Genomic DNA, 72089 nt, shown 5'->3' on the forward strand with positions numbered 1-72089 from the left:
AGTGCCTTAATTCGATGTGCAACTATTTCCATGAAATATTTGAGAGAGACCTGTGTTTTTTTTTTTTTTTTTTTTTTTTTTGCTATGGCAAGTGCAAATAGAGTACAATGCATGCCAAATTGTACTAATTATTTGTACTTTTCTTGTCGTATTGGATTGTAGGAAATAAATTTCATGGACATTAGTCCTATTACAGGTGTAAAACCCGATTGATTCTTAGTTCTTACTCCCAAGCAAGGCATTGGTACATTAAGGAAGCAACCCCAGGATTGGTGGACAAAGTCAAGAAGAATGGTCTGCAAGATGGCTTTTCCAGATGCTTTTAGTTTTGTTTTCTTAAGCCCTATGAATAACGTTTATGGACAATAATTAATCTGATTTAATCTTTTCTTTTTCTTTTTCTTTTTGGCGAACTAGAGATTGGGAAAGTTAGAATGTGATGTAGACCTGCGCCTAAGATGTGTGTATGTAAGTAGTAATTTAAGAATCTCTTTGAAAACTAACATACTTCCATTTTCTTTTTTCTGCCACAATGGATTACTTCTTTTGACCCAGTTCTTCAAATGATGAATTTGCCTTATCTTTAAGAATTAAGCCTAATAATTCACTTTTTCACACAAAAATTCTAAGCTAAAGTGTGTGTGTGTGTGTGTATATATATATAATTTTTTTTTTTTTTTTTTTTGCATGAGTGTCCCATTTGCTGTTGACTTATCTCTAATTATGGCCGAATTGTCCCCAAAAATATTTTGCATCAAAATCATACCATGAAGTTCACGCTAAGGGCCCTGTTATAGAGACATTTGAGAAAGAATCTGGTCCTACACATAATCAAATTCAAAGGTAGCATTTTGCATGCTAAACGTTGTCTAGGATAAGATGGATCATAGTTTGAGATTTCAAGAGTTGGAAGTCTTAGATTTCAATTTCTCTTCCTCCTTTTAGTTTTAGTCTTTTAGATCCCACCCCCTTTCCTGAGTAAAATTTAAAAAAAAAAAAAAAGGAATGATTTCAGAAACCTCTCCTGAGGTTTCTAATAATTTCACTTAGCTCTTTTAAGGTTTTAAAAATTACACCTATGTCCCTTGCCCATTTAATATGACAATACTAATCTTAATATTTTAATAAAACTCCATGGTTGCTATGTTTATACAAAGGATGGATTTTATAATTTTTTTTCTTTTTCCTTCTTATTCATTTCTCTAATATTTCATTAGAATTATAGAAGAACTATCAATGTTATCCCTAATATCTATCTAGATCAAACGTTAAACGAGTAATTTTTTTTGATAACTTTGAATATCATCCAAGTTTTAGTAGCTCTTTTTTTTTTGTATCAAAATGAAGAATAATTAAAAACAAATGGCCCAAAATCACTACCAAACTATGGTAGTTCAATCACTAAACTAGTCCATAAACTTTTATTTAAAAAAATAGTCCATAAACTTAAAAAAAAAAATTAGCACTTTTTTCTCTATCTTAAAAAGAATCTATATCCCTAATAAAGCACTATAAACAATAGCCTATTATACCAAAAGATTTATTGTCATAGTTGATCATCAATTAACTATTGGCATGAAAAACTTGAGACTCTTTGTCTTTTATAATTAAACCAAATTACTTTACAATTGTTTAGAAGAATAAATTAAACTTTATAAGATAACGGCGTTTTAGGGTATTCATTAAAATTTTGACTCTATTTTAAGGTTTGGTTACCAAAGTATCAAATCAAGGGAGGTAAATGTAATTTTTAAAACTTTAAGAGAACTAAATGAAATAGTCAAAAATCTCAGGGGAAGTTTTTGAAATTATCCCCAAAAAAATGGATCATGGTTCAATAAAAAAAAAAAGGATGGTCATATTTTCTATTAAGAGGACCTGTATTGTCTCAGGATGGTGGAATAATTTTGACCCACTTGTGATCAACGACTAATTTAACTATCGACTAATTTGTCTATGCTCGAAATTAATTTCAATTATGCCAATTATTTGCTAAGTTGGGTTGGATTCATCAATATTATTAGTTTTTCAAGAGGGCGAAACCATGTAAATCGAATCTATGACAGAATAATTCACGGGAGAGACAACGATTTGGAAACAAAATAGCTCTTAAAATCTCTTTTTATTCTTTGTTGTCGAATGTTCCACCGTTACTTGTTGCATTATGCTGGCCCTATCCAATAAATTTAGTATATCATCATTTACGTGCTGTTTCACGCCCTTTGCCTGTAATAATTTATAAAAGACATTATTATCATGTGGAGATCATAGGAGCAGGAAATACCAAGACTAGTTAGGTACTAACACCAAATTATTAAGGTAACGTGATCATTTGAATTGCCTTCATGTTCTAATGGGACACTATGACCAATCCTATCAAGTGATTTTAATGTCTTATCCTTCTGATTTGCTTTTTTTTCCTATGGCGCAAATTGCCATGATATGAAGTAGAAGGATCTTGGAGTAAAGCCCTAAGGTAAACAACTAGAAGAGCAAGAAAAATGCAGATCAGAAATGAACCAAATATATCTTAGGATGGTTTTTTTTTCCGCAACGATAGAATTCCTATAGTTTAATATAACCGAATCTAGCGAGAAGGGCAAGGGAGGACTGATGTGATAATCTAGGGAGAGGGGGAGGGGGAGGGAGACTGATGTGAGTAGAGACTCCATCAATTAAGGCCAATTAAGGCCGCCACATATAGTGACAACACCACCAAGACTGACGGTGACCACCAAGCCAAAGGCCTAGTGGCATCTTAGGATGGCTAAAATGGACTATTTAAAAATCGTAGCTGACAACTTGTACTGGAAGATCACTATATAAGCCAGGCAAATGTGTGAAAACATGGTACAGAAAGGGAGAAAAAAAAAGAAGGAAGAAGCCTATTAGCTGAAAATACAGTTACAGAGAAACCGACGGGAATTGAATATACGGATGCAAGAGACACCTCCGTGAATCTAAGAGAAGCCACATTAAGTGGCAATTTTTTGATAAGAGTCAAGATTTGAACCTTTGACCTCCAACCCTATAAAAAACATGTGAAGGTCAATCATTCTAGAAATAGTTGGTTACAAAGGTTATCATAGTTGGTAAAGTGTTTCCCTTGCTAATGCACCCTTGTATTTGTTCTTGTGTCCCAGTTAACCTTGTTAACTTATAATTCACTTAAAGATTAAAGAAAAAAGAATGCATTAGATCTTTTGAGTGTCTAATGGGCTATATGGCCACCTCCAAAGCAGTTGCCATTGTTTTACTATTAAGAGGAAATTTGAGTTAATTATCTACTGATACAATTTTGCATGTCTTGTGCTTGTAAGTAGACTTCTTTGTTCTATATAAAATACCAGAATGGGAGAAGGAAAACTACCTGCCATTGCATGACTGAAAGCTGAAAAGCAGAAAGTAGATAAGAATGGGAGATATTTCTTAAGAATCAAGTGTACAAAGTTGTGAGCTAGACGCTATCCAACATGCACATTGACAGTATATTATGAAGAACAAATCTGGAGAGAAGGGTAGTGAAGACAAAGCACCAATAATAAAGAGGAGGAGAAGAAGAAGGTTCATTATGAGAAAACTACTAGGAGCCAAAAAAGAAAAAAAGACAGAAGATGCAGATGATGGCAAATCGGAAGCTTCATTATGAGCTTGTCTTGATGTAATGGGGACCGATAAGAAGAAATTAAGGATTTAAGAATACCCAACCCACACGCCTAATAGTTCAAATCACCATGGACCATCAGAGGGGCTAGAATTTTCTAGTGATGAGGAAAGAAATGACCTTTGTTGGCCTTTTCTCAAAGAGTTTGATGAGAATCTTAAAAAGTTTGTGTCCAAAATAGATTAGTAAACCAATCAAAATTTAGTTAGTCACCGAAGTTTGGAAGCTTCTCCTCCATCAACTTCCAAAGTTGCCGCCACGGCACTTGCTCCTGCTAACATATTGTACGATATGGCACACCACCGCCATAGCCCCCACCATCCACCATTTGTTTCTGTTTACCTCATCAACAATGTTGACACTAGTGAAAATGACTAGAAGTAAAATGGAGAACAAAATTTTACTTGCAACCAAACTTAAATGCATGTGGGTTCTTGATCATGGGACTGAAGGGTCTACGAGTTGCCTATTCATTCAACCATTTTGCTTCCCAAATTTGACTAAACCTTACCACCTATCAACATATATAGTGGACCATTATGCTACTTGTAATCATGAACATATCCATCTTATCTATGGTGCTTTGATGCAATTCACTCCTCAAACCTCAATTGTTTCAAGGGAATCAACTTTGTGGCCCACCAGACACTCAATAAGTCAGTTAATTATCTGTGTAGTGTGGCATCAACCACCACCAAAAATGTGCTCCAAACCTTAGAGCAGAGTATGATTGTAGCTTGATAATGGAGGTGAAGTCTGGTCACATGGAATAGAGGGCTTGATGGAGAAATTATTGTACTTCTTTAACCTACATATGTTAGTAGTAATTATTTAAGACTGAGATAATAGGAGGTGAAGTTTGTTTATTAGTCCCTCCTCCATACAACCAAATATTTAGAATTGTTCATACCTAGAAACTGAGATCCAACTAGTATATATCAGCAGCTCCAGATTTGGAGATGGCACACACTCTGTGATTTGCTATTGCTACATTAATAGGCTGAGTTTGTATAACAGGGGTGGATTTTCTTTTTTTACATGTATACGTTTGGGAGGATTGGGAGAAAACTGTATCAAAACAGCAGTAGACATAAAACCATAGAACAGCAGAGGAAAAAACATATTCTGCTGAGAGATTTGTCAGCCTGCATCACTTGCCTTCTCATCCTCGGAGTGCTACCACCTGACAGATGAAATGAATTTGGGTATGAATAGGCCTGTGGGTTCCCAAACATCCTAGTAAGAACCATTTCCCCAAGCATCGTGACCAATGGATGATACGTGTTCGGTCTCATTGTGCCACTGGAAAACTGAGGGTAAGATTGTGGTGGTTGTGTGTAACTTAGTCGGTGAAGCTGTGGAACTGCTCGTGAGATATTCGGCGTTGTGGGTAATGGCAGCATACTTCCACATTTTGGGCTTGGTGGCCTTTGCGGGATGACTATGCCTAGTTGTCCCGCTTTTGCTTCGGAAGGCTTTGTAGCGAGTCCCCTACCATAGAGAGGAATTACACTTTCTTCAGATAGTTCAGCCTTGCAGACAGGACATTGTGGCTGTTGGAGGTTGCAATTTTCAGAAGGCATGCTCTGAAAATGGATCCATTTGTAGATGCAGGGCCAACAATAGAGGTGGCCACAGAACGTGACGACAGGATCTCGTGCGCAACCCAGGCAAATGTTACAGTCCAAACCCCCCGAAGGATTATCTTCCAGCTCATCCGGTGAATGGGATTTGCACTTTGTCAATGAAATGTCATCTCGATCGAAGTTGTTTTCAACTGCTGGCTCTTGGAAATACTCCTCCATTACTATTTGCTTTTCTTGTCAAGTAAAATTTTGATACTATTACCTTAAAACAAAAGGGCAGAAATAAAGATGGTTAGATTCAACCGCTCACAACAACAAGAAGTTGCAAATTTCTATTATTTCTGATAAACTATATGCATAAATATCTGCCAAGGTAAAAGTGTTATTCAACATCAAAAGCATGAACGGGTTTGGACACTAATTCCATGGTTAAAGCTTCACAATCCCACTCATTATGATCTTAATTTATGTCCTCATCCAAAAGGTATCAGAAGCAGAGACTGAAAGAGGTTACCATCCATCATAGGGCGTTTCAATTTGACTGAATTATTTAAGTAATCCAATCGAACAGAACGTTGAACAATGCTGCCATTTAGCTATTACAATACATAGCTTATAGTAATAATACAATATTGCACAGGTTGCGTACAAGTAGCCGGTCCTGGCTGGGCAAGGGACCACTTGAAAACCATGACCTACCAGTTCAGAAAGTAAATAAGAAACAATTTCCCATTGATATAATGGTATACATCAGCTACTCTAATTGTTAAATATGCAAACCACCCAAAATTCAAAGAAACTTCCGATTGAACTATATTATTGCTCTAATAGCTAACCACAATCTTCTACAAGGTTTTTTGATAGCAGAGCCTATCCGGTTATCAAGATCACCTATTTTTCATCCTTTCTTAGCTCTATCATACAAAATAACATATCAGGAAGTTTCAAAAATCAGATTAACTACTCTTCTATCTCTACCTTTGAAAACATATTTAGATGGACAAAAAGGAGATCACGGGTTTTTGCACTACAGGTAGGTGAGACTTTGGTTGGAAATTAATTTTGCGACATAAACATCCTATCACGTTCTAAGAAACTTTACCACTAACCTTCTACTCAACTACCCAACTTATTTCATAATAAATAGGTGAACAAACAGTGGACAAGGAACAATTAGCACCTCAAGGATAAAACAGTTAATATCACCCACAGAATGAAGTCCTGAACATTGATTGTGAAGATTGATAAACATATTTCTAGAAGATGTTGCAAGAGCCACAACTCAATCAACTGCTCCATATCATCTTCTTTGCACCATTTAGTCCAGAAGACTATCCAAACTAAAGGAGTGTAAGCAAAAAAACACATCCACTTGTGGTACAAGAGAAACTCAATACTCAGATATAGGATGTGATTGATTAACACAAGATTCAATAGTGAGATTCAGGTATTCATTGTACCCAAGAGACAATCAAGACTCTCTGAAAGATATATTCTTCAAAGATCTGGTCAAATAATAAAACAAACCCTTGAAAAATATCAAAAAGAGAAGGATTTCTATGGTCCTTGTTGGAAAAAAAAGGAAGAAGAACAAAAGATAATACTTCATATTGGGGGAAAAAGGGGTGGTGAACTGAAAGGCACCATATGCCGAAAATGAAAACTGAAAAACCCAGAAAGAAAATTGTTAAGGTCATTTTTGAGGCATATAAGGACCGCCAAGAAAGGTACAAATTAAGGTGCTCAGAATTCATCGTCAAAGCTTGGACGGTAGCATGATAAGGGGTCCTCTAACTTGCAGCTGGAACATCCATTTGGTAAAACACTGCATCTAGAAAGTGGCACTAAATACTAGAAGGATTCACCCATCTCAGTAGAGATGGGCAAGAATTGAGAGATTTCGCCATCTCTACCCCACAGATGCAAATTGTGGTACAATTCAGAACTCACAAGAAGGAATACTTCATTAAGCACATCAAACTCTAACAAGATTCACCTGGAAATCATAAGGTGAACTGATAAGAATCAAAACCCCATAGCTTTGATCTCAAATACACAAGACAAGAGTGTTCTCGCACAATTTAAATTGCGAAACATACCCAATTCTTCTTCCTCCCCTTTCCCCCAACACCCCCAATACCAAGTCCAAAAAAAAGCACTCACAATATACAAGAATTTCATCATCCAGGACTATTCTCATCAATAAAGAAAACAAACGAAATCAAGATGTAAATACCAAATGCCGAAAAAATATTGGTACGAAACGCAGTGCTTAAATTATACCAAAAATTTGAACTTCGTCTACCAAGTTTCAAGCTTTATTCAATGTAACCATGAATCATAATCCACCAAAATTTGCTTTGCCCCCTGAACTCACAGAAGCCCCATAAGCCTTATCCAGCTACCCCAGATAAGTACTCTATTCCCCTTCGTTTCACCTTCTATCACTCAAAACAAACAAAGAAAAGATCAGAATTTTCAAAAAACAGATTAAGGCCATTGCAGAAAAACTCAGAGGTTCGAAGGTCAATACCAATACTGAATTGTCTTAACAGAAAGACTCAAACTTTATCCAAATCTCTTCATGCAAATAGATATTCAAAAGCAACCCCTTTTCTATTTTTTGCATACACATACAAAACAGAGGGATAAAGAAGAGAAGATACATACCAAAAGCACAAAAAAGTTGGCCTCTTGATCGAGGAAAAACTGGCAATTTAGTGGCTTCTTCAATACAAAAGACCAAAGATATCCTAAGCTTTTAGCTAAAACAGGGGAGAGAACAGAAATACTTTGGCAAACAGCAAAGCAATGGTGTGCTACGAATCTCTTTTTGCTCTGTTTTCTCTGTTATGGTTTTGGGTTTGCAAGCTGAGGCAGAAAGGCCTAAAATGAGGAGATGAAGAGAAAGGTTTAAGGGGAGGGCTTTATATACCGAGGCAAAGGGTCAGATCCCATTATTTAATGTTAAATTGCTACTATATCAAGAAATGGAGCTTTTTGTTTTCGTCCGTATGAAAGTGGACAAATTAAATAAGTTGATTTTTTCTTTTACATTATTTTTTATTTTCTCTAATAACAGGATAAACCTTCCCACGAGACCCGCACAAATAATATTCAAGAAAGCAGACTATCCCCTCGAAAATAAATGTTAAACCTAAATGGCTAAATATAACTATTTGGATAGTAAATTATTTGAGATAATTTTATGAAAAAATACTGTAGTATTTTTTTAATGTGATGTATGTGAGATAAAAAAATGATTAAAAAATGTGTTGATGATACAAACAAGTCAGTGTGTGTAAATAAGGTATAAATAATGTGCATTCCAGACATACTATAATACTAAAAAAAAGTTACTTGCTCCTCCATAACTTGAGTTAAACCTAAATTTAAGATTAAAGTCAAGACTTAACTATTATAATTTTTACGATTGACCCAAAAAAAAAAGCACTTGTAAAAGCGTCTCTCGTCCCTCAATAATGAATACACGTCATAATTCTAAACAGGTTATATCCCTATATCAACCATTTAAGCTAGTTCTTTGATTTCTTTTTCTTTGGTCGGTGTATGTGGAACAGTACAATTAGCTTTAACCACATTTTTTCTACCACTACCAGCCTTTAAGTTAGGCATTAATATTTATCTTCAGGTAAAATAAATAATCAGTTGTCTCTTGAATTGATCGAGATAATAGAGTTGGTGTCATGCCTTCCTACCAATTCGAGTTCGAATCTCTCCTGAAATGTATGTCCGTAACACGGGGTTTGCTTAGTACGTCTCGTTCCTCTGTATGATCAGCGGACTATTGCACGGAATTGAATTTATTCAGTGCACACTCTCAAATAACGACTATCGATTCCCTTGTTAATAAAATAAATAAATAATTAATTAATTAGTGTGTGTCTGTGTGTAAAAGTGTTTTGTGACGTACAAAAGTGGAGCACTTGGCTTCTTTATATAAGAAGAAGATTAGAGTCCTTCTGGATAAACACATATGATTATAGCACACGCAAAGGGGAGGCTGTATTTGTCTTGCTCCGTGGAATCAGGATGGGAGGTCATCCCTTATAGTCTGGCGTGGCAGCTACGGGGGAGCTTGTGCTCTACGCGTTTTTTGGCTAGGTGTGAAATCACAATGCATGTCCTCATCAACTAAAGTATTATCTATCGTCTTCCCTTTCACTTTCATTATTTTATTATGTATGGATCTTTCCTTTGGTTCTTTTTCAGTTTTCTAGTCTATAGTAGTTCTGTTGTTTATATTATGAATTTTCAAGTTGGTTTTAAGGATGTAACCTTTTTCTTCTGTAAGTTAAGTGGACCATTGTTCTAGTTTTAGTGAAGTTTATAAGGGAAATCCAATTTTGTCTTATTTCGAGTGTGGTCCCGGTATATCTTTCGCTTTATTGGTCAAGAATTTAAGCCTTAACATATTTATTAGTGTAAGAAGTTAATACTTTGTACACGTTTCAAGCCCCTTAATCAAGACTAGTAAAATTTTGATTCTAGATGTGGGAACATCTAGATTTGGCTTTAATTTCCTTTTCTAGAGAGAGAGAGAGAGAGAGAGAGGAGTATAGGAAGGTTCGAGATGGCTAAGGAATTTAGGAAACAAAAAAGAAAATGAATAGTTTTATTTTAGATATTTAGGTTAGTTTTGTTGTTGTTGTTATCGTTGTTGTTTATTATAGGATCAAAAACAATTCGAACTCATGTAAAATGTGATCTCTCATTCATAAGGGTTTTTTCTTAAACAGTGTTCAAAAGACACTGATTGATATACCTATATCACACCTAACTTATCATGTAAATGTACACACTAACAATTATTATTATTCTCCCTTTTATATATATATATTAATTGACTTTATTTTTTAAAAATTTTGAAACATAATATAACGAATGTCCCATGAAAACAATAAAAAAGTTAGACGGATATAAAGGCCTAGTTAAATGCTTGACAACGTGTCCCTTGGAGGAATAACTGTTTGATACCTGTACTATGTATAAGTGGAAGAGATCAATGAAAAGTTAAGCACCACAAAAAGCAAAATCGGTGAAACATCACCATAACTTGTAGGAGGTCATTAAATTACACTGAAAGTGTATATATTTTCATCATTAGATATATGATACGTAATTCGAATTTGAATTTGAAACTCAAATTTTACATATATATATCGTATATTCAATTGTAATAGTATATACAATGTCAGTGTATATAAAATTCACTCTAAATTAAATACTCTAAAAAGCAGCATTGACTCTTGTGGAAAAATGATGGATTGAAAGGTTAAGCACCACACAAACAAAAGTAGTTAAGTATTACCATAACTCGTAATTTGTAACTAAATTACATGCTCTAAACTGCATGTTAAATTAGTTCCACAGCATAAGGGGACAATACTGTATGAAAAAGTCTTTTTTTTTTTTTTTGGTAATAGAAGAGGAATGAGATTTAAGAAGCGAGGAGGAAGAATAAGCATTCAGATTCATGACCTCAAGTTTTGATATTTAAACTTTAAGCACCATAACAAGACCTCTTCGGTAGGTTAAATCAGTTACGTACATGTATAGCTGTATTTCGTCTTAATTAGTCGGAAATATTCTCCTCCTATTAATACATATCTATAATTTTGGTCTAAGTGCTTGATAATTCAAACGTTTTGCCTTATAAAGTGGGTTCAATAAGTACCCCCATAAAGTAATCAACGACGTGAAAGATGAAACATGATGTTTAAAGTTAAACTGTTGGCGGTGGTTTTACCTAATTTTTTTTTTTTTTTTTTTGGCATCTAGGCAAAATGGATAAGAACGCACTAACTGTAGATTAGGTGGCTAGTCATAGTACAGTGAAATGCACGATAATTGTGCGCTAATTTAAATTTTGTCTGTTGGGAGGTACGCTATAAAATCAAATTTCATCCTTTTAACGTTTAATGCAAGAGCTTAGACAAATATTCATGGTTCATAACAGTCCTAACTTAGACTTGCAACTTTTCACTTATATAAAATCAAAATGGACCCCTTCATTAATTTTCGCTTAGGAACTGATTTACTTAGTTTAACTACACGAGTTTGGTTTTGTTTAACATCCATGTGACCTCTTTATGATTTGTATAAATATCCATTTTATCTCTCTGTGATTTGTGCATGAATAAATTCATGCAATCTCCTTATGTTTTTATACGAGGTGGGTAAACCGTCAATTGATTTAGCATTTAAATAAGAATACTATTAGTATTTCAACTAACGGTGGAGTACATAGGTTATTTTCCATCAAATTTTCACTTTTCATAAAATTATAGAGGGTGAAGTGGATATTTTGAAACGTTAAAAAGATCATATAATAATAGATAAAACCACCACGGGGGATTATATGTAATTTACCCCTAAAAAGTAATGCTCCACCTAGTTTACCAAGTGACACACTTTTCTTCTGCTGCGATAAAAGCGTGAGACAAAGAGATAAACCAGGAGCATCATCATCTTTTGCACTTCTCTAGAAAAGTCCACCTAATTAAACTATTGGCAGTTGTCATTTGTTAATTAACAGAAGTTGATGTTTTACATCTATAATTAATTATATACGTAATCAAACGAGTTAACCGGAAAAATCTAAGTCGTATTCCTTTTTCAGCAGTACATATTTTTTTGTTTGGCTAATTTTGTCAAACATGAATTAAAAAAAAGGGTAAACATAGAGCATTAGAAGCATCCGTTTGTTTAAAAGAAGTTAACAAGTTATAATACACACCAATAGCTCAATAACCAAATGATCCATATGCTAATGTTAATAATTCCTTTATCTCTTAATCTTGATTAGGATAGCTTTTGATTTTTTTTTCTTTTTTTTTTTTAAAAAAATATAAATGACTGAGTCATGATTTAAGAAAACGCTAAATTCGCATCCCTCCGTCCTAAAATGAAAATCACTTCATATATATACGATTGAATAATAATGGTATAAAATAATAAAGGGTATGCATCAAAAGTGCAAATTTAACGTGAAAGGTATGAATTCAGCCAATTCCAAGCACTTATATTGATAAAAATCTATGTCACTTTCCCTTAACCCTTTAAGGGTTTTCTCGTGCTTTGAAAAGTTCATATACTTCGTGAACCTTTTGAATCAAGACCAGAAACACAATTTGGTTTTTAAATAATCTTGATGTCATCAAGATTAAGAAATAAACAAAAAAAAAAAAAACTTAAAATGGCGCGTGAACTCCCAGCGCATTTTGGTCAAATTATGAACCATGACACGCAACTTTTCATCTGAGTCCCTTTGTTGAATTTCCTAGTTTTTGACAATAAAAATGGCCACTGCGTAAAATGCTAATTTTGACGGACCCTTCAACGGGGTAGAAAATAACGTTTACCGGGAACAGTACGGTCAAAACGAATCCATAACAATTTCAGCCACAAAAATCTAAAATAGTGTACCAAAAAATCTGTTAAAATTGAAAGGACTTTGCATATTCAGTCTTGATCAGCAGTTGAAAATCTGCTATTCAATTTATAGGGAGTTTAGTCGCGGGGCTTATTTTGTCAACATCTTGTGCTGAAGTTCATGAGGGTTGATCAGCCAATTCGTCCAATTTTTGGACCAAAATTCTTAGTCCATTTATGTACTATTGTACCTCTGTTTTTCTCAATCATTCATTCTGTAGTTAGTTTGAGAATATTTTATTCCTAGTCAAAATTCTTCTTCGCCGGTTCATCTAATTCTTCAATCACTAGATATCTTTAATTCTTTTGACTGTTCATACTTTTTCTTTGGTTGATTACTAGTCAATATATTTGAATCTTGGGATAGCATCCAGTTCATAACGATTCTTATTGAATGGAAGTTTTCGTTTTTTTTTTATTTATAAAATAGAAGGAAGAAGGAAATGGGAAAGGAGAACCGGAAAATTCAAATGAAACAGAAGGTCTTAGCAGTCGTTTGTAATCATTAATTTACTTTTACAGAAAAGGAACTTAGAAAATTGTAGACTTGTAGAAATATTCTAGATTCAATTTGAATTGTTACTGCAGACTTGTAAAACCATTCTAGATTCAAGTAAAATTTTCTTGATTCTCAAGCGAAGGATAGGATACTACGAGTTTTGCCTTTGCAATTTGGAAGCATATTAATACAAAAAAAAAAAAGAAAATAAATCTTATATACACCGACAGTGTACACACTATCATGATCACATGCACGATACATATGCAAAATTTGAATTTCAAATTCAAACTTGGATTATATGCTATGCATCTAATGTTGAAAGAGTATACACTGTCAGTGTATATGAAAAATTAATCCAAAAAAAAAAAAAGCAAGCTGCTTTGTATTATCAATATACGCAATGAATAAAGTAGAGTGTAAATCTTAATTTAAGAACATATTTAAACTCAAGTGGATCATACTCTTTAAAAAATCTTGAGCCACTTTAATGCATCAATTTTGTCGAAAACAACGGGAAAGTCGGCAACTTTTCGATAAGTGCAACCCTTTATTAAACGTAAAAATACAAAGTTTCTAACCGTCCTATCAGAGAAGTAGTTAAAATATATGATATAATCCACAAGAACTGGTAAACGTTGAATGATGAAGGTGGGGACACGGGACGGCGGTGCAAGGCGGCTTATTTGCAGAACCCGGTAACCTCCCTGCCTCGCCCAGCCCCTAATTATTTATTCCTCCATCATTTCTCTTTCCAAACAGACATGAAAATGGTTAAAAACTCCCTCTTTTTCCTCCTTATATACTATCCAAGATAATGATGAAGATGAAGAATAACATGTAGAGTAGTGTGGATTTATATAGGATGGCTTCCTAATATATCTCCCAATTCCAATATAAGAAGACGAGTTATTTAATTTCCTTCTTTTTTTTTTTATGAAACACCATGCATGAGAACAGAAAATAGATAATTGATCCTAACACTAGAAGATGGCCCTTTTGGATGATAAATATCTTGGCTACTGACATATTCACCACAAATCAACCTTGGTGTCATGCAGCCGGAGATGGAAGCTGCAGCCTTTCAATTTGACGTGATGATATTTCACTTTGATACAAGAAACCTAAAGTTGTTTTGCTAAAAATAGATAAACAAAAAAATGGCTTTATTATATCTGTTATCTAACTATAATTCGTTTTGGCCGATCACCTCACGAATTGGCAAATAAATTAAGAGAAATGTTATTCGCGCTCCATTTTTTCTTATTTGTATTTTCATAATTTGTTTTATTATATGATGTAATAAATGAAAACTGTATAATTGAAATGAGAGTGGGATTGTGATTAACAAAAATGAGAGTACAAATAACATTTCTCTGAATTCAAATGTGAACTAATAATATTAGCTTTTGTTGCCTTGAAGACCATTACTCAAACCATTTTTCGTGCTGCTATTATATTTCAAATAAAAAGGCTACAAGCCTACATGACCTTACGCATGGATTTGACTTTAGGTGATAATGAAGAGGATGCATGAGCGAGCAAGCAAAGAAATGGAGATAAGGTATTCCGTCATTAGTTTACCAGCTAATATCCAATGTAACAGTTGAGCAAATCCTGACCTGAACCAAGACTTCTCTGCTTCTGACTTCCCTCATTTAAATACTGCCCGGAATGTCTCACTTGCAGTCTGCCCCATCCTTAGAACTTTTGCTCAAGTTACAAGCAGATAGCATCATTTGACTCTGCCAAATTTTATTATTAGCTCTTAAAGGCATTCTTTTTTTTTTTTTTGAGTACAAAAAATTATTACTTTTGTACCGTATAATTTAGGTTGTTAATAACTCATAAAATATGGAAAGTACAGATTATGAATTGCTTTACATGTTCTGATGTTTTGTTACAAATTAAAGTAAATAAGGGCGCAATCTTTTTCCATGATAAAATTACATGCATGAGTTATAGCAAAGGTAACTGTAATTTTCAGCTTTCCGGGATCATAAATTGCAAATTGCATGAATCCTAACATCTCAATGCTGCAATCCCCCATTATTATTTCGACAGTACAAGATCAACATGTGATTTAGTTGACATTGACGGGTCTATTGATGTTCTCAACGCCAGCTTCGATATGTTGGGCACTTCAATCCTCAGCACTTTCATCCGCCAAAGACAGGAGGGGCCAGTGGCCATCGGCTGCTGATAAAATCATGTCTGATGAGGACAAAAGTCTGTGCTTATCATCAGATGAAAAGGGTTCAGCAATTACCTAAAAACCAAAAAGTGGAGTCGTTTTGTTTCTCTAATTGTCTAGCCACAGAACCATCTAATCTTATTCACGTTGGCTGACAGTCATATCTATTCCGTAGACTTGGTATTCATGAAATGTCTTATATTCACAAATGGAACTCTTACGCATGCAACGTCCTTGCGCATTAAAAAAGGACCCTGAAATGCCAATAGAGAATTGTATCTCCATCTTCTAAGGCACGATACAATGTTTATTTTCACCCCGTAATAGAAAATCGAAAAAGAGAAAGCAGAAAAGTGTCAAGAAAGAAAAAAAAATACTACAACTTAGATATGTTTTCATGTGTCATAATGTGCTTCCAAAATCATGTTTTAGCATTTGAAAAGCACATTTCTAGAAAGTAGATAGTATTTGCCCACAGGAATTAGAACAAGGGGCTGCCTAGGTATATTACAAAGCAACAAAGTTGATACGAAAAGTACTAAGAACACATATATACTCCCTCCGTCCCGTTTTGTTAGTCTTGATTTTTTTTTTTCACACAGATTAAGAAAGTGTAATTAATTTGGTTGGAAACATAAATTTAGATTAATAATTTCCTAAAATACCCTTATGCTAATCACGAAGAGTGCCAATTAATATCAGTTACAGCTAATGGGTTAGTATTGGAAAAATTCAATGTATTCAATGTAGTGGGTTAGTATATAATAACAATGTATTAATAACAAGATATTTAATAAGGGTATTTTAGACAATTTGAAAGATTACTACATTTCTTAATGGAAAAGTGGACTACAATTTGGGACAGACGAAAAAGGAAAACAAGACTATCAAAGTGGAATAAAGTTAAACCATGTTTTGATAAAGTTAAACCATGTTACTGTAGTATATAGTATTTGTCCTTGAACTAAGCAACAAAAGTCTATGTCCGTGGCAACAAGAAAAGTTAAAGAAGAAAGAGAGCATATGGTTATGGGAAAATGGGCAATGGCAAGGGCATAGGGAATTGAGAATTTGCTATTCTTTTCTTTTCTTTTCTTTTTCAAGAATGGGGAAAGGACTAAAGAGGCTTTGGTGCATAATTTATTTGTTAACAAACCGGCTGCCGATAGTTAAAAAATTAGTTTAGCTGACCCATGAAACAAGGGGTGTCCATCCATGAGTGTATGTTTAGTCAATCTCCAGGTGGAATTCAATAAAAAAAAAATCAGAAACTTTGAATCTTAAACTATGAGTGGAAATAAAAAATTGAAAAAGCTGTTTCTGATATCTTCACACCTTGCTCCTGTTGGGTGCATGCAAATTTTAACAGCAGTGATAAATTTATTAGCTGATGCGAAACTCAACTAATTAACAGGGTTCTCGTTTTCATGTAAAAATGATGATCAGTTTGGGCCAAATTTGGTTTTTGATTTTACCCAATTGAAATTTTTTCCTTTTTATAAAGAAAAAAACAAATTTTCTCTGCAATTTCAATCTCCATCAGCAAGGAATTATCATTCTTTTCTAGTGTACAAAGAAGCATGAAAAGATTACCAATGGAAATGACAGTGTGCACGTTTTTACACTCTATTCTTGGCTTTTACTCTTTAACACGGCCCATTATGGTGTATCCTCTTCAACTCTTGAATCTAGTATCATATGCTACTAAACTCTTGTGACATCTGCTACCTCCATTATTTGAAAAACGAATTGTGCATCTGTTTTCTAGTGTACAAGAAAGTATAACGTCCTTTCAAAAGATACCAAATCCAAATGGTGATATGCATATGCTCACAATCTATATATTCTTGGCTTTACTTTTGAACATGGTCCTACATATGTGGAATATTTTCTACTGAATTCTTTACACATGTATATATATGCTGCTGAATTCGTGCGACATTTGCAATCATGAATATATGCTAATGCCGGAATAGGATCGAAGGACATCTATACTTGGGTAGAGGTAAGGTGTCAAATGGTATCCAAGCCAGATTTTATTGGTCATCAAAAAGTAAAAAAACCAAATGGTAAGCATATACTGGGACTCATCTATGGCATAAGGTGTAGTGACTATATAGCTAGGTATCATTAAGTAATTTATTCAATTAAAATAAACTAAGTTGATCTATTAATTCTCCTAAAAATAAAAACGAAGTTTGATGTTGTATTAACTCATTTTGTGTATTACATTAATTGTATGCAACAAATCCCTAGCTGTTTTGTAAACCCTGTAATTGGTGCAGCAAAACATTCAAACCTCACGTCCAGCGATTATTTGATTGGGATAATTAGATTATGATGATAAATTCTTGGATTCAATTCTATGCAATATGTACTGCGTACAATTTTGTGACTCACAGAGAAGTGAAAACCCCATAATCCATAGCAACCACATAGATGCTTATAATTCAAGAGCATCGTATAGATGCTTATATTAAGTACTTTTCTTCGGAGGGCTCTTCAATAACCTATGTAGTTCTTTGACATCAATAGCTTGCAACCTATGTAGTGATAGACTCCACTATTACCCCATCCAGAAAAAGTTGAAAATTAAAATTAAGTGGTGAAATAATTAGCTATTCTAATTACTTCCACAGAGTACATATGTTGGATCAATTTTTTTTTTTTCAGAAACAAAAGAAAAATGTCCACAAATTCGACAGAAATTCATCTTAAATGTAGGCAAGAAATTGAGGTTTCTTTCGCTTAAGTTGAATTTTCTTGGATAAGTGTTCAAGTTTTGTGTCTCCTTATATACGTCCTTATGCCTATCCTAAATTAGTTAGTGAAAGTTAATGGAATCTATGTGAATTTGCACGAGGAGCCCGCTGAAAGTGAAAGGGCTAATGAACCTTTATTTTCTTTGGATGAAACCAAGTCAAATGGACTAGAGTTTTGATGCTTTTTGCAAGCATCGATTAATGTGACAAAGACACAATATTCTTTTGAGGTGTAAATAAATTTTTGATGGATTAATGCAGCACCCATTCTTTTCTTCTTTTTGAGTTGGTTGTCAGTTCAGACTTGGTATTTTCGACCTCACAACAGATTGAAAGAGTCCAAAAGTACCTCTTGTAGTCATTAATTTGATGCATATGAAGAAACTGTGTGATGGATATGCTTTCGCCTAATTAATCTGCTTGAAATTAGATTTGTGAACTAGTCAACAGAAAATAAATCACCGTTATGTCTGGTGAATATAAAACAGCGATTTTAATTATACGAAAAAACTGGATCACAAATTCATGATTTGGGCACTAATTCTTTCTTTCTTTCTTTTTTTTTAGGGAAGAAAAGCAAACAGGAAAAGGTATACCACCAAACCCAAATATCATGCTCATTCTTGGGTAAAAAAAAAAAAAAAGGAATTACAATGCCTTGAACTTGGTGCAAATGCGTGTAGAAGCCTATTTCTTGTGCTGATTGTTACTATTCCATGTACTTCTGCTGAAAATTTGCCGACCATTTTCTTGTGCGTTGGAGAACTTGGAAGAATTGAAAAGTTTGACGAACAATTAATTAATTTGCCATACACAGTGCTTTAGACTTCAGCTAAAAGGTGAATACCAATTTGTGGTTGAAATGCATGATTACTCAATAGCTATCTTTTCAAGAATTCAAGTACATTGGTCGTGCTAGGGTCGGGTTGGGGCGCCGGGTCCGGGTCGCAGGAAATTAATCGGGCCCCGTAAGGATTGACCCGGACACCCCTGTGTTGAAAAAAAAAAAAAAAAAAAGTACATTGGTCCTTTTGTTTTTTTTTTTTCCCTTGCGAGGAACAAATGCTTCACAATCGGCCCCTTAATTACGCGATCTTGGATGAAGAATTTTGGTGTAATGCATCGTTTTCTTAGACAAGTTGGATGATAACAAACTCAGTCATTGCCAACTCTTGATTTAGTCATAAGCCGAAGGTATTGCTAAAACATACCAATAACTATTTTTGGGCGTAGAATCCTTTATTTCACTTCTCATGCAAATTTCCATTTCAGTGCTTAGTATTACAAGTGTCAGCTCACAATATAATTATGTTGACACGTCCAAATCCACCCCACTAATAAAAAATAAGTAATTAGGTATATCATATTCATTTTTTTATATGAGTACAAATAGATTAATTTATTTTGACCCATTTATTAAATGGGTTAATTTGATTAAACCTATTATTTAATTATGAACCATCCAAATTCGTTCATATCATCCATTTTGACACTTATACTCAACATTACTATATCGAGGCGAGATGTGTCAGGAATATACGAAAATTTTTATATAGGATGTCACTCGTTTGAAATTGAGGTCCATAACTCATGAATAAATATCACCAAGTAAATTGCGAATATTTAATTCAAATATTCATGTCAATCCTTGACAAGATCGATCGATTCATAAATTTCATGTTGATTGACACTATAAAATTTATCGAAAAGAAATAAAATGCGAATGCACATGTTAATTTCTTTATTCTTGAATCAGTCATTGATGCAATATTTTGAGACCTATCTCCATATTTTCCAATCTCCATTACTTCTACATAAGTAAACATCTTCGATATGAACTTGAGGTAGAAAGCTCTTTGAAGTTGCGAACGTTGAAATTTTCCAATGATTTGTGACGCTAGTATGATGCAGAACTTGGTAATTGCTTGGAATGATAGCGAGCCATGGACGAACCTGCCCTCTTACTTCTATGGGGATAACAACAGATCCACCAAATCGCCAATCATTTATTCAACCTTCAAACATTAGTTTGAATTTCTATTCTTCACTGAATATTGAGCCAGCATATTGCTGACTAGTATTTTTTTTGTTACTTAAATCAATTTTCTATGCTTACATTTTTTTTAGGTATATAGTTCGTGAGTATCAAATAAGTCATCACTAAAATCTATTTTCATCAACCACGATATAGTTTGAATACTCGTAGCCAGATATTGTTGTTTATACCAAACGGTTCAAACATTATTTGTTAAAAAAAAATTTTCTGCATGATATTTGAGTGGAAAAAAAGCAGCTAGGGTAAATATTTAAATCAAAATGTCGAATCAACTACTACAATTTTGTCCTTTTATTTGATCTTTTCTTATGCCACCAATTCAAATAAAATAATAACAGCTTTGACTTTTCAAGAAATGATAAATGATTAATCAACTAACCTACCCTCCTTTGTTTTCCGGTACGAATTAGCCTATAACTTAAGTAGGACCCTACTTAGAAAATGTTATACTTATATATACCACGCTATACAGACGTACCTATTTTATTGATTACAGCTAAGATTAAGATAATTTTAATCGGCAAATGATGTCAAAGAGCAATTGGGATGTTGATTCAGGGAGATAAATTATTTGTACAATCCAAAAAAGATAGAACAAAAGGGATCTCACGGAGCTAATTGTTGTTTAGTTGCTAGTAATCTTCCTGTGTGAACCATAGAAAGTTCAGTGGCAGCCGCTAATGGAACCTAAAAAAGAATTACGTTTTAGATAATGTCCTCAATTATTTTTAATTGTTGATTCATATCATAATTAAAAGCCTGTTTGATCAGAATTCTGATACTGTGGCACATGTCACTAATGGCGAATTATGTACATCGTAGTTTATGTTCCCAAGCAACATGGTCCACCGACTTGCAAGAATCCAAGACTCTTTCACCTCTGATTTGTATTGATTAATTACTGATCTTTTGCCGAAACGGAAATAAACACATACACACACAACTAATTAAACCACACACAGGAGTAAATGAAAAATCGGTCCGAAAATAATCTAAGGAGAATCTACAAAGAACCATTGTTCAGCCAATTGATGATAGAATAGAGTCCCTGTGAACCTTAAATTCATAGTGAAGACTCCCATGATCTTTCGACGTGGGATAGGAAGTCTTTAACCCCTCCCGTACACACCCTCACCAGCGAATGGGTGCATGATTATGACACTCAAAATGATTAATGTAACTTTGAACAATTTCTAGCAATTTCTGTTGTCCGAAAGGCAAATTTTGGTGCAGGTCTTTTTATGGAAGCCGCCCCACTAGTTAAGAGTCCTAAGCACACAAGCAAACAAACTATCTAGTCAAACTGCACAATGGCCATTAATTCTTTCTTGATCTATCTATTATTCCAAATAAACAAACATGTTATATAAGGCATTTGGAGTGAGATCTCACTACAGTACTAAGCAAGAGTGAATTTTTTTTACTGAGAAGAGATTTGAAATGAACAGTTAATGTCTCAATAATTTACAAGTTATTAGGTTTAGCATTCAATTCCTGTATCGAACAGTTGGGAGTGGAAAGGATGCTGGGAGGGGTGGGAAGTCAAACAAAACAAAAGTTAAGAAAAAAGTTGTTTAACTGACCCCCAAAAAAATATTTGCAAGTTGTTTTCAACTTGGACTAATCTTCTTTTGACCATGGAAGAGAATGTGGTATATTTCGCCTCGTTTGACTAATAAATATTTTAAATGATTGGTTGGTGTTCCCAGTTTTTTTTCACACTAGGCCAAATTATGCATACATTGAACAAATTGATTTAATTCAAACATGGAGTACTAGGATATGATCCACAGACACGGTGTTTAAGAAGCTCAATATTCGTTTGTAATTCCAACATGCCCTAATTAAAAGTGTTTGAAAAACATATTGTAAACTTTGTTTCCATTTTTTTTTAAAATTTAACTGGTTTTGAACATAAATCATAAAATCTAAACAACCAAGAATATCTTTTAGTCAACCCCAGTAATTATCTCATGAGAGAGATGGTAAATTATACACTGAATCATGGACCATGTCCATGTTATCATTTTACTTTTTCTAAGCATTTTAAACTTAATTAATCTTTCCCTCAACATGCAGATTAGGTTAAGTAATTTCATAGTGAATCATTTAATTGGGACATTTCTTAGTGCCAAAAGAAAAAAAACATGGTAAATATGCCAAGTTGTGACTTGTGAGTCTAAAGACCGGAATGGGATAATTCCCTGCAATCTTAATATATTAGTTACTACACCATCAAATCCATTGACTAGATTAACTGTTTGATGAGTAATTGACTAATGAATTGAAACAATGATAGCTAAGCAATTTCATATTTTTGGATAACAAGATTTGGGTACTAGTACACTATTCATTTCAGAAAACGGCGAACTTATGCTTGCTATTTTTTAAACTATTAGATCTTTTTTTGGTGTTCGTTTAGATGTTGACAAGTCTTATGAGATGAATGTTCACATCCTTAAGGCTTCAAAGTCTTTCTTGACCATTATTTTCATCTTGTTTACCGGCATATATTGGAGACTCTATTACAAAATTGTCACCAATAATATGGCAATCTGTCTCTCTAGAGTAAAGCATGCAAGTAAAATTGAAGCCACAAAGATTCAAATTGGAAACCATGCAATTCACGTAATGAAACCCTTTGCAACGTTTGCTTGAAGCTTCTCAATCATTCGGCAGATGGTTAATGATTGTGCAAATAAAAATGTTGCAAGAAATTTCAACTTTTTATGTACCAAAAGGGGATGAAAAATAATCGATTCCTTCAAAACAAACAGTTACAAAAAAAACCCACCAAAAAAAGAAATGTCAATATATATAGTAACAAAACAATCAAGCCATGGGCATATCTTTACAAACAAGTCATAGGTTTGTCGCATTACGCTGCCTTGACTCGATCAATACGTACCCAGACTGAGAACAGGTTTATGTTGGAAACACAGAAGCCACTCTGAACTTTCAGCAATTTTGTGCTTATCCAATGAAAACCAAAACATAATTAGGTTCGAATTGATGCAGAAGGAATTATGGTAGTAAACGAACTTTTTTCTACGGGCAAATTCTTGATAACGTACTTAGACGTCAAAACATGACGTATTAGTTTTCAAATATTAATTAAAACCACTCTTCCTTGCATGTTCTTTTAGAAGGCTAAGTCAACATCCTTATTAACAAGTTTAAGGAACACTTAAGAAAGCAATGTCCTTAGGCGTTAAAAAAACAGACCCTGAAACGGCAGAAAAGTGTCGAAAAAATTAAACAACACTGACAACCTGGATCTGTTTCCATGCGTCATATATATATGTTCAGTATAGCTTGTAATGTGCTTCCAAAATTATGTTGTGGCATTTTAAAAACACATTTCTATAAATTATTTATCCGCAGGAATTAGAACCAACAGGCTGATTAGGCAATAATATACTATAAAGTTGCGTTGATGGTTTCGCCTGCCACATACTAAAAGTACTAAGAGTACATATACATTTTGTTTTGATAATAAACCCTTGAATCTAGAAATATCTGCTGCTGAATTCGTGTGACATTTGCAATCTCAATTATTCGCTTGGTCCTTCATTTTTGACACTGAGAAGGGAAAATTGACTTCTTCCTTTAACTGATGTTACAGGTTGAATGTTAGGCTATATATAATGATAGTATCCTGTACCTGAATCGAGAATTGAAGGACATAGAGTTCGGTAAATGGTGACCAAATGGTATCCAAGGCAGAAATTATGGGTGAAAAAGGTATTAGAACGAAATGATTCCCATTTATACTGGGAGGCATCTCTGGATATAAGTATTCTTCTAAAATTCTGAAAGGGAAATGGAATTATCCTAAGTTCTAATATGCTAATTTATAATCGACCCAACACGCTGTCTGTAAGACGATGTAGTAAATGCATACGTATCATCCCATGACTCTCTTTTTGTTTGATCTCTCTAAGGTTTTTTTTAAAGAGAGTTTCATCTTTTCGAGGTTCTTTATTGTATTAACACTTGATAGACTCCACTATTACCCCTTCTAGAAAAAGTTGAAAATTAAAATTAAGTAGCTATTCTTAGTTCTTCCGCAGATTAGATAGATATGTTGCATCACTTTTTTTTTTCAGAAACAAGAGAGAAAAGTAATCCACAAATTCTGCAGATCTTAAATGTGGGCTTGAAATTGAAGTTTCTTTTTCTTGGATAAGTGTTGAAGATTAGTGTCTCCTTAATTACATATATGAACATGGAGTAAAGGAAGGTTCCATGCACCTTTTTTTGACGATTATGGCTATCATTGATTCAGAACCAAAATTAGTTAATGAAATTTAATGGGGTCTACGTGTGTTTGCACGATGAGCCCGCTGAAAGTGAAAGGGCTAATGAATCTTTATTTTCTTTGGTAGAGAACAAATCGAATGGAGTGGAGTTTTGATGCTTTTTTCAAGCATCAATTATTGCCACAAAGGCAGAATATTTTTTTTTTTAGGTGTAAATAAATTGTTGATGCATTAATGTACCCATTCTTTTTCTTCTTTTTTAGTTGGTTGTCGGTTCACAGTTGATATTTTCAACCTCACAACAGGTTGAAAGAGTCTTAAAAGTGTCTTGCAGTCATTAATTTGAAGCATATATAGAAGAAGTTGTGTGATGGATATGGTTTCGCATAATTGATTTGATTGGAATTAAATTTGAACTAGTCAAGAGTTAATATATCATCTTTATGTCTGGCGAATATGGGACAACTATTTTATACAAAAAAAAAAAGGATCACTAATTCATGATTTGGACAGTAATTCTTTTTTGATTATTTTCTAGGGAAGAAAAGGGTACAGAAAAAAAAATATATACCACCAAACAAAAAAAAAATCATGGTCATTCTTGGGTAAAAAAAAAAAAAAGGAATTACAATAACCTTGGACTAGGGGCACATACATTTGGGTAGATGCCTATTGCTTGTCTTGAATATTGTTATTTCTGCAGAAAATTTTCCAACCATTTAAACTAGACCCTTATCCAAATTCATTGGGGATACTTGCATTGGAGAACTAGAAAGGATTGAAAAGTTTGATGAACAATTAATTAATTAATTTGCTTTACACAAGGCTTTAGGCTTCAGCTAAAAACTGAATCCCACTGAAGTTTGTAGTCGAAATGCTTGAATTTTCAACTGCTATCTTCTTTTCTACCAAAAAAAAAAAAAAGAAAAGAAAAAGTCAGTGGCTATCTTTTAAAGAATTCATATAACTACATTGCGTGCGGTCCTTATAAGTGTGTGTATAGATATATGTATTTTCTCGCAAGGACCAAATGCTTCATAATCGGTCCCTTACATGACCTTGGGACAAGAATTTCAGTGTCATGCATCATTTTCATAGACAAGCTGGATGGTAATATGATAACAAACTCCATTCATTGCCAACTTTTGATTCTAGTCACAAGCCCCCACGTATTAGTCAAAAATACCAATCACTATTTTTTTCTACATGAAATCTTTTATTTCACTTCTTACACAAATTTCCATCCCAGTACTCTATATTGTCTCACCACAGGTAATTCATTAGCCTTACCATAGCGAGGTATGCTAGGAACACAAGAAGATCGTTAGGTTTAGGTAGAGCTACACTCATTTGAAGTTCGACCCACTCATCAATTTTCATGGAAATTCAGAACACATAATTCATTGAAAAGAAATAAAATGCAAACAATCTTGTTAATTTCTTTATTCTTGAATCTGTCGACGTATCTCCATCATATAATATCTAGATACATCTAGATGAGTAAACATCTTTGATATCAATTGACAACCAATATTAACCTAATTGATAAGACGCATCACAGGAAGTGATAAATGCTCTTTCAAGTTGCGAAACGTTGAAATCTTCCATCAAGTTGTGACGCTTGTAACATGCAAAATTTGATAGCGAACCATGTGAGAAGGATGAGAACAGACCTACCAACTTGCCAATCATTTAATCAAACTTCAAACATAGCTTGAATTTCTGTTCTTTATTAACTATTGATTCAGCATATTGCTGACTACTATCATCTTTTTTATGGAGGGATCATTTTCTGCTTACTCTTTTAAGTGTATAATGAGTATCAAATAAGTTATCAGCAAAATCTATTTTCGTCTAGCACGAGATGGTTTAAATATTCACAGCCAGAAATTGATGTTGTACCAAGACAAGAGAATAATGAAATAATAACCATGATTAAGATCTTGAATGCAAACGAATTTGAAGCTTTGTATGTTATTTCTTTTGATTTATTTTTAAACTTAATCCAGTGATATATAGTCATTAATTAGAATTAACATACAAAAATAATAATAATAAACCATTCTTTATCATCAATCTCATCTTGGTTAGTAAAATGTCACGTTAGCATAAACAGCTGGGCTAATAGTTTTTACCTACTCCCTTGCATGATGTTTGAGTGGTGCAGAAGCAGCTAGGGTAAGGATCAAAATCAAGAGGTCGAATCAACTGTTACAAGTTTGCCCTTTTATGCGTTCTTTTTCCACTAATACGTACAAATGATGAGATAAATTAATAACAGCTTGACCTTTCACATAGAATTAATCAACTAACCTATGCTCTTTTTTTTTATTTTTTTTGGGTACGGATTTGCCTATAATTTAAGTAGGACCCTACTTCGAAATTATTTATTGCAGCCAAGATGAAGATGATTTTAATTGGCAAATGATGTCAAAGAGCAGTTGGGATGTTGCAAAGTCTCCCTAAAAAGATCAGATCTTTTTGAAGATATGAAACTTTCTCCTTGAGTTGCGGAGCTAACGATTCTGCGGGAAAGTAGAATTTGCAACTTTTACAGGAATCTGAAAGTGGCTGTGATTGATCGAGTGATTGCAGTTGAAGATGGGATTGTATGTGTTTATGGATTGAATGAAATTCAAGCTGGAGAAATGATTGAATTTGCCAGCGGGGTGAAAGGTTGATTCAAGGAGATGGTTGTTGTCTAGTTGTTTGGTGATCTTTCAGTCTAAACCATAGAAAGTTCAGTAGCAACCACTAGGGGAATCTAAAAATGAATTAGGTTCTAGATGCTGTCCTCAATTGATTTTTAATTCTTTATTTATTTCTTAACTAAAAGCTTGTTTGGGAACTCTGTCACTAATGGCGGATTATGGTCTCGGAGGTGTATGCCTTGATCCATGATAACGATTGAAATTAAACCCATTCAAACTTTTATTTACAAAAAAAAAATAATAAAAATAATGGCGAATTATGTGCATCAAATTTTATGTTCACAAACAACACCATCCACCAACTTACAAGAAACACAAGCCTTTTTCATCTCCAATTTGTATTCATTAAGTACTGATTTTGGTACATGATTATGACACCCAAAAGAAAAAGTGTAACTTCGAACAATTTTTAGCAATTTTTATTGTCCGAAAGGCAAATTTTGGTGCAGCTCTTTGACGGAAGCCGCCCCACTAAATGAGAGTACTAAGCACTCAAGACTTCAGGTTATCTCACCTCCAATCAAACTACACAATGTCCATTCTTTCTTGATCTAATCTATTATTCCAAAAAAAAAAAAAAATTTGTTATATAAGCTACTGGAGGGAGATCTCACTACAGTAATAACCAGGAGTGATAAATAGGACTTCTGTGCATGGAAAAAATTTTTGGAAAATTTAAAAAAAAAAAAACTAAAGAACTTTAACTCTATAATTCAAGTAATTTTCTGATACAGAGAAGAGATTTGAAATGAAAAGTTAATAATGTCTCAATGATTTACAAGTTGTTTTCACCTTGAACCAAGATTTTGTTTTTATGACAAATAATTGCTAGCATTCATCATATTGAGGTAATCTATTTTTGACCATGGAAGAGAATAATGTAATTTATTTCACCTCGTTTAGCTAACAAGTATCAGTTGGTGTTCCCATCTTTCTTCCTAAAAGGGCCAAATTTTCTATTTTGCGGGTGATTTTTTTCCCTCTGTGTGTGTCATATTATGAATTAAAAAAATGTGTAGTCTTTTCCCTAGTCAACAATGTGTGAACACATTGTAAACTTTGTTTCCATTATTTTTGTAATTTAACGTGTTTTGAACATAAATCATAAAATCTAAGAATTATGTTTAAACGTTATTACCTACGAATCAAATGGTAATTAACAACACGCAGAATCAAAGAGATGGTAATTAGCATTTTAAACTTAATTAATCTTTCCCTCAACGTGCAGGTTAGGCTAAGCAATCTCATAGTGAATGAATCATTTAATTGGGACATTTCTTAGTGCCAAAAGAAAAAAAAAAACCATGAAAAATATGCCAAGTTGTGACTTGTGAGTCTAAAGACCGGAATGGGGTAATTCCTTGAAGGACTACTACTCTTAATATATTTATTAGTCAATATATGACATCAAATTCATTGACTAGATTAACTACTTAATTAAGTAATTGACTAACGAATTAAAACTATATGACATCTAAGCGATTTCATATTTTTGGGCGCTGGTACACCATTCATTTCATGAAGTTCACAATTCTTCATTTTTTTTGGGTCTCTGTTTAGATATTGACAAATCTTGTGAGATGAATGCTCACAATCTGAGCCCTTCAAAATCTTTCTTGCTTACCTATGTTAGGAACTCTATTACATAATTGTCTCGAATAAATATGGCTATCTGTCTTTATAGAGTAAGCGTGTCGGTAAAATTGAAGCCAAAATATAAGTAGCAAAAAGATTGAAGCTGGAAATTATATATGCATTTCACGTAATGAAAGCCTTTGCATCATTTGCTTCTGAGTCATTTGGCAGAAGGTTGATGATTATATATGCAAATAAAAATGGGCAAGAAGTTCCAGCTTTCTAGGTACCAAAATATCATGAAAAATAATAGATTCATTCAAAACAATCAGTTACAAACAAAACCCACAAAAGAAAAGGAAAAAAAAAAAAAAAGAGCTAACAAATACATTTTTAAATCACAGAAATTACTCTGAAACTTCGACAATTTTGTACTTATCTAATGAAAACGAAAACATAACTAGGTTCAAATTGATGTAGAAGGATTTATAGTAGTAATCAAAGTACATAAGTATAATGTACTTTGACTTCGAAACATCACGACATTGGACATGATTCTTGAAAAGATCATCTTTTCTACTTCTGACATTATGCCATCTTTAGGATTTTTACACTTTTTTTGGATTTAAATTTTATTTTTTTAAAAAAATATAACTGCTGACCTCCATCTTAAGGAACACCCGCTGAGTACTTGTTAGACAAACCCATGTAAAAATCAGGAATCAACTCATAAATTTTAGTCTATCTGATATTTTACTGGTGTGACAAATGTGCCACAGACTATTACTTCAGGGTACTTAAGTGTCAAAGTCAATAGTTTAGGGTACAAATAGAAAAGCCATACTATTTTATGGGTGCAAATTGCAATTAATTCTCATTTTCTTAATCCAATCATACTGTCGGATAGGTCATCCTACTCCGAGATTTTTGCCACTAAGATAATTAATTAAAATGCATAATTCCTATCATAAATTTCATTGAAGGCGTGAAGGGCAATTGGAATGTCACTTCAAGAAAATATTGCATATGAAATGCAAAAGGGCAATTGGAATGTCATTTTCCTATATATATTTTTCACGGAAACTTGAGTGGAAGCTACTAATGGAATCTATTAGAATTCTAGACCGGTAAGAATGTTGAATCATTTATTAATTCCGGATTAGTTTCTTAATCTGGCTATAGTTAATTAATAGTAGAGTGACAAGTGTTCCGTGACCATGAGTTCATATTCTACCATACATAACCCACCAACCTGCAATAACATAAGATCTAGTTTTCACATCTAGTTTTCACTTTTCACTAATTAATGATTTTACAAGTTAAAAGAAAAGTAGCCAAAGGGATAGTTTAACTTCTCCATGGTCGAAAAGGCAATTTTTTGAGTAAGTGTTGTATGTTGTGATAGGTACAGACTAATTACTTTAGATTTTGCAAATCTTGGAAGCGCCCCACTAATTATTGGTCCTAAGCATGCAAGAGAGGGTATAGCCAAATGCTGTTGAGTTGATGTGAAATTGATCCGTGCCAATAAGATAGCACATGAATTAACTTTTCACGCTAAATCTTCACATCTTGTGGAATCCCTATGGAATTTCTCCCTCAACTTTGTTGAGTAATTTAGTGTTGGACGATTTTCAACAATTTAGTTAATAACATTTTCTTTTTTTTTTTGTATAAAAATAAACTTGTGTCAAAGTTTTCTTATTATGCCAAATCAAAATAACTCATATGTAAACTATTGAGTGTGAGGAGTTGTTAGAAGTTGAGCAAGGTTTGAAATGACTAATTATCTCCGTTCTTCCTTTCAATCGCTCAATCGGGTTGTACCCTAGAGAATTATAGGGGTTTTACACTTTTTTTTTTCTCCAATTTGGAGGTTGACTAAAAATAATCCTATAGGTTGCTATACAGAATAGTTATTCAACTTATTTGATGAGACTTAGCCGTCGTAAATAATTCAAGTTCTTTAATGGTGTAGGTTCGTTGTCTTTTATTTTAACTCAGAACTTCTTGTATCTCGCCAAAATCTTCAACGTAGATTAGTGCAAAATCACTACTACAAAGGGTGCTGCTGGGGAGAGGGGAGCAGGGGGAGTTTTGATATAAACTGGTCAAAAGTTTTATTTATTTCTTTTTGACGTAATACATAAGTCAGGAGCCTAAGTTGTCGGGTCAATGCTGAAGTCCATTTGTGCTCTAAAATCAATGGAAAGTTGCAGAAAAAAAGTATGCTGTATGGGAAAAATGGATGCAACTTGGAATGGTTATTCAATTTAAAACTATTTTCTACAATATAAAGGAGGTTATTAAAATCATTGCATCACAACAACAAAAAAAAACGGGGGAGAAGGAATATTATGAAATGATGATAATCCAAGGAAGATATCTGGATTAAAGTCTTCCATTGAAACCGAAAAACTAATTTACAAAAAATAATTGATGGACTGGTTTCCGGTCACCTTTTCCAGGCCCTATATTAGAGCCCAACGAAATGCGTCCATAATTTAATTGATTCAGGTGTCAAAAGTCCAACTCAATTTCATTTCTCTAGCCCTTCACTAACCCAATAAACCGGCCCAATATTTAGTTTTTCTCTAAAATGCCCATGGGTTTATAAAAATTGCAATATCACCCGCAAACTTTGCTGTCCATGGCGATGGCCAGACCCTTCATCTTCAAAGCCTGTCTCCTTTCCGCCGAAACTCCGAACCTCTTGAAGAAGAATCGCATGGACCCGAAGCCCTTTTCAGAAAAAGACCAGTTTTTTTCAGCAAAAGCCGAAAAGGTCACCACCAATGGTGCAGCGAACATAAGCCTTCAAGAATGGCAGGGCTGGGGCGCCATCTCACCTGTACCTGCCATGGTTATTGAAGTCATTCAGGACTTGAAGCTTCTGGAGAAAGATATTGGAGCTCATTTGGATTTTGGTGGCAATCATGGCAAACTCCAAGTAAGAACAATTTTCTCTTTCTTTATTGATTAATCCCCCAACTCTCCTCCAAGAACAGTGGAAAAAAGAAAAGAATTGAACTACCAAAAGTAAGAATATTCTGTGTAATATGTGTTTAAATTAGATGATGAGATGCATAAAGTTTTTAACTTTTTATTTGACTGTTTTCTTGATAGACAAATTGATGGGTGATGACTTGTTTAGAAGCTTTACTGATTTTACCTTGGGATTTTTGTATTTTGTTTATTATTTATTTATTTATTATTATTATTATTATTATTGGTTTCTGAAGGGCTGAAAACATCAACTGTGATCAATTGATGTTATGTTAAGGAAATTGTAAGTGGTAATGTGAATGTAAACATGAGAATAGAATTGTCATGTTTACTACTACATGCAACAGGTTCGAGGCTATGTTTGGCTTTCAGCTCATGTGACCTGTTGGATGGTCATAGGTATCTTATTTGATCAATGCAAAGCGTTGTGCATTAAAAATCAATCATGGTATTAATGGATGAGATTTTGATTCAGGTGATGCTTTTGTTGGTCGAAGGTATTAATATGATCTGTGCATGACGTCATCCAGAATTTTTTGTGTGTAATTTATCACTCTGAAACTGAACTGTCTTGTTAGGCATGTTGCTTTTACTGCTTCCTGTAGATTATTTATGTAAAATGCCTCTTTCTAGGACTCTCTTATGTTAATACAGACGATGATTGCTCATTTATGACACGTACTAACAAGCACATGAAACAGGTGGTTTACTTTTACGGCTGCCACTAGATTAACAATTTTAACATTTCCTTAGATTGGTTATGGAAATTAGCGAGGCCATACAATCATTTTCTGTAGAGTTTGTTGATATATATCCCTTAATGTGAAGTTTCTAACGGAGTACTGAAATTAGTGAGTACCAACTGTCCAGTTCAGTTTTGAATGTCCTCAGATGAGTACATATGTATTTAATTGATAAGAGCTCCTAGTATGCAAGTCACTTGGAAGGTGATACCAATGTAGACAGTTAAGTAATCAAATATTCCCAAGATTGGATGTAGAGATCAGATGTAGTTCAAGTATATACTGGTCTGAGATAACCTTTAGACAGGGTATTGCTAGAGTCTTGCATTCTATTATAGATTCAGGGGTGCTTTTAGGTGGTTAAACTATTGAAGTAAATGAAAGTGTGTTTTACCATGTCTTTTATTTGTTTTTTGTTAAATGTATTCCCCTTTTCACTATGCAGAATGATAGCCTTCTCTTCTCTATCAGTCTCTCTCTCTATCTCATTTTCTGTGTGTGTTTGCAATATTTTTGGATGTGTACTTAATGACATAGATAGCAACCGTCATATCACAATGTTTCTATGGTAAGGAGTTACAATTAGGTTTTGTATTGTTTATGTTGTTTGCTCTATTTGATATTTCTTTTTTTCTGTCATTTTCAGTGGTTAATCAATACTTTTTCTGCTGAATAATGTTGTACATATTGTAGCTGCTGTGGAGTGATTATATAATTTAACAGAATGGTTTGTTAATTTAGCTGATAATCCATTTGGAAATTGAAAAATGTAACGACAATAAGGGAACAAGTTCATGACCTGCTAGATTCTATCCCACATCGACGCTATCAGTGCCTCCAATTCAGTATACAAAGTTCATTTCCTTATCCCACGATCGCCGAGCTCAGTAACGTGGGCTTTCACCCAAGTGGGGGGCAAGGGCATGGACTCGGTTGCTGGCAGCACAAAAAAATTCCACATTCCACATTCCACGATTTTAAAAAAAAAATCAATGAATTAAAAAAAGGTTGCAGCAACTGGGACCATTCCCTTTTCTTCATTTTTCGTCTTTAAGCCACAAATAAACTACAGAAATTTAGCTAGCTAGATTTGCAATGTTTTTGTATGTGTACATAATCCCATAGATAGCAAGCGTCATATCAAAATGTTTATATCGTAAGGGGTTACGATTAGGTTTCTTAATGTTTATATTGTCTGCTCTGTTTGATATTTCTTTTTTCTATCATTTTCAGTAGTTAATCAATACTCTTTCTATTGAATAATATTGTACATGTTCTAGCTGCTGTGGAGTGATTGTCTAACTTAACAGAATGGTTTGTTAATTTAGTTGATAATCCTTTTTGGAAATTGAAAAATGTAATGACAATAACGGAAGTAGTTCATGACTTGCTAGATTCTATCCCACATCGACATCATCAGTGGCTCCCATTTGGTATATAAAGTTCATTTCCTTATCCTACGAATGCTAGGCTCGGTAATGTGGGTTTGTACCCCAAGTGGTGGCATTAAGGGTATGGAATCAGTTGCTTGCAACCCAAAAAAATTCCACATTCCACTATCTAAAAAATAGACATGAATGAATTCAAAAATGTTGCAGCTGGTTGGACCATTACCTTTTCTTCATTTTTGCTGTTTAAGGCACAATGAAACTGTAGAAATTTAGCTAGCTAGCATTTGCAATATTTTTGTATGTGTTCATAATCCTGTAGATAGCAAGCAGGTTCATTTTTCCTGTTTAAGGCGCTATGAAACTATAGAAATTTTGCTAGCTAGTGTTTGCAATATTTTGTTATGTATGTATAATCCCATAGATAGTAAGCAGGTGTCATATCACAATGTTTATATGGTAAGGGGTTACGATTGGGTTTCTTATTGCACATGTTGCCTGCTCTGCTTGATATTTCTTTTTTTCTGTCATTTTCAGTGGTTAATCAATCCTTTTTCTGCAGAATAATGTTGTACATATTGTAGCTGCTGTGGTGTGATTATATAATTTAGCAGAATGGTTTGTTAATTTAGCTGATAATCCTTTTTGGAAATTGAAAAATGTAACAACAATAAGGGAACTTGTTCATGACGTGCTAGATTCTATCCCACATCGACACTATCAGTGCCTCCAATTCAGTATATAAATTTCATTTCCTTATCCCACGATCGCCGAGCTCGGTAACGTGGGCTTTCACCCAAGTGGGGGGCAGGGGCATGGTCTCGGTTGCTGGCAGCACAAAAAATTCCACATTCCACATTCCACGATCTAAAAAATAAAAATCAATGAATTAAAAAAAAACATTGCAGCAACTGGGACCATTCCCTTTTCTTCATTTTTCCTGTGTAAGCCACCAATAAACTATAGAAATTTAGCTAGCTAGCGTTTGAAATATTTTTGTAGGTGTGCATAATCCCATAGATAGCAAGCGTCATATCAAAATGTTTATATGGTAAGGGGTTACGATTAGGTTTCTTGTTGTTTATATTGTCTGCTCTGTTTGATATTTCTTTTTTCTATCATTTTTAGTGGTTAATCAATACTTTTTCTGTTGAATAATGTTGTATGTGTTGTAGCTGCTGTGGGGTGATTGTCTAACTTAATAGAATGGTTTGTTAATTCAGCTGATAATCCTTTTCGGAAATTGAAAAATGTAATGACAATAACGGAAGTAGTTCATGACTTGCTAGATTCTATCCCACATCGACATCATCAGTGGCTCCAATTTGGTATATAAAGTTCATTTCCTTATCCTACGAATGCTAGGCTCGGTAATGTGGGTTTGTACCCCAAGTGGGGGCATTAAGGGTATGGAATCAATTGCTTGCAACCCAAAAAAATTCCACATTCCACTATCTGAAAAATAGAAATGAATGAATTCAAAAATGTTGCAGCTGGTTGGACCATTACCTCCTTCATTTTTGCTGTTTAAGGCACAATGAAACTGTAGAAATTTAGCTAGCTAGCGTTTGCAATGTTTTTGTATGTGTACATAATCCCATAGATAGCAAGCAGGTTCATTTTTCCTATTTAAGCCTATTTAAGCCACAAGGAAACTACAGAAATTTGGCTAGCTAGTGTTTGCAATATTTTTGTATGTATACATAATCCCATAGATAGTAAGCAGGCGTCATATCACAATGTTTATAAGGTAAAGGGTTATGATTAGGTTTCTTATTGTTTATGTTGTCTGCTTTGTTTGATATTTCTTTTTTTTCTGTCATATTCGGTGGTTAATCAATACTTTTTCTGCTGAATAATGTTGTACATATTGTAGCTGCTGTGGAGTGATTATATAATTTACCAGAATGGTTTGTTAATTTAGCTGATAATCCATTTTGGAAATTGAAAAATGTAACGACAATAAGGGAACTAGTTCATGACCTGCTAGATTCTATCCCACATCGACGCAACCAGTGCCTCCAATTCAGTATATAAAGTTCATTTCCTTATCCCACGATCGCCGAGCTCGGCAATGTGAGCTTTCACCCAAGTGGGGGGCAAGGGCATGGACTCAGTTGCTGGCAGCCCAAAAAAATTCCACATTCGACGTTCCACGATTTAAAAAATAAAAATCAATGAATTAAAAAAACGTTGCAGCAACTGGGACCATTCCCTTTTCTTCATTTTTCCTGTTTAAGCCACAATTAAACTATAGAAATTTAGCTAGCTTGCGCTTGCAATATTTTTGTATGTGTACATAATCCTATAGATAGCAAGAGTCATATCACAATGTTTATATGGTAAGGGGTTACAATTAGGTTTCTTATTGTTTGTATTGTCTGCTCTGTCTGATATTTCTTTTTTTAATCATTTTCAGTAGTTAATCAATACTTTTTCTGTTGAATAATGTTGTACGTGTTGTAGCTGCTGTGGAGTGATTGTCTAACTTGACAGAATGGTTTGTTAATTTAGCTGATAATCCTTTTTCGAAATTAAAAAATGTAATGACAATAACGGAAGTGGTTCATGACTTGCTAGATTCTATCCCACATCGGCATCATCAGTGGCTCCAATTTGGTATTTAAAGTTCATTTCCTTATCCTTCAATCGCCGGGCTCAGTAACGTGGGCTTGTCACCTGAGTGGGGGCATTAAGGGTATGGAATCAGTTGCTTGCAACCCAAAAAAATTCCACATTCCACTATCGAAAAATAGAAATGAATGAATTCAAAAATGTTGCGGCAACTGGGACCATTCCCTTTTCTTCATTTTTCCTGTTTAAGCCAGAATGAAACTATAGAAATTTAGCTAGCTAGCGTTTGCAATATTTTTGTACGTGCTCATAGTCCAATAGATAGCAAGCAGGTTCATTTTTCCTGTTTAAGCTACAATGAAACTATAGAAATTTAGCTAGCTAGTGTTTGCAATATTTTGGTATGTATGCATAATCCCATAGATAGTAAGCAGGTGTCATATCACAATGTTTATATGGTAAGGGGTTACGATTGGGTTCTTATTGCACATGTTGTCTGCTCTGCTTGATATTTCTTTTTTTCTGTCATTTTCAGTGGAATCAACACTTTTTTTGTTGAATAATATTGTCATATTGTAGCTGCTGTGGAGTGATTATATAATTTACCAGAATGGTTTGTTAATTTAGCTGATAATCCTTTTTGGAAATTGAAAAATGTGACAACAATTAGGGAACTAGTTCATGACTTGCTAGATTCTATCCCACATCAACGCTATCAGTGCCTCCAATTCAGTATATAAAGTTCATTTCCTTATCCCATGATCGCCGAGCTCGATAACGTGGGCTTTCACCCAAGTGGGGGGCAAGGGCATGGACTTGGTTGCTGGCAGCCCAAAAAAATTCCACATTCCACTATGTAAAAAATAGAAACGATGAATTAAAAAAATGTTGCCGCAACTGGGACCATTCCCTTTTCTTCGTTTTTCCTGTTTAAGCATAAAAAAAACTATAGAAATTTAGCTAGCTGGCATTTGCAATATTTTTGTATGTGTACATGATCACATAGATAGCAAGCCGGTGTCATATCACAATGTTTATATGGTATGGGGTTGCGATTAGGTTTCTTATTGTTTGTGTTGTCTGCTCTGTTTGATATTTATTGATTTTTTCTATCATTTTAAGTGGTTAATCAATACTTTTTCTGTTGAATAATGTTGTATGTACATGTTGTAGCTGCTGTGAAGTGATTATCTAATCTAACAGAATGGTTGTTAATTTAGCTGATAATCCTTTTTGGAAATTGAAAAATGTAATGACAATAACAGAAGCAATTCATGACCTGCTAGATTCTATCCCATATCGACATTATCAATGCCTCCAATTCAGTATATAAAATTCATTTCCTTAACCTACGATCGCCGGGCTTGGTAATGTGGGCTTGTCACCTGAGTGGGGGCATTAAGGGTATGGAATCAGTTGCTTGCAACCCAAAAAACTCCACATTCCACTATCTAAAAAATAGAAATGAATAAATCAAAAATTGTTGCAGCAACTGGGACCATTCCCTTTTCCTCATTTTTCCTTTTTAAGTCTCAAAGAAGCTATTGAAATTTAGCTAGCTAGCTGAGAAGTGTTTTGGGAAATCCTAGCTCCATTCTGTTGTTTTAATTGCTATTAGGGGCAATCCCCTAATTTGTTTCTTTCTGATCCTAGTGGTTGATATGCTCATCTTCAGGGAGATTTTAAAGTGCAAGAGGATAAAAAGCATAGGGCAAAGTTTCAATCTTTAGGAAATTCTGAGAAGAAGCTCCAATTCTTTTCAGCTCGTCAAATAGCATGCCGCTTACTCGGTAGTAGAGGATATCTCTGTCAGAAGGTACATCTGTTATTTCTTTTTTCTCATAGTGATGGTAAGTTGGAGAACCAACTATTGTCTCGGTGTTCCTTCCCATAACCCGTAAATTGTCTCTGCATTTCATCTGTGCTCAGTTGCAAATTCAGTCTTTTCCTGTCTGTCTAATTGCTTAGTGCTGGCTTCCCATGGAAGATTGCATGTGTTCAAGACTTCTGCCTTTTCCCCTTTGGCATCGGATACGTTTTTGGTTGTATATGCATCCAAAGGTTCATGTTCTTCTCGTTTTCATTTTCTTTCCCTAGTTACATATATGCATTACATGAGGATCAGCTAAGGACTTTATTGTTCTTCTGTAGGATTTTTTACGACAGAACAACACGGGAAAGTTGTTATGTCAAGTGTTTGGCACCCATGCTGCAACTTTGTGTCTCTTTGGCATTTCTGAACTTGAAGAAATCATGTGGAGTGCATTGAACTTTTCAGGTTAAATCATGGTTTAATTGGTAATATTTTGAAGATGCATCTCCTCGTCTTTGATTCACTATGTTGTACTAGCATTAGATCTGTAAGGCATGAGTGTCAAAGCCATGACTATTTAAATGCACAATGGTCTTTGTAGTTCATTTTTTGACTTCGTAGTTTGCTCTACATGTTCGACTTCCTACTGCAAACACTTCACATTGTTGAAACTGCTTGATTTCTTCTGCATGCAACTGACAATCTCTGAAAACTTTCTTTTCCCAATAATTATTGTAAGGCTCACCTTTGTTTACAATCATAATAGACCTTGTATTTTCTGATTCCACTCCCTTGAGCCTCAATTAATTTTTACCTCCTTAAAAAAATAAATTAGCAAAGAGTTTGTGGCAAAATTTGTTGCTATAAAAGTTTGACAGCTAAAGTTGCTTTGTGAAAAACCTATAGGAATAATCAACTAAGTGGAGCCTCAGATGAGCAACAGAAAGAGGAACAGATTATTAATTAAATAATTTATTATGCATGCCTACTGGGTAGTATACAACTCTGGGATATTTGAGGGAAAATTGGAATTCCATCCTTTTTTTTTAACTCAATTAACTTGAGAAGTTGAGTCTAATTAACTCGTATAGATCACGCAGCTGATTGTAACAAATTGAGTTTGAGAAGGTATGCACAGTATTCTGATGGAACATCGGTTACTTTCTCTGTAATCTGAGATACCATTTCCCAATTTGAAAGGATTACATCCTTACTTCTGCAGAAGGGAATATATATTTAGTGATAATTGGGATTCATTTCGTATAAAACTAACTGGTTGAATTTGATCTCTTTAACGTAATTGAATAAGGTGTAAAAGACGGAGATCTGGAGATGAAATCTTGCTACAATTAAAATTGTTATGCCATGTTTTTGACTTTCTAATATAACCTAGAATTACGTCAAAGCTATGTGGGACTAAGGTCTTGGCCAATTTAATGGATTATTTAGGTATGAGAAATAGACTTAGCTAAAACAACTACAGTATATGAAATAGCCTATTATGCTGTTTTTCGCATTATTATTTGTTATGAATAATGCCAGTTTTTGAGGTTAATGCATATCCATGTTTAGTTTCATGTTCATTTGCTACTTTAAGACTTTAAAGTTTATGCCTGTGAGTTTCTGAAGTGCGTTGTGTATTCTTCAGGGAGAAGAAATGTTTGGTGTCTCTACCCTAATAAGAATGCTATGCCGATGTCTGTTCAGGACACATTCATTCAAAATTCCTCCAGGGATCATCAGTCTGAACAGAATTCGGTAATCCTTCTCTAGTCGCATGAATACAGAATAAGAGTGAATTTCTTGTATTTTTTTTGGTTGTCAAATCTTGATTGGTTCAAAACATAGTAGAACCTTCATTAAGTTTGCGATCTACTAATTAACAAATTAAGTTTGTGATCTTTAGTTTTAAGATTGCATTTAACATGGTATGTTCTTCTTCTCCACAAAATGCATCAAAAAAAAAAACAAATTGAAATGATTTTCAGCTCAAGTCTCAGGCTTAAGGTTGATTGATTAAGCCTCTGGACAAAAAAATCATTTCTCATATTCCTCATATGAAACATGTTATCCTTGTTCTCAATCATTTCCTGCTTTAAAAAAAAATTAATTTATGAGTTTTGTATCATTGTAATTTTTTTTTTCTGGTCCTTTGCTGATTTGATGCACATAAATAGAAATTTGGTGCTGAACAAAAATTGTTCTAGCTGACTGTGCAAGTTGGAATGTGAAAGTTTTATGTGACTCTAGGTTTGGAACTGCATAGGTGCATGAAGTACAGTATTGTGTAATTAGTTGGTTACATTAGCTCATTGAAGCAATTTAAACTTTTGGAGAGGAGAATAAATTGATTTATCTTAAGAAATTTGATGTTGATGAACAAAAGATGATTTTACAGTAAATGGTGGTCTACTTCATGAATACTACATGTTATTCAATTTAACTGTTTACTATACTTGCAACCTTGAATTCAACTGAATATTTTCATGAAATTTTCTGAAGCTACAGAAGTGCTCAATATCAAGAATCTTCGAACCGAGTACATTTTTTAGAGTCCTTGTCGGTAAATGTTCTGTTTGTTTAGGATATACCTATCGTAAGTGTCACATGAGATAATAACATCATAAACTTAAGAAAATATGCTCAAGTTATATCAGAAAATTATAACATTATAAGAGAAGGCGACATCTTGACACAATGCTCTGTAATAGTGTACTGTTTTGGCATTGTAAACAGTTATTTGATTTAGGCTCTGAAGTTTTCAATTGTAGTTATCCCATAGAGTTAGTAAAAATTTTACATGATGATAGGAAGGGAACTCCCGAGAACTCATATGTATATTTACTGGGTTCTTCCCTACTTTTGAATTATATTAAAGCTTACCATTTCCCCAAAAAAAAGTTATGTGATTTAAACTCTCGCAAATGGATTATGGATGCCTATCTTTTTGAGGTTTTACGCATCTTTGGTCATAGGGAGGAGATGGAGAGGATTAATTGAGTGCTACATTCTGTTTCTGTTGGATTAGCACGAAATTTAGATATAAAGAAGCATGAATATCATTCAGGGCTGACGTCCTCAAATTTGTCGAATTAGTTGAGCCGACAGAATTAAGTAATGCAGTATATGTGCAAGATATTCAGATTTCCACATTGGAGCTTGGTATTTGATCAGTCCCCTAATTTTAGTTCATGGTTTAATTCCAAAAGATTCAATTTTCTATTCCTCAAAAAATGGAGTGTCAAGCCCTGACTAGTTTGGGTGGACAAAAGTGGATTGGTAAGTTGAAGATTCTACTTATATGTGTCTATGAATTCCTGCCCTCACACGCATTGAATGCTTATAGCCCCTTTATCTGTGTGTTCAGGTAGCTTAAACTTTAGCCCATACAAAGAAGGCTGGCTTTGTTTAAAAACGTTAATCTTCAATTCTTCTGACTCTTCTAGGATATTGATTTGAAGGTTGTGTGACTATGCAGGTACTTGGAGATGAAAGAATGAATTTTATTTTGATTGATGGTACATGGAGCAATTCCCAAGCAATGTTCAAGCGTTTAAAGGTAAACCAGAAATACAATTGGGATCTGACCTCCTTTTATTTTCTATTACACGTCCATGGGGCTATGACTAAGCATTCTTGTCTCAGATGGGAGACAAGAAAAAGGAAAAGAGGAAAGAAATCTAGTGGAGCAACCACAAGTTCATTGTCTTGTAGGTTATATATTTTTCTTGAGTTAAGTTATACAGATATAAGCATTTGCGTTTTCACTTTGAAATGGAAAGGTTCCTAGTAAATAGTTCATTTACAACAACAGTAAGAATTAAACGCTTTGACATCTGGAAGTGCCCTGAAACTCTTCTGCAATATGTAGTTTTGAAATCCCATCATTCCTTTGGTGGACATAAATGGATAGAGGTTATGAATTACCTTCTAAGTAAGCAAATTTGTTTCCTGTTACACCAGTCAAGTTATAAATACGACGCAAGCAAGTACACATGAAATGTTGAATCTTACAAGAAAGAAAAGTAGTTCTTCTCTGAATGAATTAGTTACAAGTTTTTGTCATGCTTCTCTTCAATACATATATATCTTCATTTTTGTTGTGGATATACTTTGTGGATTTTGTAGATTGTATCACACTCGACTGGCTTCGCTTGTTTGTTTTGTAATACCCAATGTATATTTACGAATCTGACTCTTGTTTTCAAGTTATTGACACATGCGGTATTTGAACTATGCCTAAGAGTGTTTATGGGTATCAAATATCAGACACATCTCAAGCAAAAAATCAGTTTGAGGATTGTGTTTTTCCAATTTCATGCTGCATTGCAAAAGATGAGTGTCGTATGGATCAGTCTAGTGATGTAATAGTGTATCCTACTCAACATTTACCTTGAACATTGATGTGCAGGATAAAGCACAGGTAGTTTGGGGAGAAGACCTTCCTTGCATCTCTCTGAATGCAGGGGTATCTCTAATGCACAAACTGAGGCAAGATTCTTCATGAAAATGCTCATCTCTTGATATATTTGACTTGCATGCTTTAATAGTTTATTCTTATTTGCCAATTTAATGCCACCGCGATTAAGGTTCAATTTCTTTCTTTGTCTGAGAGCAGACCGCAACCCTCATGGGACCGTACCTGCACAGCAGCAGCAGCAGTTGGTCTCCTTTATGAGCTTCATCTTGTTCCTGAGTTCAGCTCTCATGGACTGGATAGTCAGGCTGAAGCTATCGAAGATGCTTTAGAGATTCTGTTTGAATCACTTACAGCTCGAAGACTTCGTATGGGGAGGTCCATCAGCCGTAAGGAGAGACATTACAGCAACCTCTGCTAGAAACAAGCATTTCTTCCACAATTTTGGCGGAGACTTTTTTCCTTCAATTGAGGCAGCGCCTGCATACTAACTGATTAGGTTAGAAGAGGTGAGATCCTTGCTAATTTCTAGTATTACAGAAAGGAAATACAAAGTGACTGAGATCAAAGAACTTTGGTGGCCGGGCTCTGATTTTATCAGACTATACAGATTCAGATTTTTTTGCACAATGTTTTGATGCTGAAATTTCAGACACGTTTTTGGACATATGCCAGATGGTTGTGATGCAATGCTAAGTACCTGGACGCAAAGCGGATGATCGAAAAAATACGGTATTCGCTTTTCCCACATTTTGAACTTGAAAGCAAGCTATTTATTATGCTTTGATGTCTTAAGAGGAACCATTTTGCTTGTATGTATAATGTATTTCAATTCTGAACTCACTGATGTACGTTTTCGTGATTATATCTCAAGAATTTAGTTTCTTGAACTAGTCCTTTATTTTGCTGTCCTGCTGCTCTTAGTCTTACGGATTAAAAGACTGATAGACAGAATTAATGTATTATTGGCTCTGAATAATAAAGTGAAGTTAATTATGGAGTTTGGGTTACAGATGGATGGAAGAAATGGTGGCCTGTGTTTCCTTTCATTATCAAACTGTTTGTTAACAAGCGAGACAAAATAGTTCATGTATGCTAAAAGTTCAGTGGAGTTTATATCCAAATTTTGCCTATGCATTGGGGTATCTTGTGAAGTTTGCCAGATGTGCACCAAAAAGTGGTAAAATGACAACATATAAATGTCAATTGATACAAAAATTTAGGATCAAATTATGATTAATGGATACTAATACTAGTGTAGGGATGAATAAGGAAATGAAAACTGTCCAATAATACATGATCAGTATAATGTTGTCCACTACTATGTTTTTAGGAAATTAATCGAAGTTATTTATAAAATTGGGATGGTGTATTAATACAAACAAACTTCATTACCATGAATATCATCTACCTTAAAACTTTCGCTATGCATTCGTCTAACAATTCACCACCATCACCTCTTATTAACCTTGAATTGCACCATTAATTTATTTCAATTTGAGGTTGATTGGGAGAAGGGATTGGTTAGCTCGTTCGAAAAGAAGGGATCTAAGTGAAAGATTGCGAATTCAAGTCCTTCCACTTACACTAAAGAAAGATAAAATTGAGGATAATAAGCATAAGAACGTAGAAGGATAACAAAGTATATAATAAAAGTTGAAATTTTGTGATGCATTGGTACAAATTTGTATTAGCACAAGACTTGCATAGAGTTTCGAAATTAAACTTTCAAACTAAGGCTAATGGGCATAAGATAATTCTAAAATATGCCTAATTTATCATCAATCATGCATACTAATAATAAAAGAACTTGTATAAAATGTATTGAAATTATATATTTATGTGACACTACTATAAGCTGTTTACCTATATAAGAATTGCCGAAACGAATATCAAATTGAGGTTAAAAAATATATACATAATTTATTGTAACTGATGCATAAAAGAGTGATGCAAAAATGGATTGAAAATATTATAAACTGGCACGAAAATCAAAATGTCAATATGATCCTTGTTTAGAAGTTTTTCACCAAATAAAGCAAAAGAGGGATTCCCCACGTATCCAACAACTAATATACTTCTTTGCTACTGCCAAACAAGGTTCCTCCTCCATCCATCCATTCATCCCCTTCCATCCCTTCTCCGCTTCTCTCTCTTCCATTTTCCTGCCATTTTTTTACTTTCCACAAAAATGACACCCCTACAGATGCAGGCAGCTGCCACATTCCAACATTTTCTCGTCTCTTTCTTTTTCACCATTTTCATAACAAGACTGGACAAAACTGATCATTGAAAAGAAGAGAAACAATGGGGTCTAATCCATCTCTAATGTTGTTTCTCTTCTTTCTTCTTGTTGGATTGGCCTCTTCATCCTACATTTCAAGTGAGAATTGTTATGGCATTTATGTGTACCATGTTGATTTTTTTTTTTCTAATCTAATTTCTGTTTAATCTATCTGAAACTTTCGTTCTATGTTAGATCATGCATTGGAGCCTAGCGGATTGAGAGGTCGTACCCTTCTTCAAGCAAAAGCATGTGAGATTCTTTCTCTTCTTTATTCATTTTTGCGTCCTGGATATTGTTGGGAATGAAGAAATAAATTAAGTTTCAAAATCATATTCATCTTTGCCACAATTTCATGGTTGTTCCTTGTGAGGGCATCCTTGATTAAATTTTTTTTTTTTGACATCTTAAAATTTAGATTTCTGAATCCCAAAATTATTCCTTTGTTATATCCTTCTGAATGTTAGTTAAATCTACAGAATTTCTTAGTCCTCCTAAATTATGAACAATAAAGCTAATACTCCGACATGTTATCCATGGATTTAGCTTCAATCTTGCATTTCTTTCACTTAGGTAAATCATTCCAACAAATTAACTCATATGCTGCCTACATTCTTTTCATTATTTATGTTTAAAAGAATCCAACTAGGTTTGGTTACATGTGGAGAAACAATTAAGTTTATGTTAAAAAAATTCATAATATCAGAAAAAAAAATTCATAAGCATATGAATGGAGTTAACTGCATGAACAGAAAAATTACCATTTTAGTGATCTATCCAAGTTTCTTCGAGATTGACATAATTCAAGTTGTTTTTCCGTGCCTAAAGAACCATAGGTGGTCATTTCTACATGCCCTTATCAGGAAAACAAAAGAGAAAAGGAAAGTTTAATTTGATAGATAAGCCTTCCATTCTACAAGAATTATTGAACACTGAAAATTCTTGGAAAATGTATGCTAAAAGTTTCTGCAATCGTGAAACTTTTCAGCTTGCCCTGTAAACTTTGAAGCTCAGAACTACACAATCATCACTAGCCAATGCAAAGGGCCGAATTACTCTCCAAAACTCTGCTGCGATGCCTTCAAGGAATTCGCCTGCCCTTTTGCTGATCAAGTGAATGACATGAAAAACGATTGTGCATCAACCATGTTCAGTTACATTAACATGTATGGACATTATCCTCCTGGACTTTTTGCGAATTTTTGCAAGGATGGCGCCCAGGGCCTTGAATGTGCATCTGCAGAAGCAGAAAGTCCCAAGAAAAATGGGGCGCTGAAAACTGCTCAATCAACTGTGCTGGTGCTGGCAGCTGGTTTCTTGACGTTTTTGTTGAATGCCTTCTAAAACTCAAGAACAGAAATCGAAAATGCGCACCTTCTAATTACTAGTTCAGACATTGATATCCTCCGAGTTTATATATAAGTAATATTTATCTTGAGATTGTAACGTTTTTTGTGCTCTGATCATTCTCTTGGACAATATTGAGCCTAATTCGTTCTGCTAGAAGCATATGGTTCTTCAGATTTTTGAATGACATGCTATTTTTGATGCCTTATGTGATCTCTAATGACAAACACAAATTCTAGTGTTTTCTTTAATATTAAATTAATTAAACAATTTAGTAGATGAGGGACAGTGGTACAATTATATTATCATTTCTCTCTTCTAATATCACTTTTTAATTGTTTGTTGGATCTAAATGTTATAAAATAATAAATTTTAAGGGAGGTTAATATAATTTTTAAAACTTGAAGGGAGGGCAGTGAAATAGTCAAAAACCTCAAGGGAGGTTCCCTCTCTTTTGAACAAAACAAAAATCTCAAGTTTTTCCTTTTTTTTCCTCTCTTGAACAAAACAAAAATCATCAAAAAATTAAAAACTGTATGTAGTCTTCAAGCTAAACATACAAAGATGAAATTAAAAATTTGGCTTCTCATTTTTGCATTGAGATTATAATTCCCTCCCAGCCAAAATCCTTTTTTTAAAAAAAAGAAAATTTTAAGGCCGTCCAAATAGCATAAAATTTAGAGCCGATCGTCCCCGTCACAATTCATTCACCAGCAACTTGCGCCAGCCACCGCCGTTATTAGTCACCGTCCCTCCAATCACGTCAAGGAAGCAAACAAAAATGTTACTATAACCTATTATTTTCAAACTTCTTCTCCCACTTGATTCTTGATTTTTCTTTCTCTCTATTTTTTTTTCCCTTTCGTGATTAAATTTCATTATGTAGTAATTATTACAGACAATTAAATATTCGAGGAATATTGTTGCTCAATGCATTTACTTTATTTGATTGTGTAATTCATTATAGGTTCTATGTATATGTTTGTCGATTTTATAGTTGCAACTTCTTTTTTTTTTTCTTTTTTGTTTTAAGTGAAAAGTTTTGATTTCAAACATCTCAACTTATCGTCTCTTTCGACTCATTATCTGACTCAATTCTCCATTTATATCATGTTAAGGCCACTATTGTATAGGCTATATATAACTTATCAGTAGTTATGATTAAGTTCGGAACATGAACATAATATGTCAAGTTGTAAAACAAAAATACTTGTCCAGTTGAATTTCAGAGAAAATTAAGTCTAAGGTGACATTTGTTACATAAATAAAAAATTTTGGCTTTACAGAATTTATTTCCACAATATCTATAGCCAAAGAACAAGGAAAAAAACAAGTTGCAATTGTAATTTTAATTAGTTAATCCAATTGGCTGATCACGCACACAACATATGGCTCTTAAATTTCCCAAACATGATGATTTCTCCAACTAATGCTACTTCTTGTAATTCCTTCAGGGTGCAAGAGCATGAGTGTTGCCTGTGTTGTTAGCTATGCCATCTTGATCTATTAGTAACAGATAACATGTTATGCAGGTCATTGATGGTTTCTTGATTCTTTTAGTACATTGGTCGGACTAGGAAAAGGGAGAGGGATTGAGAAGGTATCAGACAGAAAATCCCAGTAAAGCAAACAGCAAAAGTTCCTTAAAGCAACATCATTGCTCACAAAACAACAGCCATGAAAGTTCAACCTCTGTCCCCCTAAACGAGGAAAATGAAGACATAATGTGGACAACAAACAAAATTACGCATATACTATTGGCTGTGGCCAATGCCAGTTAAAGAATCGTGTCAGCGTATCATTGGTAGGTTCAATATATAATTTCTTGGATGAAAGGTGTTTGGCGAATAAATTATTTCACTGTTTTACCCATCTTTCTGTCTCATGATTTCGAGTCAAGTTGAAAATTTTGACAAATTTGTGTGTGTGGTTGCACGTACAATGACAGGTCTTTGTCTTTCTGACTCCCAACCAAGTCATCTTGAATAATTTACCTATGTTCCATTCAACCTCAATTGATGCCATTGATCTCTTTCTTGATTTTTTTGTTCATGTTTTGGGCCTTTCCTTCGACCTAAGGTGCTTGGATTTGTCGGTGTTTGGCGGATATTTTAGTGTAGCATCAGAAAGTATATTATATGCCAGCTATGGATGTGCTAATGAGGCTTCCCAATTAGAGATTCTTCAAATTAAATGCAAGTGTCTCACTTCTTTTATCATAGCTACAATGACAGATTAGTCAGATTTTAAGTGCATACTTGATCATATGCCAAAAATGAAGGGTGATATACCACCCTAACGTACTACAATGACAGTTGGAAAGGTTTTCTGAAACAACAACACGATATAATACTTTGAATAAATCTTATATACACTGATAATGTATACACTATCACGATTGGATACATGATATATATGAAAATTTTGAATTTCAATTCAAATTTGAATTATGTGTCATGCATTCAACGGTGAAAGTGTATATACTATCAGCGTGTAGAAAATTAGTTCTACTACTTTTGTGATGTACTATATGTGAAATAAAAAAATAAATAAAAACATAAAAGGTAAATTAAAAAACGTATATATGATGCAATCGAATAATGTCTTCTAAATCATATGTAATACAGGGGAATTGGAGTCTGAAATGAGAACATAATTGAATTTGGAACAATGATACCACAGCCTTGATTGTCGGTGTTCGGTGGATATTTTAGTGTAGCATCAGAAAGTATATTATATGCCAGCTATAGATGTGCTCATAAGGCTTGCCAATTAGAGATTCTTCAGATTAAACGCAAGTGTCACACATCTTTTATCATAGCTACAATGACAGATTAGTCAGATTTTAAGTGCATACTTAGTCATATGCCAAAAATGAAGCGTGACATATCACCTAATGTACTACAATGACAGTAGATAGTATGTTTGGAAAGAGGATTATTTGGAAAAGTTTTTTGAAACAACAATATAATATTTTGAGTAAATCTTATATACGCTAATAGTGCGGACACTATCATGATTGAATACACTACATATATATAAAAATTGAGTTTCAAATTCAAATTCAAATTCAAATTATATGTCTGACATCCAATAATGAAAGTGTATACACTATCAGTGTATAAAAGATTAATTCTACTACTTTTGTGATAGTGTATGTGAGATAAAAAAAATAAATTAAAAAACGTGCATATGATGCAATCAAATAATGTCTTGTAAATCATCTGTAATACAGGGGATTTGGAGTCTGAAATGATAACATAATTGAATTTGGAACAATGATACCACAGCCCTGATTGCGGAATATGTTTGCTGCCTTTCCCAGATGCTGAGAATATCCCCATACAAGAAGACGAAAGGGCATTCTACAGTTGCATCCAAATCTAAACATGACTTTTGCAGAAAAGTGTGCGGGAACAGATCTCAAACTACATATTCACCTGCATAACAAGATGGCGTAGGGCTTCTGCAAAATGTTTTATATGTCATAGTACAACTCATCATTAATTTTTTTTAAAATCATAATAAGTACGTCAAATTATTGTAGTCCAACGGTGTATTAAGGTCAATAATCTCTGCTGATTAAACAAATAGTGATGCATCACCGTAATCACATTTATAATGCTATCATCCTGTCCACATCCTGTCCATAACCATCAAACATTTTTCCCCTAGGACAAGTCTATTAAATAATATTGAATGTCCTGAGTATTTGTACCGGTTGTTGAGCCAATAATTACTGCTAGAACTAGTATAAACAGTAGTATAAAAGTGCACAAAATTGAAGAAAAGAGAAAGTATAAATGGGGCAATATTACTAATATTTCAATCAATTTGCCAGAACTAGCTGATTACAATACAAGCAGAGACAGCAATATCATGAGAAAAGCCCACCAGTTGCAACAAAACCTTAACAAAGAAACCATCAATTTTTGTTTTCTTTTTCCTTCATAGTCAGCCCCACCCAAAAAAAAAAAGGGAAGAGAAAGAAGAAACAGAGAGTTGTTCTGTTTTTCTTCCCATTGTCTATGCTGTGATTCCGAAAAACATCATACTAATACCCATGGTTTTTCAAGAATTCAAGTTAGAGATGGATTGGAATCAGGGCTTCTTTTTATCTGTGAGCAGTAACCAGAGTCTCTATGAACCTCAACCCATCAAACCTTGGCGCAAATTTATCTGAAGAAGTTGTTGTTTGTGATGCAGATTTCTTCTCTTTTTTCTTGCTCGAAACATTAAGATCCTGGCAAGAATGAATCAATTCTTCGTCAGCTAAAAAAATTTAAGCAAATCAAGCAAAGTTAACGTTCATTCATTACATAGAAGACTATATTCACCTCCTAACCTTGAAAAACTAGGGAGAAAAAACAGGATAAACAAGTAAAAAGAGTCGACTTCCAACAAGAAAAAACGTGGGATTTCACAAAGTCTTCTCATCTCCTTAATTTCCAAGAAAGAAGATTTTCTTGTGCAAGAATGAGAGGGACTCGAGTCACATGGAAAACGAAAGTATAGGAAAAAGAAAGAGTAGTAAAGGACTACCATATACCTCATGAGGGATGTTGGTCTTGGATGAAGAGGAGGAAGAAACAGAGTAAGCTGATGCAGAAGCTGCAGCCATGGAAGCTGCTACAATTCCTGATTTCTTCATGATTTCTTGATGGCGCAAAAAAAGAAAATTAAGCCTGCAGGCTGCAGCTGGCTTTTTGATTTGTAGGGTTGGAAAATCAGATTTTACTTTTTATTTTCTTGGGATTACTTCGGAGTATGGAAATTGGGATGAGGGGAATGGGGACATGGGCCGCCATTTATAGTGGGAACTCGCAACTTGGAAGGGCGACTTGGTCCGCTTTTGGTCAGTGCTAGAATTTGGACGCCGTAACCACAGCTGCTTGCCCCACACCCGGCACTTAAGATTACTTTTCTAGCCTTGGACCAATTTCCCACCTTTGTTTAACATTTTTTGACGCGGGTTTATATTAGTTTGTAATTTTTCCTTCCTTTTTTTTTAAGAAGGCATGAGTAAAGAGGATGACCATAAGATGTTTTTGCAATAGAACTTTAGACAAAAATATGTAGTATATCAATATGCTTAGATGTGATATTTTTCATCTTATTGAAATATATTGATCAGTGTGATTTTTATAAAATTTATTTAATGTTGAATCTGATTTGAATTAAAGTTCATATCTCTTTTTAAAGGTAAAATATTTAGAGTTTATTCAAACATAAATATTAACTGTAATGTGCCTATTTTGAACTCTCATTTTCATATCTACATGTAATAATTGCAAAGGCATGTCACGATATTATTTTTTAAAAAATAAATAGTATTTCAGTATAAATTTGTATCCGGTTAATCAAATCAAAAGTAGAAAAAAAAAACCTTTTTAAGGAATTAAATACTAAAAAAATTGGCTACATTCATCAAGATATTATTGCGCCATGTTAAATGAGGATGAAGAATATAAAAGTACTATAAGAGATGGACTAAGGGAGATTAAAAGAAATTTAGCTTAAAATAAAGAAAAAAAAAAAGAGTAAAAGTGAAATGCTTCTCATTTTCCTAGTTCTTTCTTCACTTGTTTTCCTTTCCAAGATGTGAAATCGGCCAAAGCAAAATCCTCTTCTTGAAAGAGAACGAAAAATCTCTTCTAGAAGCATTTCTTGTTCTCGAATAGGTGTAGTTTGGTAAACTCAACATAGCACTCATTCATGTTTTCCCGCGGCATCTCGGGAATTGATTTCTTCGAGACAACGGTTGTTGGAGGTCGGAGCGGATTGGGAGATCTTTTGAGTTTATGCTCCAGTCAATGATTGCAACGTGTATGGCTGGAGATGAAGCGACGTCAGCCCCAACTCTGCTTCACTGGTTTTCTTATGGCCTGGAAATTTGAAGGCTTTAAGTGGAGGGTAAAAAGGATCATTTGAAAGTTAAAAAGGACTGGTTGGCAGTTGATATTCGGTTTTCCATTTATACCCTCAATCAATTCCAGCCAAACAAAAAAGTCAATAGTGCAAGATGATTCATAGCCCTGAAAAATCAACAAAACCAAAATTAAAGTGGTCGGTTTTATCTGATTTTCTTGTTTTAATTAAAAATATTTCAACTTGTGTATTGTTTAGTCATCATGGACATGTATAGGCCAAACACAAAGAGCTCGTGATCCTAAATTAGAAGTCAGATAATGATTTGTATAATTAATCGAAAAGCTATTTCCATGTCTAAAAAGTCAAAACGATTTTTTTTTGTGTTTGACATATGCATTTTGATTTGAATTTGAAATCCGTTTAATTTGAAATATATTAAACGAGTTGGCCAAAATCATTGAGGCAATGCTAGCTTCTGATTAACTTGTAAAAAAATCGTAGAGGAAAATACAGATTCTTTCTTTATAGGTGGTTTCAAAATTTTTAATTATATGTCTCGTCTACTAATTTTTTTTAATATATCTCATTAAAAGTTTTGATAAGAATAAGTAAGAAGTCAACGCTTGCCCATGTTAAAAATAGCCTGTCGTCTTTTAATTGGTTAACATAGAATTTCTTGATTGTAGCTTGCGTAAAATATCAGGAGATGTCTATCTTATGTATTCCTAGTACATGTAACAGGTTGACCACAAAAGAAAAGTTGTTTGTAATTCATAATTAATATTCAGATCCCTATTTAAACAACAAAGCATGAGAAACACAATTTAATCCACGACCACTAGTCTTGATGCCATAGTATCTCACTCATTTTCAATCAAATTTTCTATGCAAACAAAAATTTTAAAAATAAAAACACATGACTTCTTTACATTCATGTATTTCTTGGTTTCTTTTAAAGCTTATGCAATACTTTTCATTTGATTTTTGGATAATTGCAAAAACCTCCTCTAAGGTTTCTGACAGTTGCACTCACCTCTCTTGAGGCTTGAAAAATAGCATTAACCTCCCCTATAATGAATTTGGAGCCTATAGTTAACATAAGATAGGATAAATTTACTTCTGTACCCTAAGAGTTGAAGGTTGTTAGTAAACAAATTTGGAGCAAAAAAAAATTAGGGCAGTAAACAAGTCTAAGATAACTAATTAAACAAAATTAACGGTTATTTTTTATTTTATTAGGCACTGTAAGTGCACTTACAAAATAGTGACATTTTGATACTCCAACATGGTACTATTTTGTGATGGATAACACTTAAGAGAACTATGCAAATCATATATTTTCTACATAGAAGAGAAGTAGAAGCAAGAAAATGTAGGAGAAAGAAACGTCTAGGTAAAACTTCACAAAAGAATAAGTTTTAGTGGGTTTGGTTGAATTTATTTTATCTTATGCATTCATGAAACAAAAGGAGAAAGAAAGAAGAAATCAAGGCAAATTTTGAGAATTTTTCTGTTAAAAATACGCGACAATCAAAAGATGATAGGTAAGTAATTCTTTATCATCTCAACTTAATACACAAAGTTGTGGTGTTAGTTATAGTATGATGAAATTGCTATGTCGATTATGAGAGAACATAACTATATATGAAATATAGTAAACAGTGTAAAATCGAAATACTATAAAGTATGACAATAAGAAACTCTCTTATATTGATCAAAGGTGAATATTCTTAGTTGATTAACAGTTTCTTTATATGCTTTAGAACCTCATATTTCTGAACATATGTTTGTTGTTTCTTTCATATTTTACTACTACCCTTGTTCACTTTGCACATATATCATCTAAGTTTCATTAATTGTTTCCATCTCTTAATGTTTTTCATTCTTTTACTTATACTACCTCACAAGAGGCAAAAAGGGTATAAATGGAACACAATTATTATCTCACTTCCCAAAAGACCTATTTAATGGTACTTTCTCTAACATGGACTGAAGTTGCTATCAAAATCTTAAGTTCAGGAGAGTTTAGTGCTATTTTTCAAACATTAAGGGAGGTGAGTGCAACTGTCAAAAACCTCAGGAAGGTTTCTGCAATTATCCCATGATTTTTCAACATTACTCTGTTGTAGTCTGACATCTGATATTTTTCGACAAGACGGTTGGGGGTTGACTTAAGCATGAACATTTTATCTGTTGGGGTCCCCTTTGGTTTTTTTTTAAAAAAAAAAAAAACAGAAATTGAATTATATTAATTCAATGTAATACTTTTCATTAATTTTTTCAAGATTACCGTGTAATCTAGCATATGATATTTTTCGACAAGATGGTTGCGGGTTGACTTAAAGGTGAACATTTTATTGTTGGGGGTCCTCCTTTGAGATAATGTGAGTTCAGAATCTCCTCATCCATAGAAAAGAGCTCTCTTTTCTGGTCAAGAAAGCTATGTCTAAAGAGCGCAGCTTGCGGAAACAATCCATACATGAGAGCATATTGTCTGAAGATAAGAATAAGATAACGCTTTCTTTGGTCCTTCCACCACAAAGAATGCTAGCACTATAAAAGCAATAAAAATGATTGGTGCACTACAACCATACATCTCCAATTCTCCAAAGCAAATTGGCTTGAACTTTTGCTATTTCGGCACTGATTTTGCAACGTGGCGCAAACTCTTAATATAGTACCTTACAAAGCCAAGCTCCAAAAGAACGCCTCATGGCTTGAATGAACCAAGAGGCACTGAGCCATAAGTAGTTCTATAGTAAAACAAGTTCATCCGAAGTAACACTCTCTAAAACATCCACAAGTTTTTTTAATAACATAAAAAAATTATTACACAGAGTATTGATGGCAGAGGTGGATAGCAAAGGCTGTCGGTGGCGGGTGACCTGAAGTGAGGAGCGAGAAAAGGGAGTGATTTGTATAACTACAATAGGTTATAGTAAAATTACACAAAAGCTCAAATTGGGAGGGAAATGCAAGAAGGGCATAATTGTGTTTGAGGAGTCATACTTTTAACTACAATTTCTTGCCTTTTCCCGTTATGTCTGTAATGGTAAATTCTCATAACATTATTATTATCAACTTGTCGAGGAACTAGAATAACTAAATTGGACCAGCAATTAGCGCATCAATGTGAAAATATTAATGTAACATATAGTCGGCCGAATACCAAGAATTTATCGACATATCAAATTGAACAACTTGGACCACTGAGCAGATTAAATCCATTCAAATCCTTCCCCATTGACCTGTCCGCTGTTCAAAGCAACCCAGGTGCATGGAGTAACACTGAAGGAAAGGTCAGGTCATGTTCAATATAAAGTTTAACCACCACAGGAGTTCGGAGTTGGAGACAGCAAGATAATGACAGATAAAACTCCAATGGCCACTCAAAGAACCCCTTCGCAACTCATCTCATTTATGAGATTTCGATAGGAGAAGATGTGGTTGGGTGTACGCAATAAATCCCACAACATACTCCAGCCTGCCAAGGGCACACGGCAATGAGTTTCTTGGCAACTGCCAAGAATGGCTGGTCAGGACTCGACCTACCATACATAACCCGGATTTGGGCAGCCATATCTGAATTTTAGTGGCAAAAAAAAAAGAGAAAAAAACTTCTCACATTTAAATTGAACTGCCCAAATTGGGCCAAACTGATTTTACCCAAAGGCACCACACAAAAAGTTCGCAAAATGAATGAGCTGAAAGTAAAATATACCCTTCTAAGTAATTCTGTGACAATCTTGATAATTGCCATGTATCTCGGTTTATCATGGAAAAACCTCGACAAAGTATCAAATAAAAAACGGCAAGTCTTTCAATGACATACCGTGTTGTTGGGACACCAAAGTTAGAAGAATAACAATTACTAAATTGGAACAATGTTCCCAGGCAAGTTTCTATCTGATCAAGCATAAATCAATATGTCAACAAAAAAGGCTGAGGTAAAAAATGAGCTCAACCAATAGAATATAGTACTAAAAGACGTAGAAGAAGGATAGATCTGCTTTACGAAAGCAAGTTGGTTAATAGAGTAGCAAGTTTCCGTGAAAATAAAATAGCTAAAACATTTCTCATTAACATGAGTAACAATTCTTCATCTGGATGACTGTTTATCTATTCTCCATTAGTTTAGCTTCAGATGAAACCCAAGAAACAGAAAGCAAACTGATACAAGTGATTCAGAATTGACTGAATCTATTTGGTTTAGCTGCAAAAACCATATGAAATGCTAAGTCATTTACTATGTCTGTAGATGCTACTGATGCAAAATAGATTGCCAGGCTACTGTATGCTGACAAGGAGATGGCTTTCAGGTCTCCTTCAAATTCTTTTCAGAATTACAATAGATTAGCTTCAAGCATCTCTCAAAAGTATGCGTTTGAGCAAAAAGCTTAGTCATCCCATGTCTCATTCTATATCAACTTCTTAACCCAAATATTAGCCAAAGATTACTCATGTTATGTCTCATTAATTATCAACTTCTTAAGCCAAAAGCTTGTTCATCCTGTGGTTTCAATTTTAGTCAAATCTCTCTCTCTCTCAATGAATGTTGTTGAGTCTCTCATATCATTTGATTAGTGCATCTGAGTTGACAGCAACTAGAGTATTAAAAGATAAAAACAACACAAATATCAGCAATTTGCTCCCTCAGAAAGGAAAGATAAAAGAAAGCATCTGCTTTCTCATACCCACATAGACTCTAATGGATAAGGACCGCAACAACTTGAGGAACAACAAAATTTCTGAGTCTTTTGAACTTGTTAAGTATACCTGGCAAATGGGCGGGTTGGGCGGTTTTTGGGCGAATTGATTTGGGTTTTCATTTAAATGGGTGACACCCAATCCGCCCAACTTTAGATTGGGTTAATTTTGGGTTGGATCATATTGGGTCATCTCAAACTCATGACCCAAATATGACCCAATATATTAATTAATAGATTTTGATACATAAACTCTCTCAAATACATATTCACATACAACAAAAAATTTTCACACACATAAACACATTTTCACATAGATAGACATATTTTTACACACTAAAACACTCATAGACACACACACACTCACTTTTTAAACTCTTTTGAAATACGTTATTTTTACACATACAAACACATTATAATACACACTAATATACTTTCACAAATACACACACATACTAACTATTTAAATTACTTGGATGAACTCACTATTTTTTATACAAGATTTTCAAATTGGGTATTGTTTTGATCCAAACTAAGAGACCGAAACAACAATTTTGGGTGGAACAATAAATTGGGGGGGAGGGACTTGTTTTTTCATTTTGAATGAAAAAAAGAAAAAGAAATAGAAGAACAGGAGGATGCATTTTTCCGGAACTCGGCAAAAGGATGGATGTGAAGAGCGAAGAGTACAAGGATTTTCTTTTTTCTTTTTTTTTTTTAAATCCTACTGACATTTGTGCTGCACCGTTCATTTCTCAATTTTGTTCTTTTTAAGCATTACTCGTTGATCATCCTTCTCAGTGTGTAGTAGTAGTATATATATGATAATTATACATACCAGTACATATATGGGTTTTGCTTGATCCAACAAGGCTGGTCATTTCTTTTTTGTTTCTTGATTTTAAGTTGTTAATTTTTTTTTAACTTAAATTGGGTAATGGGTGCCCAACACAAATACCCAAACCACCCAAAATATATATGAATTTTTATTACCCAACCCAAAATTAACCCAAAACCCAACTTACCCAACCCAACCTCTCAAATTAGTGGGTGGGTTGGGTGGGTTGTTGGGTTTTGGGTATAATTGCCAGCTCTATTGTTAAGCCTTCAAAATATCCTAACAAGCATTATCATTTCAACAGCTTTTAAAGGTAAAGGGTTTGCTATCACAAAACAAACAGTTGATTACTATTGTTTGGCAGGCTAAGAAACTATAGCTTATACTGCTCTCATTCTTTTAAGTTTCGGCAAATTACAACTCTGTGTAGAAGGCTAAAAGAATTTGTAAGTTAGTTTGTCCTTTTTCATTTATGCCCTTTGCAACAGTGGCTAACAAATATGATGCAGAGTGCATTAACTAATCTAGAAAATATGCCTTAGATAAACTGATTGATCTACTCAAAAACTCCAACTAGCAATATCCTTACTTTTACCAGAAAGCAGTAGGTTCCCAATGCTATCAATTAAACTCAAAGTTGAAGATTACAAATTTAAGCTACTTCATAAAAAAGTGATTTCCCTTATGCTTATGGTGACATAAAATCTAGCATACAACCTTTGAGGCCCAAATTCTTGATGTAACTAGTTGTGTTTTAGACATTCTAAGCAAATATTCTTTCAGTTATCCAAACAGCCGAGATAGGAAGGGAACACAGGACTTTCCCAGAGATTGAAGCTAAATACAGATGAAAGCCTTTGAACACAACATAAATCAAGATGCTACAGGTCAAGTCATGAGAGATGAAATGGGAGTCCGCCTAGAAGGTTTCCAGCACAGCTTAGTTTCATGTTGTGATTGACATCACTATTGCTTCAAAGAATTACCGAAGGTAAAATGATTAATCAACAAGAATACCAGTCATTAATTCCTCAACAGAGAGATGAAGAAAGCAAAACAAATCCATGCTAACATCCACTTGGATGAACCGGGAAAGACTGCAGTTGCTCAAATAGGATCTGCAAACCGCTGCATTTTTTTGGCAGTTGTTGACTTTTTAAACATACAATATCTACCATTATCTTTCAAGACAAACATTTTAGGACTACTAAAAAATGTCACAACTAAAATCAAAATTTGTCCTTCGGGATATATAAGCCATATTCTATATGCTGTTCTTGTACAGTTAGCTTTTAGTAAGATTATATCTAGGAGTTCAAAGGTGATCCAGTATGAAACTGGGTTTATCCTCCTTGTTAGTTCAACTTCATGAAATCCACGCACAGCCCACAAGCATTTCCACTCAAGGCACAATTATCAATTCCAAACGCAAGTCCAATTTGAATTAGATTTCCCTCTCCACAATTTCAACTACTAAAGTCCCATAAAGATTTCAAAGTAGCAGCTGGTTGTATTTATATAAATTGAAGATTCAAGGGTACAAATTTTGACATACCATTCATACACAAGTTCACAGAGATAAAATGCCAACAAAACAAAATTTGCCCACTAAAAACATATCTCAATAACTAAATTTGAAACTTAATCTGTAAATTCAGGTAGTACATGACATTGAGCTGTCACCAGTACTATCCCGTACCAAGGTAAAAAGACACACTAATGTACCTCCACAGGCCGTGATGATCTGATGGAATCAACAAATCCACTACTAAGTAGCCTTTCCACATATTTCCCCAATATATCAACCTCCAAATTCACCTTCTGTCCAACTTTCTTCAAAGGGATCACCACCTTTTGCTGTGTATATGCAACCAACATAAAATTGAAGCAGTCTTCCTCATCGAACACATCAACCACAGTCAAGCTAGTCCCATCAACTGCAATGAATCCCTTAGGCACAATGTACTTCAACAAGTCCTTCCCTGCCTTCACTTTTACCCACAGAGAATCCCCCTCTGGCTCGCGGCGCACGATTACTCCGGTCCCATCAACATGGCCCTGCACAAAATGACCTCCCATTCTAGTACTAGGACTTAGAGCCCTCTCCAAATTCACCGAAGACCCATGTTGCAATTCACCCAGAGACGTTTTCCTCAAAGTTTCCGGGGCTAATCCGATGGTGAATTCAGCCAATTGGGTATCGAAATCTGTCACTGTTAAGCAGGTTCCATTGACTGCAATGCTATCACCTAAATGAATGTCCTCAAGAATGGTTTTTGCTTGGATTTTCATGGTAAAGCTGCCATCTTTATCATAGCCCAGATGCTTAATTTCGCCCATTTCTTCAACAATTCCTGTGAAAAGGGATCTTACTGGGGTGGAATAGAAGAGGGGTTTAAAGGGTTTTGTCGGTTTGGTGGAGAAGAGGATTGATAAGGAGGGTGGTTTAAGGGTAAAGATCAGATTTTTGGTGTGCGATTTTTGCTGGGGCTGGGGGTTTAGGAGGTTCAGAAATTTTGGGGTTTTGGATTGCGAAGAAGGGCTCAGGAGCCTAGACACAGAGGAGGAAGAGCTAGACAGAGCAGTCATGTTTAGCTGTCGGAAGAGTTGAGGTTTTGATCCTTGGGCTTTGGCGAAGTTTTTCGGTTTTTGTTGGTTGGAGTTTTGACTTCTAAGTTCTAAGTGCGTAAGACTAAAATCCTATTTGGGATGGGAAAAGCCGAAAAGGGGCAACAAAACAAATCAGAAAATATTCCTATTTTCCAGTGTTTTAGAACACGGATCTGTGAAGGAAAGAATTTACCCAGAAAGATTGAAGTTCAGGAGAGAAATGAAAAAAAATAAGTGAGATTTTGCCTTTTCTTTTATTTTCTTTGGTTAATATCAAAGTTTTTCTTTTCTGAAGTTTTTCGTTTCTTTTCTTTTCTTTGATTAATATCGAATACTTCCAAAACAATAAAAATTTTCTTAGAGAGAGCGTTATATTCAAGGTAACGCTCTGCAGTCTTATCAAATGCCATTGATCTTTTTCTGCAGTCTGTACTATTTTTTTTTTTTTTTTTTCAGTTGGAGGTATACGGATCTACACCCGACCAGTCCACCCAACTCCGAGGAGAGCGGGCCCACCGATCCTGAGGAAAATACCCCAAGCAGCTCAAGTGCGAAATCGAAACCAGGACCGGCGCCTTAATGAAGAACGCGAAGTCCACTCGAGCTGTCCGTGGGGGCTGCAGTCTGTACTATGTCGATATTAGGGACTCGGGGCAGGGACGGTTGCACCTGTGGCAAATTCCCTTTTCATCAACAGCGCGTAACTTCTTTTGTTCACCGTGTAACTTTTTTTCCACAGATTGTATTTTCACAACATATAGTGGTGGGCCCCACACTTGACGCGAAAATCGAGTTACCACTTGTTATCTGAACCGCACATTTTTTCATGGTCCAATCTGGACCATGAACCGTGCAGGGACGGTCATACTGCCCCAAATCCCGATATTAGATATTAGTACACTTACTGGATAATATAATAGTCATGGAGTGGAGAAAGAGGGAAAAGAAAAAGAAAAATGTTGACTTAGTAAAAATCAAAAAGAATCTGAGGGTGGCGTTCGAAAAAAAAAATTTGTATGCTAGATTTTGTAGATGACAAGTTAAAAAAGTCAGAAAACTTTTCGACTCACATTAGACAACTTTGTGTAATTGCTTTGATTCGTATGCTCATGAAATTTAAAATTAAAAAAAGATAGAAATATAACTGCTGGACTTAATGTTTTAGGTGGATTAAATGCAATCTCCTAAGTAAATTAATATTTCCTTGTATGTTGTCCTTATCTTAGATATACCCATTTTTGATCCTGAGTATTAGTTTGGTCTTCTAATGTAGTTGTTAATTCATTCTCCAAATATGCAGCATCTGCTTTTAACCTCAACCAGTCTCGCTCAACCACACGATCGTGAATTGTGCACCTCAAAACTATATAGAGTCTTACTTTATAATGCTCATTAGACGCCCATTAAAAAACTTAACAAGAAGAAGAAATTTTAAGGTCTAGTTTCTATAGGTTCATAGGAAAAGGAATATTGCATTCTATCGAGTAAAAAGCAAGTGAATTAGGAACAAGATTGTCAAAATCTTTCGGCTTTTCTGTGGCCAATTCTAGTTAAGTAGAACTGAAGCGTCATACAAATCGCATAAAATTCCCAAAAATGTCCATTTCAGCAAACTGTTTTTAACTTTCCTCAGCCATATGATGCCATATAATTTCCTGCTAATTTAGAAGCTGTCAAGGGAGAGGAGGAATTCTGATTTCCAAAATCATATATTCCTTGTGCAGAAATTGCCTTGTGCAATTTTTTGGGCTAAGTGTCTACAAACTATATATACATATGTGTGTGTATATTACGAAAAGTTTTTTTTTTCTTTTGAGCCGAGAGTGTCTTGGTCTAATGGCTAAGATTAGGATCCAACATGAATTGTCTTTTCTTTCTTTTTGCTTCTTAAATCTCATTCCCCCTCACATAGAATTTTTTTTTTAAAAAAATATAAGAATAGTAACACACAGTACTGGGTTTGTTTGGATAGAGTATTATTTGAAATATTATTTGGAATAATTACTGTAGCACTTTTTGTGATGTAATGTATGTGAGATAAAAAAATGATTGGAAATATAAAAAAGGTGGATTGGAAAATGTGTTTATAATACAAGCGAAATATTATTTGAGATAATGTGCTATCCAAACTATTTTTTCTTTTTGAAAAGTGTAGTTAATTTGAGAAATTATTCAAATATAAGAGGCGTAATAATTGTGATTCTATATATTTTACATTGTAAATGATGTAGTCTGTTAACGAATATCCAATAAAAAAAGTCCTATATATTAAGTGTCATACAAATTTAAACGTATCAAGATCCTAGTTCTTTTTTTTAATACTTTAATTGATGAATAATGTGGTTTTTCATGCACTGAACTGGGTTCAAGACTAAATTATCTCATTTTCCATCACAAGTATCCATCGTGGGCAAAGGATTGGAGCTCCTAATATAACCAAACGAACAAGGAAAGAAAAATGAAACACAAAATTATTAAGATTAAACTCTAATTATATCCTGATCGAAAAGGGAAATCCAACATATATGTCATTATAAACTAATCCCTTTTCGACGATGCTCGGCAAAGATGTTTCTGCTCCTAATTATTTCGAACCATGCAAAAGAAAACAAATTTGTAATAGCAAAGATCGATGATGGGCTTACTAATAATTTGAAGGATTTGATAGTATAATTTTTTAATTGGAAACCTATAATGAAAGAAAGCTCGGAGGCAGCCGAAAAGGTGTTTTAATAGAACAAAATTATTATTATTTTTTGTTTGACGGTGTCTATGTGCTTGGCTTAGACTCTTTGGGGGTCTATTTAATGAAACCAATGTTGATTAGGATAGAAACTTAATTCTAATTTCCTCACAATCTTGAACCATAGATTTTAAAACCAAATCCAACTTTCTACATTCGTATACATATGCCAAACTGGATTTGTTTATAACTTATTCTTTTTTATTTGTATTACTGTGACGGATTACACGACCATATATATTGGATTTTCCTTTTCTACAAGGGTACAGATAGCGTTTAATCTTAGTTATTATTTTGTATTTCATTCATATTTTTACGCATTATGCATGGAAGATTGCATTAGTCATCAAATTCATTGTAAAAATTAGAGTTAAAAAATACTACGATTTTAGTGGTATACTTGTATGTAATGAACAATGCACAAAGTCTTCGAATACAACAGTCAGCAATAGGGCTGCACAATGCAAACTGGAAAAGGACGAAGAAACAAATATTAGGATCGATAGCAAGTATAAGCACAAATGTCGGATCGAAAGCGCCCCCCACAAGAGTATTGGAACTCTGGAAGAAGAGTGTTAACTAGTACCTGAACGTATTTTCATCCAAACAAAAAGCTTAGAGGATAGATAGATGATTGTTCTTTGTACCAACTTTGGAGGTAATTATATATTTGACAAACAAATAAATACATAAATAAAAAGGAAGAATCCAAGAAGGGAAGAAACTCCTAATTAGCAGCAAAGAAATTTTGAATCCCTGCGGGATAGGGAAAAGCCTACACAGTCGGCTGTCTAAATAACCCTCTATTTAAAGGAGCAAAATGGTGAAGAGCCGTCGTCAATTATTCGTAACTCTTGTGCAATTAACTTCTTAACTTCTCCTCTTTAATTATTTGGTCTTCCCTTGTTTTTATTTTGTCGTCAATAACGTGGGATTCATGGAAGAGGTAGAACAAGAGACGAGGCAGGAGGTGAAGGAGGTAGTAATAATAGTAGCAGTAGGAGAAGAAAGGGTTGAAGAAGTTGAAGAGGTCAAGACCGAGACGACCATGAAAGGACACCTTTGCTGGCTGGATGTGCTAGTCAATGTGGTGGCTTTCATTTCAGCGGCCACTACTTTAGTGCTTACTATATGGGGTTCCTGCCAAATTCCCAAAGCCAAACGCTTATCGGAGTCTTATTCTGTTTTAGTGTTCATTGTAGTTCTGATGGGTGTCGGGTCTCTATACTTGGCTGGAATATGGCTCCACCACTTGATTCAAATCACTTCCACGGAGAAGCGAGTTGGTAATAATCGTTCCTGAATCGTCATTTGATGTTCCTACTATAGTCATGGAGGATTGGAACATTGATGTGTAATGTTCCTGATTGATACAATTTTGTTCTGATTGTTCCATTCTTTTTTCTTTCTTTTTTTCCTTTTCCTATCATGCAATCGAGGTTCCCTTTTTTTTTTTCTTCTTGTTTAGCAAATTATGCTTGCAAAGAGTTAGGTTTAAAAGGCAATAGTCGTGATTAGAGGTGGCAAATCAACCCACTTAACTAAATTTATCCATACCCGCCCATGAATAGATGGGTATGGGTATCTTAAATTTTTGTATATGGGTATAAATGGGTTACCCAATAATACCCATTTAATAAATGAGTATTATTGGGTAACTCATCAAACCCAATTAACCCATTTAGAATTCTCTTCCCCCCAAGTCTCTTCTTTTCCCCCACCTTTTTTTTTTTCAAAATTTTCATTTTGTCATGATGTTAACTACTTTTGTTTCATTATTATTATAATTATTATTATTATTATTATTTGTTGGTTTTATCTTATTATTTTATTTTCTCTTAGTTTGTTAACTTGCTCATTTTTTAGCATTACCAATTATGATAAATTTTAGCCTATTTTCTTATCTTTATAAAATGAAATTTTAAATTTATATATGAAAAAATGTTAGGGGTTCAAAATTTTTGGATTAAGTTTTTATAGTACTTAGTTCAAATTTTTATATTCTTATTATTCAATTATTAAATAATAGGTAATGTTGTGAAATAGAGTATAAATGAAAAAAAATTGGTAATTAAGTTTATTGAATATTATAAGTAAATATTTAAAACTAATGATGGGTACAAAGAGTGGTATAAATTGATAACTTAGTTTGCAAAAATGAATTTAAATGAGTTTACAAAAAGTTAAAATAAATGGGTTATAAATGGGTAATTGGGTTACCCAATTCATTTTTTGACTTACCCATTTATACCCATCTAATTAAATGGGTATAAATGAGTTGACTCACTTATACCCATTACCCATTTTACCCAACCCAAACCCGCCCAAGTCACCCATTTTGACACCTCTAGTCGTGATGATCTAACCAAACTACACTAGTTAGTTGTGGATCGGACCTAAGAAAAAAGAGAACTTGTCCCACCAAACTTCATGCAGTAGTTGGGTTTTATGAGGATTACTGGCTAGAGTGTATTTGCTCAACTTGAACTATCCATTCAAGACCTTTGGGCATTACTGATCGTTGAAATTTTTGTTTTCTGATCAATTTTGTTTATAGTATTTCACCAATTTAACGATTTACATCACCAATTTTGTTTCTGTATCTTGTTAATAAGATTTTTTTTTTTAAAGGGGTGGAGCATGAATGAATCAGTTGTCTGTATCGAAGCCTGTTTTGTTTATTTTCTTGCCCATTATGGGTGGCAAATTAGTGATAGAATTAATCTTGAACCTCTTTCTTTTTCTTTTTCTTTTTTTTCACGTTTTAGTTTAGAATTTGATCACGTTAGTCATCAATTTCATAATAGAAAAGGGTACTAAGAATATGATGACCTCTGTCTCAATTCGTTTACGTTCAAAGACAAGCATAAGTTTTATGTATATCTAGAAAATTGTTTGAATAGGACCCAGTAACCATTGAAAATACAATACAAAAGCACTAAAGGCACTAAAATAGAGGGCACAAATAATGCATCCTGCAGAAGAAACTAAAAAAAAAAAAAAAAAAAATCAAATGCTCCGTGAATTTGGTACAATGTTTGATAAACAACCAAAACCTTTAGTGGGGTTATACATAAATGTCAAAAGATTAGAAATTTTTATAAGAAACATTACAAGTATGATAATTTTAATTGTTATATATTGAGAAAAACAAATTAAGAATACACATTACACATCTTATAAGCTCAAAATTTATCTAAAGTCGTGAAAATTTTATTGAAAACATTAATTTAAACGATAAACTAATAGAAAATTTTTTTTAAACGAATCATGCTAAGCAAATTAATTGTAGTGTGTAAAAAAGGCATAAAATTAGAATTGCAAAATACTGGAACAAAATCAGCATATTAGTCAGTGTGGATATAGAAGATAAAGGTGTGAATTTAGCCCCTTACATTGATCATTCTTTCACCGCACGGACCTTCTTGTCTTTTCCTTTTTCTAGTGGGAGTAAGAAACTTCTTTGATGCTATGTATTTTCCCCCTTTTTTCGTGGATGATGAGACTGTTAATTGTCTTTGTTGTTCACATGGATACGAATAGCCTAAGTCCTAATCCAAAGTGTGAATGATGGGAATGTTAATTGTCTTTGATATTCACTTGGATATGAATAACCTAAGTCCTAATCCAAAGTGGATTAGTCCCCCCTCTTCTCTCTAATTCCGTTAATAGACCCTAGATTAAGATTTAGCCACATACAATTGCTGGATATAAGGGTCCATACTGCTTTATTTTATTTCCTAGCCTTAATTAAATCAATCAAATGATTCATCCAATAACTCTTGTTAATTAAATCAATCAAATGATTCATCCAACCCGCATTGAGTACTGAAGCATTATGCATAACTTGTAATAATAGTTTCTAAATGTTTAGATCATATCTCACACAAATTGTACTTAAGAAATTTTTTTTGTCAATTCTTGAATTTTACGAGGTAAAGCATTGACGACCATATTACTTCAAATTTGAAAAACAGTTATGAGCTTTATAATCTAAAAAAACTGACCGGAGATCCTAGCAAAATATTTTGAGTTGTTGAACTCTTAATTCTAGCACCAGCTTTGATCCTTGACTACCACCTGCCCAAAAAAAAAAAAAAAAATCACTTGCTTGTTTTTTTTTAACTTCTTCCCAGAAAATAAAGGTCACATTTGGATTGCAATTTTTTTTCTTTGGAGATTTTGGAAGTTTCTTGTAAAACAATGACAGATGTGCAAGGGAATATCCTAAACATGCGAGAAATATGATCCCAAAGAAGTAACATTTCAAAGTTTCATACTCTATCTTGCAGAGAAAAATGCAGTTTTGGTGTCTAAATTTTGACACATGAACAATGTCAATCTCCAAACTTTGGACAGAAACAAATTTGGTACTCAAACTTTCAATATTTGAGAACATTTAGTACCGTTAGTGATTTTTTTCCAAAATGCTACTAGAAAGAGTTGCATGATAGTTATATGTTGGGCAAATGTTGTATAAAAAAAATGCCACAAAAACGTAAAATATCTTTATGACACTAAGGTGAAAATGAAATACATCAAAACAAAGAAGGAGAAAAGAAATAAGATGAGCGGAATTGGGCAAGTGATTAAAGTTTTTAAAAGATCTTTCTTGGTACTTAGTGTTAAAAAGATATTTTACATTTCTTTGACATTTTTTTACGCAATAGTTGTCGGACATGCAACTATCACGTGACTCTTTCCGATAACATTTTGGAAACAAATTGTCAAGAGTGCTAAATGTACTCAAATATTGAAAATTTGGATACCAGATTTATTTTTATCCAAAATTTGAAAATTAAAACCACTCATGTGTCAAAATTTAGATACCAAAATCACATTTTTCTCCTATCTTTCATGGACAGGAGAGGTTAGTGACAATTTTGGTCTCGCAATATACTATTTGTCTCTTTTGACCCAAAGGAGTCCACATCCAATAAGTAATATTATAAATACAAATATATATTTAGTAGCCGAGCTTATTATTTTGGAGTTCAAGTTCAACTCGAATTATTACTCATGTAGTCAGAATTCTAACTCGAACTCAATAAAATCAAGTTTGAGTCGGACATTTTTTTATTGAGCATCAAGTTACCTACGAGTAGACTTGATTCACTTGCACCTATAAATAGAATCACATCTCATGGGTTAATAACTTGCTATCTTCACATTGACCCATATAATTAGGAGTTTCTAAAATACTTTTAACACCAACTTAAGATTAATAATTTTGGAAAATAAATTTTTTGTTTTAAAAATTTAAACTTTATGGGTCTATCTAACGAGCTGGTTAAGATGTAGTTCACTAGTTCACTTGTTATATTTTTCAAAAAGTAAGTTCATTAGGGAAAGTATATAAATGCAAAAGAAATTAATATTATTAGTGTGTGTATTCATATGATAAGTTAAATGTGATTTAGTCGTGCTAACAATGACCTATGAATTTACCAAAAAAAAAAAAACAATGACCTACAGGCACCCGTTGCAAAAACTCAAAACTAAAATTTGACAATTTTATTAGAAGTTTAAAATTAAATGAAGTGTGCTAACAATGACCTACTGAAAGTGTAGTTAATTTGAGAAATTACTCAAATATAAGAGGGGTAATAATTGTGCTTCTGTATATTTTGCATAGTAAATTAGGTAGTATGTTAACGAATATCCAATAAAAAAGTCCTATATATTAGGTGTAACCCAAATTTAAATTTATCAAGATCCTAGTTCTTTTTTTTTTATACACTTTAATTGATGAATAATGTGGTTTTTCATGCACTAAACAGCGTCCAAGAGTAACTTATCTCAGTTTCCATCACAAGTATCCATCGTGTCAAAGGATTAGAGCTCCTAATATATCCAAACGAACAAGGAAAGAAAAATGAAGCACAAAATTATTAAGATTAAACTCTAATAATATCCTTGTCGGAAAGGGAAATCCAACATATATGTCATTGACTAATACCTTTTTGACGATGCTTGGCAAAGATGTTTCTGCTGCTAATTATTTCGAACCTTGCAAAAGAAAACAAATTTGTAATTGCAAAGATCGATGATGGGCTTACTAATAATTTGAAGGATTTGATAGTATAATTTTTTAGTAGGAAACCTATAATGAAAGAAAGCTAGGAGGCAGCCGAAAAGTGTAATTCCTCACATTCTTGAACCATGGATTTCAAAACCAAATCCAACTTTCTACATTAGTATACTTATGCCAAACTGGATTAGTTTATAACCTAATGTTGTATTTTTTGTATTACTGTAACGGATTAATTACACGACCACATATGTTAGATTTCCCTTTTCTATAAGGATATAGATAACGTTTAATCTTAGTTACTCCTTCCGTCCCACTTTGATAGTCCTATTTTCCTTTTTCGTCTGTCCCAAATTGTAGTCCACTTTCCAATTGAAGAATGTAATTGTATTTTAATTTTTCTAAAATACCCTTATTCAATGTAAGTTGTTATTACTATAAATCTACCCCATTTAATGAGGATTAATTCTTTTTTTACCATCAATTCAAGTTCCCATAAAGTTATACTCTATTTAATGTGAGGGTATTTTAGAAAAATAGCAATCTAAATTTACTTTTCCAACAAAATTAACTACTTCTTTCTTAAACTGTGTGAAAAAAGAAACAGAACTATCAAAGTGGGACGGAGGGAGTATTATTTTGTGTTTCTTTCATACTTTTATTTGTTCGTTTGGATCAGGATCTCCAACCCTTTGCCCACGATGGGCACTTGTGATGGCAAATTGAATAAATTAGTCTTGAACCAACTTCCTGCATTATGCATGGAAGGTTGCATCAGTCATCAAATTCATTGTAAAAATTAGAGTTAAAAAAAACTACGATTTTGGTTGTATACTTGTATGTAATGAACAATGTACAAACTCTTCGAATACAACAGTAAGCAATAGGCCTGCAAAATGGAAACTGGAAAAGGAAGAAGAAACAAATATTAGGATCGATAGCGCCCCCCGCAAGAGTATTGGAACTCTGGAAGAAGAGTATTAACTAGTACCCGAAAGTATTTTCATCCGAACAAAAAGCTTAGAGGATAGATAGATGATTGTTCTTTGTACCAACTCGGAAGTAACTATATATATATTTATGGCATGGGTCTTCTGTTACATGCATATTAACGTTAAACACTCGGGTTACGTAGCCTAATGTATTGACACGTTTCTTTCTTAAAAGTTTTTTTCTCGATTAGAAGTATAATTATAATAATTTAAAGAAGATAGCAATCAATATATTAAAATGTTTAAGATGTTATATCCTATTATAGTATTATGTAATAGAAGACCTATTGTCTATATATCAAATTGTAGGTTTTTGAGATCATAAGATTATAAATTGAAGATTTTGTATACTGCGCTGAATTTTTTGTATTCAACCCATTTATCTATACGGGGCAATGGTGACGTGATATAACTACCTTAATGTATCTCATTTTTTTACCAAAAAAAAAAAATTTCTTTTATTATACTTGTCTTAATCTTGTGCTTAGTGGCCAAACTTATGTGATTCCATAGTAAAACAGCAGCTGCCAGTAAAGGATATGGACTTTGGTATTGCATCCAAGCGAACAACAAGGAATGATAAAATCCATTTAATGACCCTATAACAAATAAATAAATAAAACGAAGAAATTTGTGAATCCCTGTGGGATAGGGAAAAGCCAACACAATCCGCCGTCTAAATAATCCTCCTGTTAAAGGAGCAAAACGGTGAAGAGCCAGTCATCAATTATTCGTAACTCTTGTGCAGTTAACTTTTCCTCTTTAATTATTTGGTCTTCCCTTCTTTCTATTTTATCATCAATAACGCGGGATTAATGGAAGAGGTAGAACAAGAGAAGAAGCAGGAGGTGAAGGAGGTAGTAATAATAGTAGCAGTGGGAGAAGAAAAAGTTGAAGAATCTGAGGAGATCAAGAACGAGATGAGGACCGAGAAGACAATGAAAAGACACCTTTGCTGGCTGGATGTGCTAGTAAGTGTGGTGACTTTCATTGCAGCAACCACTTTTTTAGCACTTGCTATATGGGTCTCCTGCCAAATTCCTGCAGACAAGGGTTTAACGTTCCTGGCAGTTCTTATGGCTGCTGGATTCGTATGGACTGCTGGAGTGTGGATCTGCCACTTGATTCCAATCATATCCGCAGAGAAGCTGCTTCGTGATAATCGTTCCTGAATCCTCATAAATTATGTTCCTATGGTACTGGAGGATTGTAAGAATGATGTGAGATGTTCCTGATTCATACAATTGTTTATAGTTTAGTGCAGGCAGCATCTAAGGTTTCCTTGATGTTCTTTCATGACAAATTTTTATACTTTAGATGTTTCATCAAATATTATTTACGGTTGTTGCCAAGTTCTCGGATTAAGCAAGCAGTTCTAAGGATTGGGATTCTGATTGCTCCATTCTCTTTTACTTCTCTCTTTTCTTTTCTTTTTTTCCCCCTCCTTTCCTATCATGCAATTGAGGTTTGTCCTCTTTCTTCTTCTTGCTTAGCAAATTACGCTGGCAGAGGGTTAGGTTTAAAAGGCAATAGTCGTGATCTGACCAAACTGTACTAGTTAGTTGTGGATTGGACCTAAGGAAAAAGAGAACTCGTCTCACCAAACTTCATGCAGTAGTTGCCTTTTATGAGGATTACTAGCTAGAGGATATTTGCTCAACCTGAACCATCTATTTTGAATTTATACAATTTTCTTTTTTCAAACTTTTCCCAGGATGACGTCATCAAAGTAATTGTTTTGGATGGTATGAATTCAAGACCTTTGGGCATTCCTGATTGTAAAAGTTTTTTGTTTATTTTCTAATTGCAATTTCACACATTCATGCTATAGCACAAAATGTTTAGGCATGACAACTTCGGTTTGTTCTTAGCCCAGTATGGGCTTGTGAGTTGGCAAATTAGTGATGAATAAATCTTGAATTTTTTTTTCTTTTTTTTCATGTTTCAGTTTGAATTGATCAA

At 33.9% G+C, this 72089-nt stretch overlaps 4 protein-coding genes across 12 annotated transcripts; 2 read left to right on the forward strand and 2 right to left on the reverse strand.

Annotated features, from left to right (window-relative positions):
- Positions 1–4507: 4507 nt before the first annotated feature.
- LOC113688968 (E3 ubiquitin-protein ligase RMA1H1) lies at positions 4508–8169 on the reverse strand. 3 transcript variants are annotated; one of them, XM_072051002.1, is made up of 3 exons: positions 7921–8169; positions 7534–7688; positions 4508–5512 (listed from the first exon to the last, which is right to left on the reverse strand). In XM_072051002.1, the coding sequence occupies exon 3, from the start codon at positions 5467–5469 to the stop codon at positions 4738–4740; it is 732 nt and encodes a 243-aa protein (XP_071907103.1). In that variant the 5' UTR covers positions 5470–5512; positions 7534–7688; positions 7921–8169; the 3' UTR covers positions 4508–4737. The 3 variants fall into 3 exon arrangements, with proteins under 3 accessions (XP_071907103.1, XP_071907102.1, XP_027062602.1); XM_072051001.1 differs by having other exon boundaries at positions 7534–7691; XM_027206801.2 differs by lacking the exon at positions 7534–7688 and having other exon boundaries at positions 7921–8168.
- A 23214-nt stretch (positions 8170–31383) lies between these two features.
- Positions 31384–45241, forward strand: LOC113689812 (uncharacterized). Of its 7 annotated transcripts, none has more exons than XR_011815166.1 (10): positions 31385–31714; positions 38151–38291; positions 38444–38536; positions 38627–38753; positions 39937–40046; positions 41767–41847; positions 42700–42779; positions 42907–43214; positions 43358–43437; positions 45185–45241. XR_011815166.1 is itself a non-coding variant. In XM_072051003.1 (8 exons), the coding sequence occupies exons 1-7, from the start codon at positions 31415–31417 to the stop codon at positions 41970–41972; spliced, it is 891 nt and encodes a 296-aa protein (XP_071907104.1). In that variant the 5' UTR covers positions 31384–31414; the 3' UTR covers positions 41973–41998; positions 42700–42779. The 7 variants fall into 7 exon arrangements, 2 of the variants coding, with proteins under 2 accessions (XP_071907104.1, XP_027063400.1); XR_011815165.1 differs by having other exon boundaries at positions 43381–43437; XR_011815163.1 differs by having other exon boundaries at positions 42907–43437.
- Positions 44831–46549, forward strand: LOC113689675 (GPI-anchored protein LLG1). Its single transcript, XM_027207411.2, has 3 exons — positions 44831–45088; positions 45185–45241; positions 45978–46549. Exons 1-3 carry the CDS (start codon positions 45013–45015, stop codon positions 46331–46333), a joined length of 489 nt encoding a protein of 162 aa, XP_027063212.1. The 5' UTR covers positions 44831–45012; the 3' UTR covers positions 46334–46549.
- A 12690-nt stretch (positions 46550–59239) lies between these two features.
- On the reverse strand, positions 59240–60589 carry LOC113688957 (riboflavin synthase-like). The gene has a single exon (XM_027206786.2). It carries the CDS (start codon positions 60338–60340, stop codon positions 59468–59470), a length of 873 nt encoding a protein of 290 aa, XP_027062587.1. The 5' UTR covers positions 60341–60589; the 3' UTR covers positions 59240–59467.
- Between the last annotated feature and the right edge of the window lie 11500 nt (positions 60590–72089).

The sequence above is a fragment of the Coffea arabica genome, chromosome 5c (assembly GCF_036785885.1).
Source record: "Coffea arabica cultivar ET-39 chromosome 5c, Coffea Arabica ET-39 HiFi, whole genome shotgun sequence".
In the NCBI taxonomy this organism is placed as follows: Eukaryota; Viridiplantae; Streptophyta; class Magnoliopsida; order Gentianales; family Rubiaceae; genus Coffea; species Coffea arabica.

Excerpts from the sequence above, each read along its gene's own strand:
- LOC113689812 (XM_027207599.2), top strand. The coding sequence starts at position 31,415 with ATGGCGATGGCCAGACCCTTCATCTTCAAAGCCTGTCTCCTTTCCGCC. Across the intron at positions 41,848-42,699 it reads CAATGTTCAAGCGTTTAAAG|GATAAAGCACAGGTAGTTTG; the intron begins GTAAACCAGAAA and ends ATTGATGTGCAG. Across the intron at positions 42,780-42,906 it reads TCTCTAATGCACAAACTGAG|ACCGCAACCCTCATGGGACC; the intron begins GCAAGATTCTTC and ends GTCTGAGAGCAG.
- LOC113688957 (XM_027206786.2), bottom strand. The coding sequence starts at position 60,340 with ATGACTGCTCTGTCTAGCTCTTCCTCCTCTGTGTCTAGGCTCCTGAGC.
- LOC113689675 (XM_027207411.2), top strand. The coding sequence starts at position 45,013 with ATGGGGTCTAATCCATCTCTAATGTTGTTTCTCTTCTTTCTTCTTGTT. Across the intron at positions 45,089-45,184 it reads CTCTTCATCCTACATTTCAA|ATCATGCATTGGAGCCTAGC; the intron begins GTGAGAATTGTT and ends GTTCTATGTTAG. Across the intron at positions 45,242-45,977 it reads CCTTCTTCAAGCAAAAGCAT|CTTGCCCTGTAAACTTTGAA; the intron begins GTGAGATTCTTT and ends GAAACTTTTCAG.
- LOC113688968 (XM_072051002.1), bottom strand. The coding sequence starts at position 5,469 with ATGGAGGAGTATTTCCAAGAGCCAGCAGTTGAAAACAACTTCGATCGA.